General features: G+C 40.0%; 2 protein-coding genes across 2 annotated transcripts; one reads left to right on the forward strand and one right to left on the reverse strand.

Annotated features, from left to right (window-relative positions):
• The first annotated feature begins 21044 nt into the window (after positions 1–21044).
• On the forward strand, positions 21045–24217 carry LOC114322195 (receptor kinase-like protein Xa21). The gene is made up of 2 exons (XM_082872130.1): positions 21045–23655; positions 23847–24217. Exons 1-2 carry the CDS (start codon positions 21045–21047, stop codon positions 24215–24217), a joined length of 2982 nt encoding a protein of 993 aa, XP_082728256.1.
• Positions 24218–36650: 12433 nt separating this feature from the next.
• LOC114322193 (uncharacterized) lies at positions 36651–38834 on the reverse strand. Its single transcript, XM_082872262.1, has one exon. It carries the CDS (start codon positions 38832–38834, stop codon positions 36651–36653), a length of 2184 nt encoding a protein of 727 aa, XP_082728388.1.
• Positions 38835–72089: the final 33255 nt, after the last annotated feature.

The following is a 72089-nucleotide window of genomic DNA, read 5'->3' on the forward strand; positions in this document are numbered from 1 at the left end:
AATTACTATGAGACCACAAACCCGACAACAACATTAACATGGTAGTTCAAGATACAATTCCACACATGTGTGTTTAACACTCATGAAACAACAATCCAATTTTCATACGTATTCCAAAATACTTCTCCCATTTCACAAAACAAGTTCCATGTTCCTTTTGTTTTCACAAAACCAACTCCGTCCCTTTTGTTGTTACTAAACCAAATTCATTCCTTTGTTTTACAAAACCCCTTTCATTGATAATAGAGTCATAACTCACATTAGTCCACTACATTCATTTCAAACCATTCCAAAGCCAAAGTTAACCCCTTAGGCATTAACACCTTCACCCAACCCACATCAACACTAGAGATTTACATTATAGGTTCACTATCCTCCATTTTAATTTATCAATCAAAATATGATTTAGAGCTTTTTCCTTTATCAACTACAACATGGTAATTTATATTTTAATTAGCCAAGACAACAATCAATGAAGCCAAAACCATTCTCCACACAACCAACCCTAGGTTTATTTCATGATTTTCAAAGAAATCCAACATGATACAATTTTCATGCAATACAAAAATTACCACATGTCTATCTATAGACGGAGTATTGAAAAAGAACAAGGAGAATCCCTACCTCAAATGGAGAACTCAAATAGAGAAGATGACCCGAAATCAAAGTGCTCCAAATCCCAAACTTCTTGGATCACAACGAAGCCCTCGACGATCAACACACTTCTTACAAAGGCCCAAGGTGAGGAAAACACTCTAGCTAGATCAATCCTAAGAGAGAAGTTAGGTTTTAGAGTGAGGTGCTCTCCAATGGCCTTTTCAGAAAAGTAAGAGAGAGAAAGGAAATCAAAAAGTGATTCAAAAAGCTAAATCTCGGCGTGTTATACCGCTCGACCCGCTCGAGCGTCGAACTCCCCGCTCGAGCGTCACTCACAGATCCCTGCTCGAGCGTCCAATCCCCCGCTCGAGCGGCGGATGCACGCTCCCAGAACTTTAACAGACATGGTGCTCGCTCGAGCGTCAAACTCCCCCGCTCGAGCGTATACCACTGCAGACGAAATACTGGATGTGTGATTTCCCCGCTCGAGCGCCAACACCCCCGCTCGAGCGGACAAGCAACAACAGAGTCCCGCTCGAGCGGAGGAACCAAAAACTAGGCAAGGATTTCTAAGTTTTAAAACATCACCAACTTAGTCCCAACAAGTCCAACACAACCCAAAACTCTAAGATAAAGAGTAAGGGATAGAAAAGAGGATAAGACAACAACAAATCTACGGAACCAAGTCCGAATTACAGTTCAATAACAATGGGAATACCGGGATCGCTATAGATAGTCACTGACGAAACCGCACAGAGAGACGACCTCTCTCCAACAAACATGCTTGGATCGGAGACTATTGCCACAAGACACGCCTTGAACTTCGCCTCACCCTCAACTTTAGTGCATGAGACAATGCAAGCGATCATGGAACAAGCAAAGCAAAACGAATAGAGGTTGGAGAACATGATCGCTGAGAACGAATGTCTCCGCCAAGATTTGGCCTTGGAAGTGGCGAAGTCCAAACAAGCCGTACGCCAAGATCTGGAATGACCTCTGAGGGCAGGTGGTCGACGACCTCGAGCCCGACAACAAGACACTAATAGCGGCTCCGACTCATTATCCCCGGAGCCTAAGAAGAAGGGACGACCCAAAACTACCAGTTCCTCTGAAGAGAGTCCACGTATAAGGCATAAGCAAAGAAGAAACAGTTCAGACGAAGAAGACCAGCATGATCCCTTTGTACGACGGATTGCAAGGGCAGTGCTACCTAATAAATTCAAAGCACAGTCATTCATCTTGTACGACAGTAAATCAGACCCCACCGATCACATCCGCCATTACAAACAAGCCATGACGCTGCATGCAGACGACGAGGCTCTCGTGTGCAGAATATTTTCAAGCAGTTTGGGACCACTGGCTGTTAGGTTATAAACTGGAGCCGGCTTCGATCAAAAGCTTCCACCAACTCCAAAAATCCTTCAGGGCAAGGTTTATCACTAATGAGGTCCGGCCAAAGCTAGCCGATTCCCTCTGGGCAATGCAGATTCAACCGGGGGAAACCCTTCGTGCATATTCGGCATGGTATTGGAAGTGTTTTAATCTAGTAGATGATGCTTGCAATGACTCCATGACCATTACCACCTTCAAGATGGGTTTACATCCCAACAGTGCCCTCCGCAGCTCTTTGACCAGATGGCCCCCCAAAACAATTTGGTCGTTGATGAAGAAAGTTGAGGAATACTGTAAAGTGGAAGATGACGCCTTACAGGTTAAAGCTGAAAACGTGGCCAATAAGACGGCTCCTTCTGAAATTGCTCAGCCGTTAAATTTTATACCACCTCAGAGCCCTGAACCACGGCATCGGGCTAAACGAGACAAGAGACGGGATTCTCGCCGATCAAGCGACCAATGCTCCCACCGAGCAAATGAACAACTGTAAGTCGATAGCAGGCGCACAAGGTGTGCCGACAAGAAATATACGGAGTTGTCAGAGCCGATCAGCACGGTTATGTCCAAAATTTAACACCTTCCATTCTTCAAATGGGTGTCGAAAAAGGTGGGACCTCCCGACACGCGAAGACGGGATAGGCGGTGCGAGTACCACAAGGATCATGCCCATGATACTGAGAGTTGTTATGCATTGAAGGATCACCTAGAGGAATTGGTACAAGATGGTCGGCTACAACAATACGTCCGAAAAGCCAACTCAACCAAAGCAATAGCCTTAAGACAGGATTCACCTCCGCTCGGCATGATCCACATGATATACAGCCTGCCAATGTCATCCGCGGTGCATATGATTCAGTCGAATCCCGACCCTCAAAATCAACTCACTCCAGCTAAACGGCCCCATGAAGCTGGGAGCATTGCTTTTGATGATTTAGATTTGGCCGGAGTGACACTTCCCCACATTGATCCCTTGGTAATCGAGTTACGCGTAAACCGATTCACCGTTGAGCGCGTACTCATTGACCCAGGGAGCACATCGAAAGTTGTGTATTACAAGACATTCACTAAAATCGGCTTCTTCGAATCAGATCTTTCTCCGACTCCTTATCCACTATTCGGCTTCAATGCCAATCCAGAATACCCATTGGGGAAAATCACACTACCCATTCGAGCGGGCTCCCAAACAATGGATGTGGAATTCTTGGTCGTCAAGCTGCCATCGCCGTATAATCTCATCATGGGGTGATCTTGGTTGCATACTATGCAGGCCGTGCCAAGCACCTATCATCAGCTACTACGCTTCCCGACAGAATGTAGCATTGAGCAAATCCGTGGCTCCCAGAAACCGGCACAAGCATGTTATCTCCTTGCTAAAAAGATGCCAAAGGAGTTGCAAGTGAACTCTATTGAGGTAACGGATCGGGAGAGCCTCGACGATGTTGGGCGGTTCCCAAGTGAAAAGGCCACAGAAGCCCTAGATCGAGTTGAAATCAACGAAAACCTAGACAAGTTCTTCATGGTTGGCGCTTCCCTGAGTCAAGCCAACAGACAGCAGCTAATTTCCTTCCTACTCGGCAACCTTGATGTATTTGTCTGGACTCCATATGAGATGCCGGGTGTAGATCCGTCTGTTTCGTAGCACCGTTTAAATGTTGACCCTAAATGCAAGCCGATCATTCAGAAAAGCCAGCGGTCAGCCGCAGAGCACACTGCCGCCGTTGTTGAAGAGGTTGACAGTTGCTCGATGCCGGGGCAATCAGGGAAGTGACCTACCCTACATGGCTCTCTAATACTGTGGTTGTGAAGAAGAAAAATGGGACTTGGCGAGTGTGCGTTGATTTCACGGACCTAAACAAAGTCTGCCCCAAGGATTGTTTTCCAGACCAACTTGTAGATGCGACGGCACGCCTTCAGCGCATGAGCTTCCTCGATGCTTACAGAGGCTACCATCAAATTGCCATGCATCCAAAGGACCAAGACAAAACTGCATTCCTCACCCCAAGAGGAACCTATTGTTATAAGGTTATGCCTTTTGGGCTGAAGAATGCAGAGGCAACTTACCAAAGACTGGTCACTGCCATGTTCAAGGAGCAACTCGGCCACATTATGGAAGTGTACATTGACAATATGGTGGTCAAGTCCAAAGAAGAGCAAACTTATCTAGCCGATCTGGAAGAGACATTCGGCATTTTACGCAAATACAAAATGAAGCTGAACGCTTCCAAATGTGCGTTTGGGATCGACTCTGGCAAATTCTTGGGTTCCATTGTCAACCACCGAGGAATCGAAGCCAACCCAAGGCAAATCATAGCAATCTTGGAGCTCGGCTCCCCTCGTTCGGTGAAAGAGGTTCAAAAGTTAATGGGGATGGCTGCCGCACTCAACAAGTTCATCAGTCGGTCCACAGATCGCTACCGACAATTCTGTCATGCACTACGGCAGGGCAAGGCTTTTGAATGGTCCACCGAGTGCGAAGCTGCTTTCAACGGCCTTAAGACCTACCTCCGATCAGTTCCACTCTTGGCAACACCTTCGGCAGGCGACCCACTCATTTTGTATCTGGCAATTTCCGACCGAGCCGTCAGTACTGCACTGATAAAGCAAGAGCTGGGGGAGCAACGGCCAGTGTATTATGTGAGCAAGGCAATGGTTGACGCCGAAACACGCTACCTTTCATTGGAAAAACTCATTTTGGCCCTTGTCATGGCAACAAGAAAGCTGATGCATTACTTTTAGGGGTATACCATCAGGGTACTAACGGACCACCCCCTTCGGTCGGTACTCTGTAGTGTAGAAGCATCAGGGCGCGTTTCAAAGTGGGCTCTTGAACTCGGCTAGTACGATATTCAGTTTCTGCCTAGAACCTCAATCAAGGGACATGTGCTTGCCGATTTCGTGGCCGAATTCACTGAGGGTCTTGCCGACTTCAAGTCTAACGAAATTTGACCTAAGCCGAACTTGAGAATTTATGTTGGGGACATTTGGCATTTGTACTGTGATGGATCATCCAATCAACGGGGCAGTGGAGCCAGAGTAGTAATCATGGCTCCCAACGGCGCAATAATTGAGCAGGCCGTCAAACTCGGCTTTGAAGCATCAAATAACGAGGCTGAATATGAAGCCCTTCTAACCGGTTTACGGAATGCACGTTTTCTGGGTGCTCGGCGTTTGCTTGTATTTTGCGATTCAAAACTGGTGATCAATCAGCTAAAGGGAGAGTACGCAACCAAAAATAAGCGTATGGCTTCTTACATGAAAACGGCTAACTCCTTGCTGGCAAAATTTGACCATCATGAATTGAATTAAATAACACGAGATCAGGACACACATGCAGATGCCCTGGCTTGCCTAGCCTCCGTCATTAACTCAGAGATTAAACGGACCATCGAAGTAGGTTTCATCCCGAAGCCGAGCATTGGCCCTTCGGAGGAAGTCCAAGTCAATGTCATAGAGTCAGGACCGAGTTAGATGGACTCCATTGCTGCATTCTTGTCTTCCGAACAGCTCCCAGCGGACAAGAAAGAAGCGCATGAGCTGCGAAACAAAGCCCTGCGATACTACTTGGATCCGTAAGGAAAGCTTTATAAAAAATCCATTTTTGGTCTATACCTGGAATGCGTGCATCCGGACAAAGACGAAGAGCTTCTGACTGAATTACATGAAGGTAGTTGTGGCGCACATTCTGGCGGACACTCTTTGGCACATCGAGCTGTAACACAGGGGTACTATTGGCCGACAATGAGAGCAGATGCCGAATGTTATGTGAAAAAATGTGAACAATGCCAGAAGTTCTCCCCCTTAACCCATCTGCCTGCTGAAGAGTTAAGTTCTATCACCAGTCCCTGGCCGTTCGCCCAATGGGGACTTGATTTCATCAGACCACTACCGAGGGCCCCGGGAACAAGCGATACTTGATTGACGCGACAAATTACTTCACAAAATGGGTCGAAGTGGAGGCATTAACGCACATTCGAGATGCTGATGCTAAGCGCTTTGTATGTAGAAATATCATAACACGATTCGGCATTCCAAGAGCACTAATCTCAGACAACGGCATTCAATTTTATTATGGCGTCTACTGAGAGCTGTACAGCAAATATGGTATCCGGCCTTACTTTTCCACGCTGGCTTACCCACAAAGCAATAGTCAAGCTGAAGCCTCTAACAAATCCATCTTGGACAACATCAAGAAGAGGCTGTAGAAAGCTAAAGGAAAATGGGTCAAAAAATTGCCGAGTGTGTTGTGGGCTCATCGAACTATGCCGAGATGATCCACTGGGGAAATGCCGTTTGCTTTATGCTTTGAAACCCAGGCAATCATATCCCTGGAGATCGGCCTCCCAACCTTGAAATCGAAAGTTTTTGATATGGGCCAAAACGACATGATGCTAGCTTTGGATTTGATTTTGATTGAAGAATGAAGAGACCTTGCCCTTGCATCCATGGCACAGTATCAGCAGCAGCTTGCTAAGTCGTATAATCAACGTGTTCATCTGCGCCGCTACACGCCAGGAGAGTTGCTCCTGAAGAAAGTACTTCTAGCAACCAGGAAATCGGTTGATGGAAAATTGGGTCCTAACTGGGACGACCCTATCAGGTCGATTCGATCGCAGGAGCTGGGGCATATCGGCTCAAAGACATGTCTGGAAAGAGTCTGCCACAACCTTGGAATTCAACACACTTGCGTAAATTCTATTATTAAACCCGACCTGTGGGGGATGATACTAGCTTTGAATGGTTCACCATGTACACATTCCACTTTTGTAATGCAAAGATTCCTGTTTACTCACTGCGCAATCCAGTTGAAAAGTGTTTTGATAAAGCCTCCGGATTCGGAGCACCCTTCGTGGAAATCACGATTGGCCAAGACAAAAAGCCTCCGAATTTGGAGCCCTATCCGTGCAGGTCACGTTTGGGCCGATTAAGCCTCCGGTTTCAGAGCGCCCTTCGTGGATATCACGATTGGCCAAGACAAAAAGCCTCCGAATTCGGAGCCCCATCCGTGCAGGTCATGTTTGGGTCGATTAAGCTTCCGAATTCGAAGCGCCCTTCGTGGATATCACGATTGGCAAAAGTCTTCGGATTCGGAGCCCCATCCGTACAGGTCACGTTTGGGCCGATAAAGCCTCCGAATTCGGAGTGCCCTTCGTGGATATCACAATTGGCCAAGACAAAAAGCCTCCGAATTCGGAGCGCCATCCGTGCAGGTCACGTTTGGGCCGATTAAGCCTTTGAATTCGGAGCGCCCTTCGTGGATATCATGATTGGTCAAGATTTAAGTCTCCGGATTTGGAGCCCCATTAGTGCATGACACTTTTGGGCCGATTAAGACTCCGGATTCGGAGCGTCCTTCGTGTATCGCGACTAGCCAAGTCTCCCAATTCGGAGTCCCATCCGTGCAAGTCGCGCTTGGGCCGAATGAGACTCCGGATTTCAAGCGCCATATCCATTTGTTTGGCCTGAATTCACGGCATCTTGCGGAATTGACATTTCGGCCGGCTAAGTCCTTCGAATTTGGAGCGATTCGTGCAAACCATTGAAGTCATGATCATGGTCATTTTATGAACAAATCGATCTAAAATAAAAAGATCATACAATCATAGTTAAATCCACTCATGAATTAGTTGGCACAACAGCAAAATGTTCCGAAAAATATATGTTCTCATTAGACTAATTTCGAATACATTACATTGGCCTCGAATACATTATTAATTAAACAATAATTTGATAAATAAATAAAAAATGTATTTATTTTTACATAAGGTTTTATTCGGCGCCACCTACATCGTCGCTCTTCTCTATCTCGTATGCCTCGAAAGGAAGATTGCAGCGATAATATAACGGTAAAGCCGACTGAACACCAGCTGCACGGAGGGCATCCGCGGCCCAAAGCGCCTCGATCCTGCCATGCCGAAATCCCTGATTCTCGCACTGGCAGACCTCTTCGGCGAGTTTTTCCCTGGTCTTTTCTATTTCGACCTTCCGGCCTTCGTGGATGCCTTTTTCGTAAGCCCTTGTCTTGGCAGACTCAATCACAAACATGCTAGCCGTATCTCGATCGGCGATCACATGACTTATTATCCGTTGGGTCACCCTTTCTTCCACGATCGGGTTAGACTTCCCGTCCTACTGTTCCCCACCAGTCTTGACCTTTCTCAGCTCCCGCTTGGCTTTCTCCGCGCGAGTTTCTAGACTTCGAATACGTTCGTCCTTCTGCTCTATCTCCCGCCAAGCAGCACGAAGGTGCATATCGATTTCGTAGGCAGTGTATAGCCCCTTCACCGCCCCATGGATGCCCTCTCGGAATACTTCGAAGTCTCGTCGACCAACCATCGACTGCTGAACTTCTGGCAGAAAAATCTATCGTGCAAATTCAATCGCTACGTTTGGATCTCGAATGATTGAATCTGCCTCCGTCATCGGTTTGTTATCGACAAAACTTGCAAAGCTCAATGGGCGTGGTGGCCCACTGGCTTCACTGCACGGACGAGGGGAACTTTCCCGTTGGCGTTTTCTCCCTTCTGGTTGACCTGCTTCATCGACGTGGAGAGTGACGCCTCTCATGCTCAGCAGATGCTCTAACTCCCGTTCGGGGAGGTTTTCCACATTGATTCATTGCGTCCAGCTCCGCCAATGTCTTGCCTTCCCCTTTATTGTTGAAGAATAGTCTGCTAGACATTCACTCTTCTCTGCCCATGTTCTACATGTAGGGCTGAGTTTTGTTTGGACACAACCCCCTCTAAATAATTCATGGCGCGCTGCATTCTCGAGGCGACCTCATTAAATGTTAGTAATGGGCGCCCATGTGGCATGACCATTTGAACATAATTTGGATCTTATCCAAATAGGTTTTGAATTAAATTCAAACCTATTTAGGATAACCACTCAGGATATAGATATTATCAGTTTTAACTGATATGGATAAATAATATAATATAATATATATCTAATATATGGTTATGGGTAACCTAAGAAAGAAACAACGTAGTTTTTGTTTTCAACCCATAAACTTACTCTCTCCCAAGAAACAACGATCAAGTCATTTTGCACTGTGGTTTGTGTGGGTGATATTCACCATTGTAATATCACCCCACTGCTGGGATTGATTGATTGATTTGATTCTGGAAGCACGTGATTTATCCATGAGGTTTTAGATCGAATCAGGTATGATCTAAACATTTTATTCCGCTGCAAGTTTTGTGAACTCTGATTTACATTGGTATCAGAGCCATTGATGGATATTTTCGTGCTTTCTTTTATCATGTGTATATTTATAAAAGATGTGGAGATCCAAAATATTTCATTTTTATGATCATTAATGTCTTTTTTAAGACCATAAACGGTTTTATTTTGTAAAAAGGAGTCCGGCAGTACAAAAATCGGACCAGAAAACACCCGGGAAGGCGGCGCGTGTGATACACGCGCTGTATGACGCCTCCCAGCGGCGCCACGCGCCACCACGCGCAGCCACGCGCCACCACGCGCCGGATGCTCTGCTGACGCGCCATCACGCGCGCGTCGGCGGTGCTGTCCACGCACGCGCGCCGTCCGCGCCTCGCACGCGCGCCGCGTGCTGGAGCAGAGCACCGAGCCGCGGGCTGAGCCGCGCTCCGAGCCGCGCTGAGCCGCTCGTTGAGCCGACTCGCGCCGAGTTGCGCTGAGCGGCGCCGAGCCGAGCCGAGCCGTTTTTCCCGCCTGGCTTGGCTCTAAGGCTCTGTTTGTTTGTTTTTAATTCTGAATTGCGTTAATTGGCCATAATTTATTCGTTATAGCTTTGTTTTAAGCATGGTTGGTACCCTTAGACTCAGAATTAATTTTTCTACATTCTGTAAAATTTTGAAAATTTTACGAAAATAAAAAATATTTTTTCTGTGTTAATAATTCATTTTTTATGCTTTAAAATGATTCTGGTATTGCATAATTAATTTTCTGGGGTTGAAATTTTTATTGTGGACTTCTGAAATGTTTTACTATCTACTGGTAATATTGTTTCAGTTTATCAGTTTCTGGATTTTTTATTTCTAATTTTATGTGTGTTTATTAGTTATTTAAAATTCCAGAATATTTCAGAAAAATTCCAGAAAATTTCAAAATGATGTACACTTTAATTATGGCATAATCTGAATATTGAATACAGCATATTTTTTTTGGATTTGTAATATGTTGTAATTAGAAGAGCATGATTATTTATTTATTTATTAGAATTCCATTATTAAATAAATATAGCATGAGTTATTTGTAGATTTGCATTAAAATGCTATTGTATGGAATTTATCATGCTTTGTATATGCCATAGTCAGTGGGAGGTTATTCGGTTGAGAGAAATCTTTGTAGATTAACTCCCGAAAACCAATATTTTGCGCATAAATTAAACTAAATTTTGGATAATTGTCACTTGTGGCGCAAGAGATGATTACGAGCATAGCGGATTTTCGATCTTGCGACTTGTGTAATATTGTCACTATTTAATTTAGATTTTTGCGGCAAAATTATATTATGCTAATCAAATTAATCCCAATGCGAATTTCTCTCTAAATTGATTTAGCTTATGGAAGTTAATTTGGTTGACCTAAACTTAGTAGAGATGTTCAAATGTGAACAAACTAATCCCATTCTTTAGATGAGCAAAAGTCTTGGAGACTTTAGGTCAAACCTTAATTGAGCCAAAGTAAGGAAACATGACTCAAAGTCGCCGTGTTTTTGTTGCCTTGTTTGGCACAATAAAAACTAATGTGTGCGTTATAGTTAGCGGCACGCTACATAGTTTTGGTTGGCGAGTTTTGGAGTTATGAAATTAGTAAGCCCTCAATAGATCTGTATATGATCTTGACTAATGAGCTGCGCGGATTGACTTTGTAATTTGACTTGTAAATAATGTTACATCATTGGACGAAGTAACATTCAAGAGTCACGTCATCCAAGAAATGCGAGCTTAAATAAATTAGTCATTAAGTGTAAGACGAGTAGCCAGTACGAGCAGTGTTTTGCTCTCTACCCAATTATTGAGAGTGGATTGAGCGAAATTTCATGCACTATGATAGTGTGCGTTGAAATATCACGTGAAGTTAAAAGATTAGCGCTTAGAAGCTGCAAAATCTATTAACACTGAGTGAAAAGATTGGCGCTTAGTGGCTGCAAAATCTATTAGCATTGCCAACTTGTCTAAGTGTGAAACATGGATGAGGTGCTTCTTTGTGTGACTCCTTTACTAGGCTAACGTTTTGAATAACATTTACCACTAAGCGCAAACGTTGCAGCATAGTAATGAAAAGGTTAAGGCTGACAAGGTTGTTATGACTCTAAGAATTTAACGCATCGCTTGTAAGAGCATTGTGTTGAATTAGACTCTTTAGCCTAATTCGCGCTTAAGTTACTTCAGGAGCTATCATAGTTGATAGCTTATTCTCTCCTTCTTGTGGATAGTAGAATTAATTGCAAGTAACTATGAAGCGAGAAATAGAGATGGCAACAGGAGTATCGTCATCTTTCAACTAGATGTATTAAAGTGTATGGAGAATAAAATTGACTTGAAGGTGCAGGGGATTAGCACTTACTAGTTAAATTTGTGACTTAGGCGCAGTTGATATCTCCATGACATCCTTTTTATGATCTAGTGAATATGACTTAGTCGTGAGTCATTACCTAGTTGGGCCTAAACCTTTAAAACTTGTCTTCGAGAACTCACACATTAAGATGATTGGAATTAGTTTATGACATTGGTCATGAACCAGTGGCTTATTATACTTAATCACATTAATGAGATGATGACACGATGGTTTGAGTAGGCCTTCTCGGGCCCACTCGCTTATGACATCCTGCTCTCATGCGAATGTGTAACTTTGTTCGCAATGGGTGCACACAAGTAAGTAGGAAAGCCGCAGAAGGTCATTTGTTTTGGCGCATTTAGTCCACTATGATATTTTGTGACTAGATATGTGTGAGGGTATGATAGCTAAGCCTCAATCTCGACACATTTATAGATTACGATACGCATCTGAGTCAAGACTATTTGATCTCCCATAAGTCAAAAGTTTTGAGATGATTTTTGACATTGCACATATGAGGTCGAGATCAATTAGATAAGAGTTTTTTGTGCTTTTAGTTTTGACCAAGGTGGCGAGTATCTATTTGAGTTATTTTTTCAGAAAAACTCTTTGAAGAGAGATGGATGCTTAGAAAATTGATTATTCCTAGTACTCAACAACACACTAGTGTAGTAGAGATAAGGAATTAAATATTGTTAATGTTAGATAGATAATGGCGCAAAATGTTTCCCAATTGGGAATTGCACTAGTTTGTTGCCTATATCCCTAACTAAGTGCCCTCCATATCAGATTTTACACTCCATTTTGAGTAATGGGTTAGCAGAGAGCCATCTATGGGCGATCTATAACCATTAAGCAGCTTATCTTTATTCTACTTCTCAGAAGATTGTGAAGTTAAGACCTAGGGTTCTATAGCGCATTATTGTATGCTGTCTTGTAAACACAAAGGGTCGTGTGGCGCATTATTGTATGCGGTCATGCAAACCCTCCGGGTCATGTGCATATAGGTAAGCAGCTTTGTGGTAGTGTAACTAAGTCACATAAAGTTTTATTAGTAAATGTGACGTGAATAGAGTTTTTGGAACTCTATAAGATGGAGAATTCCAAGCATAACGCTCTATGTAGCCTAGTTGAGAATGGAAAGAAATTTCTAATATCCTAGGGACAGTGGGAGCGATGTGTCTACTAATGGATTACTCCATTAGAGCAGAATACTCTACATTCTTAGTTGCGTGGTAGCAAATGTGAAAATTTTCCACGTCATCACTGGGTGATTGAGAGGGAAACATTCATGATTGCTCCGCAAGATGATAAAGAGCCTAGGATAATGCCAAAGGCTCTAGTCCCCTGTTTTTAAAAAGTGGATCCATGTTGCGCAGTTTAAGACAAAGTCTTTGAGGATTAACCATTTTTTATAATTGGTTGACTTTCCATTATGACGCAAAACTGTTATAAAGTTATGCGTAATTTGGATAGTCATTGTTGAGGCATAAGGCTCGCTAGATACCGAATGGTCGCACCATTGAGGAAAGTGTAGACCATGAGAAGACTTCCTCCTGGGGAGTGAGGTTATTTTGACTTAGGCTATAATTGACATAAGTTCGGAACATTGATTTGTGGACATTGTGACCCGATTTCTCATTAGAGAATTGGATAAGTAGATCCGTAGGGATTTACCTTCTGCTTTTATGGTGAAACGTTAGGAGCGCAAAAAGGTTGCTAGTTCCAATAAATCTTTTACAGCCTAAAGCAGTTATCCAAACAGTGGTTCTTAGATTTCGTCAAGCCATGATAGGGCAACGATGATCGATGAAGACCACTGAGGCATGATCAATGGTCCAAAAGAAGTTTTTCCTTACTTAGTCATTATGAGCCAGGAATTTATAAGGTTGTCGCCACCTAGGGTGGGCAGTCCTCCATTTTAGATATGATGGACATGGGTGATGTAATTCATATGCTCGGATGTACGATCCTTAGGGATTGTTTTAGGAAAATTCTCGGTTTGTCTTCGATGACTTACATAAGGAATATCCTAGAACGATTCTAGATGCAAAATTGCAAACCCATTGACTTACCTATCGGTAAAAGCCAGAGCCTTAGCTATTGAGTGAATCCTCAGATTGTCTTTGGGAGAAACAGATGACCTATATTCCTTGATTTTTTCTTTGTTGTGGGAGCCTAAAGTACGCTATGTGGGCGTATTCGGCATGATAAGTTTTATCTTTGATAAATGGTTAACTGAGTTGTTTAGACATTGACCTTGCTCATTGGACTGTGGATAAAATGCTTTATTAGAAGCATATTAATTTGCTCATTGTAAAACTCAATGCGCTAGTTGGGCGCATCTGCGCTAGTTGGGCGCATTAAGAATGAACGCAAATTGGTCACCAAAAAAATATCTTTAGAGAGGTTATTGCGCAAGAGGTAGTGATCTTAAATCATTTCATGTGAGGCGCACATGGTGGATTCCGTTGTATATACTTATCGCAAGAGGTGCTGATAAGGCTTATGTTTGGAATCTATAATTGCGCAAGCTGTGGTCAATTTTTTTTTAAATTGATCACTTATTTTGAGATGATGGGATGTTGACACTATTATGGTTTGTGTCATAATGATTAGCAGATGATGATGTCAGCAGGCAAGATTGGCTCACTCACACGAGCAATCGCCCTTGGCGCTTGGGAGCGAGCAAGGATGAGACTGGTGGTTTATTTTTTTTTGGAGTCAAGAGAGGCTTAAATCATCCACTATGTATGTCGCCTTGGTTATAACCAAGATGAGGTCGTGTTAAGGACCAAACATGGATGTTAGTACCCACTTTCCATGTTATGCCTGTTATGATTAGCCAGATGCGAGATCTCATTTGGCGCCTAGAAGGCGAGCAAATAGAGAATTCGGGTTAGGCGCTAGAAAGCAACTAGACTAATATCTGTACGGTGTATCGAGTATGACATCACTCTTTATGGAAGAGTTACTCCACCGTAGCATGTATTCATACTATATGTGCTTGGCGACCGAGTAATGAGGTGAGAGAATGGATCCCTGCTTCCTCACCGTGTGAGTCTTACGTGTCATTATTGATATGACTTTCATTTATGTACCCTTTTGTGACTTTTGACTATGTCATAAGGTAAGGGGTTGATGTTCTGCTACTTTGGTATGTTGCCTGCGGTCATGCATGATTCGGCCTTAAGGGACATCACTGGGAAAGCGGTCAATCCTAAACTAAATGGCATGAGTGCAAAGGGAAGATCATCTAGTATTACACCACTGTTGTATATTCACTGCCGGCAACTCACATCGCTCTGTATGAGAGGCGAATTGAGTGTGAATATATTGCAAGAATTGAGAGGGTCAAACATGCTCTTTTTTGAGGGATTAGAGATGTTTTTTGGACCGGTGTAATTAGATGGGTCTGGGGTATATGAGACACTATTTCTGTTCTTTTTGGGTTGATGTCTCTATGCTGGCTCATTTTGAGTTTCTAGTATAGAGCTCCCACATGCAGGTGTTCTCAACAGTCGCACGGTGCAGTGGCTAGTATGAGATTGTTTATTTTTGGGAGATTGAGACAGAGATGTGGCAGTGTCATGCCAACTCATGTGCGAGTGGGAGATGTTAGTAATGGGCGCCCATGTGGCATGACCATTTGAACATAATTTGGATCTTATCCAAATAGGTTTTGAATTAAATTCAAACCTATTTAGGATAACCACTCAGGATATAGATATTATCAGTTTTAACTTATATGGATAAATAATATAATATAATATATATCTGATATATGGTTATGGGTAACCTAAGAAAGAAACAACGTAGTTTTTGTTTTCAACCCATAAACTTACTCTCTCCCAAGAAACAACGATCAAGTCATTTTGCACTGTGGTTTGTGTGGGTGATATTCACCATTGTAATATCACCCCACTGCTGGGATTGATTGATTGATTTGATTCTGGAAGCACGTGATTTATCCATGAGGTTTTAGATCGAATCAGGTATGATCTAAACATTTTATTCCGCTGCAAGTTTTGTGAACTCTGATTTACAATGCACACACTCCATAAGCCGCCAGTATTCGGCTTTCTAGATTTACCCCAAACCGGGACAATCCCTTAACCTTAATATCTGGGCTGAGGCAAGGGCAGATTCCTTAATCCTAACGACCAATGGTTCTCTACTCGAATCGGCTAAATCCCTTGGCCTTGAGCCGAAAGGATTGTGCCTCAGCCATTTCACCAACCGGACTCATTCGGCGGTCCAGTTCATATCTAAGGCAAGGGCAGATTCTTTAATCCTAACGGCCAATCGTTCTCTACTTGAATCGGCTAAATCCCTTGGCCTTGAGCCGAAAGGATCGTGCCTCAGCTATTTGACGAACCGGACTCATTCGGCGGTCCAGTTCATATCTGAAGCAAGGGTAGATTCTTTAATCCTAACGGCCAATACTTCCCTACTCGGATCGACTAAATCCCTTGGCCTTGAGCCCAAAGGATCGTGCCTCACCCATTTCACGAATCGGACTCATTCGGCGATCTAGTTCATATTTGAGGCAAGGGCAGATTCCTTAATCCTAACGGCCAATAGTTGTTTACTCGAATCGGCTAAATCCTTTGGCCTTGAGCCGAAAGGATCGTGCCTCAGCCATTTCATGAAGACAAAAGGATCTCATGCCTTTACCATTCACACATAATGCAAGGCCTGGCACCGATTGGTTCAAATGCAAGGGCATGTTCTTAAACCTATTCGATTAAATTCAAAGTCTGAATCATGAATATTTGCCGCTACCCCTTTTTTTCAATTCTTGAATTATCCATTTTTTTTTTAATGGAACGATTGTCTAATGAAAAGCAAAAAACATTCATTTATAGCGGCAATTAAATACAAACTAATGCAAAGCAAGGGAAAATTTCATTGATAAACTGAATACTGATAAGGTATCACTTTATACATGAAGATCACTCTAAGTAAAAATAAAATAAAATAAAGGAAAATACATTCAAAATCCTTGGCAAAAACAATCAGAGTGTCGCCCTATTCAATCCTCGGGGTCCTCGGGGTCAGACTCTAGCGGCTCAACGTCCACTTGCTCGTATGGAATTAGCATAGCCAATATCACATTTGCAGTAGCAAGGGCTTTGAGCCAGCCATGCTTGAATCCCCGATTCTCAAATTTGGGGACTTCTTCCACGTAATTTGCAAGAGCGGCGCCTTGCCCGGCCTCATACGCCTTGGAAGTCTCGAAGTCGGATTTTTCTTTTGCCTTCTTCGATTCTTCCAATTCAGTCTACAGCCTGGAAATCACCTCTTGGGCCAACTTGAGCGCTTCATCGCTCGCGTTTGCCCTCTGCTCGGCGGCCAATCTATGCTCTTTAGCATTTCTCGCTCTTTCCATCTCAGCCTCCGCCCTTGCACATTCCATCGTCGCCCTCACTGCTTCGAACTCGGCCCAACTCCTTTCGCCCTCAACCTCCAATCTTAAACGGCCAATTTGTTCAACGGCGTCGTGCTGGCGCCGGCCTATCTCGGCTATCCTTCCGACCATCTGCAAAACAAAAAATTAAAACCAAAACAATATACACAGAAACGCAAAAGACAAGATCAAGCTATATACCAGAAGAGCTGTTTAAGCGGCTAATGCTATTGCTAACACATCCGGCTCCACCCAGAAAGCCGCCTTGTCAGCCGACAACGATATCGACGAAGCCAGGCTCAACGCCACGGCTGGGTCTTTCACAGCTGATGCATCAGAGGAGATCGGCATGTGTTTTTTATCTTCGGCTGAACCACAAAAGGCATAACCACGTCCGACGCCTCTAAGCGCGGCCGTTTTTCGACTGGGTTTTCTTCAAAGACGGCCTCGACATCGGCATGACGCTTCTCCCTTCCCTTATCGGCCTCTGGAGTTGACCGTTCAACTGACCGTTCCGTCTCGGCGATAAAAGTTTGGGCCGTTTCAACCACGACAATCAGCTCGGAGGATTCAGGGAGGGCAGGTTTGGAACTAATGGTCTCGGCCCTCTGACGGGAGGCCAAACGTTCGGCGTTCTTTTTTCGTGCCAATTGGGAAAGAGATTCCTTCGCTATACTCTTGGGATAGGAGCCGGGAAGATCTTCCAAAAAAATAAAAATATCTCTGAAGGAAAATTCCCCCCGACCCGAAATGGACGGAGAGTTAGACTGGTTAAGGCCGGCTGCCTTAAACGCCGAGTTTAGAGCCTCGTCAACCTCTTCGGTTTCCAAGGCGAACTCTCTCGTTGGTTCGGCAATCACCTCGACCGTTGGCTCTACATCTTGCTCCGAATCAGAAGCTTCAAAACCAATTTGCATAAGGTTTTTGAAGCGGGGGAAGACAAGAGCTGTAAGATGTTCACCGGATGGGATCGGAATGTTCTCCGCAGCCGAGAACGTAGTATAAGTTGGCTCGTACCTCAAGAGTATATGGACGGCTCTCCTTTGTTTCTGTATGTTTGGACGGCCAAAAAACTTGAGTGCAGTCTTGATTTCCGTGAGGACTGCTTCGTCGGCCGAGATCAGAATCTTCTTCAAATTGCTACCTGCACAAACAAAGGATTAGACTTGGAGAGAAAGCTGAGGAAAAGAAGGATCAATAAACGCAAGGAGCTACACGACAACTTGGTTCGCCTCTCTGTCTGGGTATAGGGTCTAGGTGATCTTCGCCTTCGCTGAATTCCCAGTTGCCTCGGACATGGACAATCACATCATCAACTCGTTTGCCAGAGCTGGCAAGCATGGTTACCAAGTGATGGTCAGTGTCCTTGGCCCTGAGAAAGTAGCGCCCATGCCGACTGGAGGATTTGGCTAAAGCATAACAGTGCCGAATGGCAGGAATGCCAAGGTTGATCCTAAGGCGCCGGTTCAATTCTACGACCCCCATTATGATTCGAAAAAAATTTACATTGGGTTGGGAAGGAATCAGACCCCAATGGCGAAGGACGGCCCTAAGAAATGGGTGTAAAGGAAAATGGATTCCACCCTCTACAATGGATAGGAGAGGAAAGACGATTGTATTTTCATCATCCCTCTCCATATCAAGAGTGTTGTCCGTCACGAGAGACAAATGGACATCATCGGGGATAGAAAAATGGCGTCGGAACCTAGAAATACGACCCTCAGAAAGGAGGTCTTTCAAATGCTTAGCCATTCTAGCAAGGACTAAAGGGTATGCTAAATCGAAAATAAACACGGAAAATAGGATTACAAAAAGAAGAGAAGAAAACTTACAAGAGGCAAAGGAGACAAGGAGAGACGGGAAGAAGTTGCAGAAGATGCAAGACCGAGGAAGAATATCTGCTAGCAGTCCAGGAGGCTCAAATATTCGAAAAAACATGCATTCGAAGAGACCGGAGTTTCAAATCATAATAAATGCAAGAAATGCACGAATGAGGCGGGAACATATAACGGTGACCGAAAGGGCATGTGCGTTCTAACATTCACATTGGGATAGGCAAAGCCACCTAACTTATGTTTTTTTTGACTTTTCAAATTCGAAACCAAACATGCCAATTAACTGCTGTTAATGGGGAGTTTGGGGGGCAATTGGGGGAGCCGAATAATTATCAGAATCAGATAAGCGAAGTAAAGAGGCCTAGGAGACAGACATTATTTAGCCCTATCATGCATGATCAGGAGGCCGAATACAATAAATAGGCCGAATAGATTGGATTATGGAGCCGAATAAATAAGAGGATAATGGGCGAAAAGGGGGCCAGGCCCCAAGGCTCGGGAAGCGAGTATAAATAGAGGAACAACAGTCAAAGAAAGGTATATGAGAACTAGCATGCTTAACTTAAGATACAAGCAATTAAGAGAGTATACACTGACTTATCCGTTGGAGTGCTAATTCCGGCACCCCTGACCGGAGTGTTCATTCCTTTCCAGGTGACTAGCTAAGGATCACGAGCGTTCCCCTGGATCTGAAGAGTATTTCCAAACTACTTTCCCACAATTTTAAATTGTTTTAACTTTTTTTATTTGCATAAACTATGTATGGTTACCAATTATCTAAAAAATTCTTTAGTGTGCAATGTACACTGTATGTAATTTTAACACAAAATTAAGTAAGTTTTCACAAATTTACACAAGTGATTTAATAAAAATGGTAAGTTGAATATAAATTCGCGTAAATTCACAAAATCAAGTAAACTTTTTTCCAATTTTTTTTTTTTATATATATTTTCTCAAAATAAAATCAATTCAAATGATTTATTTTTATTTTTAAAACAATAACCAAAACGCTACCATGTAATAGTGCTGTTGTATAATAAGGCAGTAGTGTAACGTACAGCAGCATCTCCATCCGCTTATACACAATTAAAGAAGCTCCTGGACAAATTTAATAAGTTCCACAAAATGAGATATGTATTGAAACCATAAAGTACCTACTTCCATGACATGAGCAGTGGCAGGGCTAACATAATATATATATTGTTGACTGAAATATATGATTTGTTGACATTTGGAGGCTGTAGATTGATTTTGATAATTCAATGCTCAAACTTCATATGATTCTAATATAATTCACATGACGACATATTTTTGATTAAGTGGTATTTTGAGAAGTTAGTACAAAGTTAATTTTTTTAATTTTTTTGGCTTTTTGGTGACTTTTTTGGCTTAAAAAGCTGGTTTTTTTGCGGCTTTTTTGGGTAGAAAAGTTAAAAAGCCAAAAAAATAATTTTTTACCAAGTTTCCAAATTGCCGCCTAATTCTTAATGTTTTGAACGGACATTATTAACAATGTGTCAGGCCGGCCTTATGTATTCAGAGTCCAGTGTTAATATTTTTATACATTACTTAAAAAGATAAAATTAATTAGAGCAAATTACAATAATAATAATAATAATAATAATAAATGATCTTAGGATTCAAATTGATACAATTAAAATTTTGGGATTTAATTTGAAAAATATGTGAAATCTTGGGATTTTTTTTTTATAATTTTCCCAATTAATTAAAATAAATTTACTATAAAAATTTAACAATATAAAATCTAGTATTATTATTTTATGTTTTAACCATTTATAAACATCTAGAGAGAATATCAAGACCTAAGAAAGTTCAATTTTAAATGGCGAATTGGATTGAAGAAAAGTTTGATAAAGTAAAATCAATTACTTTGGGGTCTTCTACTAATGAAAACAGTTTTGTTTTTGACTTTGCTGCTGCAGCTCTCTATTTAATTGAGGTCTAATTAAAAAAAAAAAAAAAAATGTGTTAAATTTTATAAGAATTTTTTTCTAAATGAAGTTTGATTTTATAGTCCAAATCTGGCGGGTCAAAGTGGGCGTTTTGCCGGCTTGCTCATGAGCCAGCCATGCAATATACTTGGCATAAAAATGCAATTCACCAAAAGCACAGCAAGTACATTTTCTTTGCTCAATGGGGCTTCCAAGCTTAAGCTTGAGCATGTCATGGCTAGTTCACAATTTGCATATTTATCTAATACTCTTATGTTGTTTGAGCATTCTCAACTCTGGCTTTACTGCTACCATGTCCAGCTCCAGGCTAATGGGGAACGACACAGACCGACTTTCATTGCTGGCAATCAAGGCCAAAATAGTTGAGGATCCACTACATGTTTTGAGCTCCTGGAATGATTCTATCCACTTCTGCCAATGGCAGGGCGTTACGTGCAGTCATAGGCATCAGAGGGTCGCTGCCTTGGTCTTACAGTCCCGGGAGTTGGTGGGATCGATATCACCACACATCGGGAATTTAAGCTTTCTGAGGGAATTACGGCTTCAGAACAATAGCTTTGGCAATGAAATTCCCTCGGAAATTGGCCGTTTGCCAAGGCTGCAGATTTTGCTGCTGAACCACAATTTAATTGGTGGCCGAATTCCTGTAAATATATCTCGTTGTGCTAACCTCGTTTACATCAATTTTTCTTACAACAGGTTGGCAGGAGAAGTTCCTATGGAGCTGGGATCCTTGTCGAAGCTCGCAATCGTGATTATATCCGTCAACAATCTTACAGGGAGTATCTCTCCTTTCACGAATTTGTCATCTCTTCGCGAGTTGTTTTTAGATACAAACTACTTTGACGGCAGCATTCCTGATGGTTTTGATCGATTGAAGAATCTTCAGAAATTCGCACTCGGCACAAACTGGTTGTCTGGCGTCATCCCTGCGTCGCTCTTCAACCACTCTTCTCTCACAACTTTTGATGTCACTATTAACCAAATCTGGGGAAGTCTTCCCTGGGACTTGGGAATCACTCTTCCCAATCTTGAATTCTTCAGCATTAGTGCAAACCAATTTACAGGATCAATTCCGGTTTCAATATCGAATGCATCTAAACTCCATCAACTGCAATTGGGTCCAAACAAACTTACTGGAAAGGTTCCTAATTTAGCAAGGCTGCAAAACCTCAAGTGGCTAAGCATTGGGGACAATCAGCTTGGTTCCAGGGAAGCTGATGACTTGAACTTTATCCACTCTTTGATCAATGCTACAAATTTACAGCATTTGGACGTGGGCCTGAACAATTTTGGCTGCAAGTTTCCAGAATCCATCGGTAATCTCTCGAGCAATCTTCAAGTTTTGTATCTAGACAACAATCAGATATTCGGAAGCATTCCACCCGGGATTGTAAATCTTGTTGGCTTGCAGAGTTTGAATATGCAGCTTAACCAATTCACTGGTACTATTCCAAGTGGGATTGGAAAGCTTCAAAATCTACACCAATTGAATCTCTTCAACAATTCATTGTCTGGTAACATCCCATCTTCCCTAGGAAATCTGAGTTTGTTAAGTAAACTTGTTTTAGGACTTAATAACTTTCAGGGAAACATCCCTCTGAGCCTAGGGAATTGTAGTAATTTGCAAAAGTTGTCTCTTTCTCAAAACAACCTTAATGGCACCATACCAAAACAAGTTGTTTCTATCTCATCCTTATCTGTATATCTAGACCTATCCCAAAACCAATTGAGTGGTTCTCTTCCCATGGAAGTTGCAAAGTTGACAAACCTTGGTTACTTGGATGTCTCTAAGAACCTATTATGGGGTGAAATTCCGAGCACTCTGGGTAGCTGCACAAGCTTGGAAACGCTACGTTTGGGGAACAACTTTTTCAACGGAACCATTCCTTCTTCTTTGAGTTTCTTGAGAGGCCTTAGTGAGTTGGATCTCACAAATAATAGCTTGTCTGGTGAAATTCCAGTGTACCTGGAGAGCTGTATTTTGTTGCAAAATTTGAATCTATCTTTTAATAATTTTGAAGGTGTAGTACCAACACAAGGTGTATTTAGTAATGCAAGTATAATATCAGTAATGGGAAACAGTAAGCTCTGCGGGGGGGTAGCTGAATTGAAGCTACCTATATGCAACTTCAAAGTGGATGAAAATAGGATATCAAACAATGCCTTAACTTTAGCACTCTCTATACCCTTTGGGCTTGTAGGACTAGCTCTCGTGGGGTGTGTTCTCTATCTTTGCCGATTCAGAAATAGAAGAAAAGATACTCCTTCAGATTCATCAAAAAATTCACTCTTGAGGGTGTCTTACCAAACTCTTGTTAAAGCCACTGATGGCTTCTCATCTTTCAATTTAATTGGTGTTGGTGGTTTCGGGTCTGTGTACAAAGGAGTTATTGATGGAAGAATTGTCGCTGTGAAGGTGCTCAACCTTTTGCGACATGGAGCTTCGAAGAGTTTTGTATCCGAATGTGAGGCCTTGAGAAACATCAGACATCGAAATCTTGTCAAAGTGCTAACAACATGTTCGACAGTAGATTATCAGGGCCATGACTTCAAGGCCCTAATTTACGAGTTCATGGTCAATGGGAGCCTTGAGGAGTGGTTACATCCAAATCCCAATGAAGATTTGTCAAATGAAGAGTTTAAGAAGCTAAACCTTCTTCAGAGACTAAATATTATCATTGATGTTGCTTGTGCCCTGAATTATCTTCACAACCAGGGCCAAACCCCAATAGTCCACTGCGATCTTAAGCCAAGCAACATTCTTCTGAACAAAGATATGACAGGGCATGTTGGTGATTTTGGGTTAGCAAAATTCCTTGCAGACCATGCCACCCATGACTTGTCTACAAATGAAACAAGCTCTGTTGGCATAAGGGGAACAATAGGTTATACTGCTCCAGGTGAATATGCTTTCATTTATTCTTAATTGTTTCATGCACCAAAAGGTGTAAAGAAAATTGACAGGTGATTTGGGCCATACATTTTTTTTTTTTTTTTTGTGCATAGTTCTCTGACTTTTTCTGTTTATGGAGCATCTCTGTCTTTTATATCCAATATTTTTTTTTCCCTTACAAATACATTTCGTTTGCAGAATATGGTATGGGAAGTGAGGTCTCAGCATACGGTGATATCTACAGTTTTGGCATCCTCATGTTAGAAATGTTTACTGGGAAGAGACCCACTGATGAAATGTTTAAAGATGGTTTAAGCCTCCACAGCTTTGTGAAAGGGGCTTTGCCTGGCAGTGTACCGGAGATTTTAGACCCAATACTTTTTCAGATCGAAGGAGAAGAAGAACAAAGCTTCATAAGGAGTGAAAAATTTGTGGAGTGCTTGAGTTTGATACTTGAAATTGGAGTCGATTGTTCTTCAGAACTGCCTAGAGAAAGAACAAACATTAATGATGTTGTAGCTAAATTGCATTTCATCAAAGACACTCTTCTAGGATTTGAAATACATTGAAAGAGATGAATTTATGAGGGAATCAATTGGAATGTAATGCTTTTGTCTTAATAATCTCCTTCATAGAAGAGATTACATGTTTAATAACAGCCTTACTTCCACATTGGTTGAGCCAACTCTATGTTTGGTACATTTAGTGAAAAGTAATGTTACTTATTCAAAGAAAGTGTTAGAATTTGAAATTTGTTGATTGGATTTATTTAGTGTGATTCTCATTACATGTACATCACAAATTCAAAATTTAAATATGTTATTTGCATGTGGTTTTTTTTTCCCCGCTCAAAATGTTAATAATATATGACGAAGGGATCATATTGTAACAAAATTCAAAATGTGGAGATCAAATTATTTAAATTAAAATTAGTAGGACCAAAAATAAAATTTAGCTCAAAATAGAGGGATCAATGGTATAAATTTCCCTTTTTTTTTAAAAACTAGAATTCTATTTTGATTTACCATTGAACACAAATCCCTAACCATGTATTAATCTGCGAGTTCTTCTTCCTCACTCTCTTTATTTGTTTGTCAAATTTTAATAATGAAAGACTACAGTTGTTTTCTCTAATTTCTTTTCCATAATTTGTGATCCTTAATTTATTTGAGGATACAATTGTTTGGCCGTAATTATCAATTAGGGCTATAATTGTTTAAATTACTTAGCACTGTTAATCTGTGATCCTCAATTGGCCCTAATTATGGTTGTTGCCGTAATTTGTGCTGTGTTGTTTTGTCCATGTGCATATTTGAGTATGCAATAAATCAATTCTAATTCTATACTTGTTGCTATTTTTCCATTGCTTTGGTGCTTCAATAGAAATCTCTAATCTTTGTTGTGCTCCAATTTATGAAAACATATTATTTGCCGATATCAATCATTGTGAATTTGTGTGGATTTTTTATTATTATATAGTCATGCCTCCTAAGAAGTATATTTTCGGATTTGAAAAAAAGAAAAAAGAAGCAAAATGTAAAAAAAATTATTCAATCTCAATCAAGAGTGCTTGCTAAATTTATTGATTGGAAGAAACAAATAGAGAGGCCCCTCTTAAGAGTTCACTTAGGACCCCTTAAAACTCAAGGGCGGGGCTTGACTCCTTGACACTAGTTTGAATACACCTGCATTTCATTTTCATGGATTTAATAGTAGTTTTCTCTTTTCAAATACATATACTCTTTGTGAAACAAACAAACTCATATTATTGGCTAACAATTAAAAAGGTAAATAAACTTGAATCACACAAGTACATTACATTATCATTCTCACATGGACTAAATAGGAAATAACCTGATAATTAAATTATGTATACGCTTTGTGACATATAGGTTCTTAGTTTGAAGTTAAAAGTACAAGCATAATCTTCTTCCTTTTTGACCGAGTGTTTACCATTTCTCACAGCTCTGACAAGCATAAAGCTTCTATTGTCCTATAATTTAGTTACCAAAGAGCAAAAATGAGATGTCAAGGGCATAAATATAAACTCATTCTAGATCGGTTCAGGTGGTTAACATAATTTATGTAGTTCAAACACATAAAAGCATTATTAGCTATTTAAATCACTATTAATCAAATTGAATCTCTTAGAATACCCACAAAGGGCATAGAGGCCAATATTTTTAGAGTAATACTATACGAAGAAAAAAATGTAATCAATTTACTACAAAATGACATGACAAGTGTAGATTTTGAAAAGTGTCACTGTTATACTATTATACATATTCCCAATTTTAGCAATGGAAAGCATAGCCATATATTGTTGGGACTGTGAGACACCAGAAATCAATCACACACAAGAACACAAGAATATTTACGTGGTTCGGCAATTGTTTACGTCCACGGAGAGCTATCCACTATAGAATTTTCCCTGAGGGAGTTTACACACTCACACCTCACTTACACACTATAGTACTCTCACTTCTCACAATCTTCTCTCAGATTACACACTGCAATCTCTTGTACCAAACCCCTCCTCCTCACCTCAATTTATGCACAATTGAGGGAGGCTCTTATTGGTTGCCACCAACCCCTTCCACTAGCTAATGGGGTTGGTGGAGTGGAGGAGTGGGAGAGCCACTATCCATAGTGATTTCTCCATTTGAATGGGCAGTGGACACAAACAATTCTCCCCCTTCACGCCCATATGGAGTACTGACTTCTCATTTGAAGTCCATCCCGACAATGTCTCTGCAGATTTCGAGTTTGTCTCTCGAGACCGCCTTTCTAAGTATGTCAACTGGATTCTTATCTGTATGGATCTTGATCAGTTCCAATAACTGCTTTTCCATCACTTCGCGTATCCAATGATACCGAATATCAATGTGCTTTGTGCTAGAATGGTACATCGAATTTTTGCTTAGGTTTATGGCACTCTAGCTATCACAATGTACCGTGAACTTCTCTTGCTTTAATCCCAACTCTTGGAGAAACCGCTGCAACCACAACATCTCTTTCCCAGCTTCCACTGCGGCAATATATTATGTCTTGGTTGTGGATAAAGCAACACACTTCTGCAACTTGGACAGCCAAGACACAGCTCCCCCTGCGAAAGTGAACAGAAATCCTGATGTAGATTTTCTACCATCAAGATCTCCCGCCATATCGGAATCCGTATAGCCTTCCAAGACTAGTTTAGCATCTCTAAAGCACAAACACATTTTTGTCGTACCCTTGAGGTACCTCAGAATCCACTTGACTGCATCCCAATGCTCTTTTCCTGGATTGGAAAGGAATCTGCTTACTACTCCAACAGCATGAGCAATATCTGGTCGGGTGGAGACCATTGCGTACATCAAACTCCTCCCTACGGCGGATAAGTAGGGAATAGCCTCCATCTCTTCTCTTTCTTTAGTAGATGAGGGACAAGAACTCTTGCTCAGCTTAAAATGATTATCCAACGGAGTATTGACTGGCTTGGAATCTTTCATGTTGAACTTTGCAATTACTCGTTCAACGTACTTCTCTTGTGACAGCCATAATTTCTTGGCTTTCCTGTCACGCACAATTTGCATGCCCAACATTTTCTATGCAAGGCCTAGGTCCTTCATGTCAAAGGACTATGATAACTCCTTCTTCAGTGATCTGATTGCTGTGGCATCCTGTCCAACAATTAGCATGTCATCAACATAGAGCAGAAGTATGATGAAGTTTCCATCCGGAAATTTCCTGACATAGACACACTGATCTGCAGTAGTTCTCTTGTACTCATGACCCACCATGAATGAGTCAAACTTCTCGTACCACTGTCTCGGCGCTTGTTTGAGGCCGTAAAGACTCTTTTTCAATCTGCAGACTAAGTTTTCTTTCACTTTTACTTCAAAACCTTCTGGCTATTCCATGTAAATTTCTTCTTTCAGATCACCATGGAGAAATGTCATCTTCACATCCATCTATTCAAGTTCCAAATTCAAACTGGCCGATAGTACCAAAACTACTCGAATGGATGTCATTTTCACAAATGACGAGAAGATTTCATCAAAATCAATACCTTTCTTCTGCCCGAAACCTTTGACAACCAATCGAGTCTTATACTTGACTAGCTTTCCGCTACCATCTTTCTTCAACTTGAACACCCATTTGTTCTGTAATGGTTTTCAACCCTGGGGAAGTTTTACCAAATCATAAGTATGATTCTTCTACAAGGACTGCATCTCTTCTTGCATAGCTTGATGCCAACTACTATTCTCCTTATGATTCTGAGCTTCTTAAAAACTTTTCTGGCTCCCCCTCATCAGTAAACAAAATATAATCAGAAGTAGGGTATTTTGACGACGGCTTAGACTCTCTTGTTGATCTTTGTAACTGTGGACCAACAGTCTCTGGCGGAGGGGGTTGTGGCTCCCCTTGCTCCACACCCTCTTCTTCTGGCAATTCATCCTGCAACTCTACATCATTGACTGCATGTTGCGGTAGCTCTTCTTCATCAGTGACATGCTGTGATGGTGCAGAATTGGGAACAATTTCTAAAACATCATTAACTTTGGGTTTGGCTGGTTCCCAAAGTCTTCTAAGGTCAGGCCTTCTTGAAATACCACATCTCGGCTTCGAATGACCTTTTTGTTTTTCGGATCCCATAATCTGTATCCAAATTCTTCATCTCCATAGCCAATAAAGATGCATGGAGTAGCTTTATCATCCAGCTTCTGTCTGTGCTTCTTGGATACATGTGCAAATGCTTTGCACCCAAACACTCTCAAGTGAGAGTAAGAAATCTCCCTTTCAGACTATGTTACATGGACTCGGATACGGGTGTCGGGTGCGGGTATGTATCTAGAGGTCGGACTCATCAAATCATAAATTTAAAGATACGCGGACTTGGCAAAAAAATGTCATATTTTTATATTTTTAATCTAATATGTGAGATAAAATGGTATTATATGTAACTTATAGTGTCAAAATGACATTTATAGCAATTATATAACAATATATACATATAATAATAGTGTTATATACAATTATATAAGAAGTATCCGTTGAAAAGTATCCGACACATATCCCATACCCTTGTCCGAGTGTCGGGTGTCCGACACGGGTATTTGATTTAATTTGAAGAGTCCATGTAACATAGCTTTCAGACCATACTTTCTCTGGAATATCAAAATTTAGTGGAATTGATGGCGATCTGTTGATCAAATAGCATGCAACACGAACTGCTTCGCCCAAAAATGGCTTTGGTAGCTTTGCCATTTTGAACATACATCTGACCTTCTCCACAATGGTATGGTTCATTCTTTTGGCTACACCATTGTGTTGTGGGGTCCCAAGAACAGTCTTCTCATATCGGATGCCGCGAGTAGCACAGTAGGCTTCAAACTCCTTTGACATGTACTCGCCTCCATTGTTTGTTCGGAGACACTTCAGCTTTTTTTCGGTCTCCCTTTCCATCATAGCATGAAATGTTTGAAAATGCTGGAACACCTCAGCTTTGGTTCTTAGGACATAAACCCATACCTTCCATGATGCGTCATCAATAAACATCAGGAAGTATTTTCTGCCACCCAAAGATTCCACTTCTATGGGACCACATACATCAGAGTATACTCTCATCAACAACTCTGATTGTCTTCTCGATGATGAGTGGAAAGCGACTCTATGTTGCTTCCCAAACAAGCAGTTGTCACAAGGGTTCTATTTCGCATCTTTGGCAAAGGGAATAAGTGACTTCTTTGCCAGAATTTGTAAACCCTTTCTCACTCATGTGACCAAGCCTTTTGTGCCACAAATTTGGTGATGCCTCATCTCTGCTGCGTTGAGGCTATCTGAATGCACCTCCACATGAGTCTTGTACAACGTGTCACTTGCCTGTCCTCTGGCTACCACCAGAGATCCCTTTTTTAACTTCCACATCCCTTGCCGAAGTAGTTCTCATAGCCTTGTTGATCTAAGGCTGTCCCTAAGATAAGATTCAGGCGTAAATCGGGAACATGCCAGATATCTTTCAACACCATCGTGCACTCAACTTTGGTTTGGATGTGAACATCACCGATTCCCACAACCTTTGAAAAACTGGAGTTGCCTGTAGACACCCCATTTTTGACCGCCCTTAAGACTTGGGCACTACTGATGGTTTGCTCGGTGTTGAGAGATGTGCAGGGCAAAGAATCAGTTTCTTCGGCAAGGAGAGAGGCAAATCCTTCAGAACACTTTGTTTAGGGTTTTGGAGTTGAAGAAAAGAGGAAAGGAGAGGAGAAAACTAGCTTGGGAGAAGTTCGGCATGAATCCGGATAGAAGCGAGTCGAGCAGCCCTCGCTGAATTGGACTTATCCATCTGTACACTTGGGGTTTAGCTATGAGGCCACCACCGTTGAAAAGCTTACTTTCGGGGCTTTATTTTGCACTCAAGAATCTCCTAGAGCCAAGTCCGGGTGAGGGAGATATGATCAGTTGAAGTCGGGCATCATCCCGGTTGGATCGAATCTGCGCGGCTTCACGGAAAAGGGCATAACTTTTTCCACAGGAGGAATTTTAATGCAAGGTTTGCGCCATTGGAAAGCTAACTTCCGGGGCTTCAATTTGGACACCCACCGGAATTGTTTTGACCTTACCGGCCACCCATCGGCACTCTGTTTGTGCCGACCGGCAATTTATTGTGCCGACCGGCTATTTATTGTGCCGACCGGAAGATTAAAGTGGCCGACCGGCCTTTTTTGCTAGCCGATGACCTTCCGGAGTATTCTACAGATTGAATGGATGCCAGCTGTGGCAGCTGGAATGCACAGACCCTGCTCCCCATGCAAGTGTGTGGCTGTTTTGCACCATTTGCACACCTTTTGACCCTTTTTTTTTGCACCCTTTGCTCAAAGCTTCTTGAGGAAGCTTTGACCCCTTGTCTTGGCTTCCTCAAGAAGCTTGCACCTTTGCATTAGCTTCTCTTAGAAGCTTGGTCCCTTTGACCCTTTTGTATAGCTTCTTTGAGAAGCTTTATGTCATTTTCCTTGCTCTATAAAAGGAAGCCATCCTCCTCCTTTGTTTTGGTTCAGCAAAACCAGACCTAATACATACATATAACATATATATCACCCTCTCTCTCTATATCTCCCTCTCTCTCTACATTTGGGAGTGTTATAGTGATCAAACACCCTTGTTCTTGGGCCATTTCTTCATCAACTCATAGCACAAGGCATCCAACGCCCATTCCAGCAGCTTGAGGCTGTCCTCCAGAGGTTAAAAGCTCCCAAACTCAGTCCAAAGGTTGCTAAAGTTTGGTTCTACAAGGGTGAGTCTCATTTTCCCTCTTTTGCGCATTTTTTTGGCCTATATCTAAGCCATAGTTGCTTGCACTTTTGGGCTCCGACCTAAACTTCAAATCATCATATTTTGAGGTCCTCTTCATGTTTGATTGAGGACCTCTTGCTGTTTGAGGACAGTAGCTTGCACTTGCTTCAATATCCTCCTTGAATGCCATAATCTTGCATAAAATTTTTGGCTTGCGTGTGATCTGTTTTAGAGCCTGATGTAAACTGAAAATAGGCTTATTTTGAGCCCCTCTTCAACATTGAAGAAGGGCTCAACACTGTTTGGGACTTCCATGTTGTACTCCCCTTTATATCCTCTTTTTGGTCCCATTTTTGCATGTCTTGGCAGCCCCTGATGTTGCTGTTTTTGGACCTTGGTCCGAACTAAAAGTGGCTTTATTTTGACCTCCTGAACATGTTTTATTTAGGGTCTTTGGCTGTTTGATGAATATTTTGTGTACTTCATGTTATAGCCCTTTTGTGGCCTTAATCTTGCATAAATTGTTTGCCATGCTTGTATCTGTTTCTGAGCCTTGCCATGAACTGTAAATGTGCATATTTTGGGCCCCTCTTCAATGTTCTTGAAGGGCCCTAACCTATTTGGAGTTAGCAGCTGTGAGTTGCTTCATAATCGCATGTTTAGGGCTGTTTTTGTATGCCATTTTAGCCCCATCTTTGCTTGCTGATTGGCCATGTCATAAACTGTAAAAATGCTTGTCTCAGAGCTGTCTTGCTTCTGTCTTCATACTCCATGTCTATATTATGCATGCTTTGTATAGCTGTAAGTCATTTCGGGTGCCAAAAGTCCATGTTTCGGGACTATTCCATGTATCGGTTGTGTTTTCGCCTCATTTCGGGGCTGTTTTCCCCCACATTTCAGTGCTGAAATTCCATTAGCATGATTGCATGCCATTTCCATGCTATTGCATTGCGTATGCCATTGCCTCGGTTTGCGTGCCCGCGCGCACGCATTTCGAGGCACTTCATTTTCATCCATCGGCCTCTTATGTGAGTGTGGCTGAGGCTCTCTCATGTTAGTATAAGTCCATGTTGCATTCTATATGCCGTTTTAGCCATTGCATTGCGTATGCCATTGCCTCGGTTTGCGTGCCCGTGTGCACGCATTTCGAGGCACTTCATTTTCATATTATGGCCACTGTTTTGGGCCTAACTAGAGCTGCCTAATTCATGTTTAAGACCATCCCTTGCTTATTTGCATGCTCACCTTGCATGTTTGCTTGTATCGGCATGTTGCATCCTTAGCTCGTATGCCTAGGTTGCATTGCATTGGCATGCATACCTTGCCTCTTGATCATGTGATAGAGGTTGGGTTTTAGTTTGTTTGATTGGTTTGCATTTCATTTGACATGAAAGTTGCATACTTGATTCCTTGGGCCATCATGCATGGAAATGCGTGATTGGTGGTCCGAGAATCGAGGCACATGCCCCTTTGGGTCATTACCATGATAAGGGACATGAATGGTGCATATATGCCTTGAATTGTGCCGCCATGCTTTGCTTTGCACTCTGTTGCTGTCAATTGCAGGTTCTGCAGACATTCCTTGCCGACCGGCAGTATATATTGCCGACCGGCAGTAAACAAGCAGCCGATGGATTCATCTTGTGCCGATGACTACACCACACTGCCGGTGGCGATTCTACTCAGCCGGTGGCACTCCTCAGTGTCCAAGGAAGCAGTCCTGAGGTTTTGGTAGCCTTCAGAGGAGCAGAGGAAAGAAAACAGAGGCAGCCTACGCATGGCGGCGCGCTTCCCGAGGCGGTTTACCTGTTTTCCTAGATTAGTTAATTTGTTAATTAATTAATTAATTTGTAATATTTAATTAGCTTGCGTAGTTAATTAATTTGTAATATTTATTCGGTCCCTCCGAGTGAGGAAAAATCTGTAATAAGTGTGCGTGAGTGTGCGTATGTCTTCCAACCTCACGTCTTTCTTCCCTTTTATTTACCTGCTTATGATGGTAGATTAGGGCATGTTTAAATTCAGCATACCTTATGCTATGTATGCGTGCATTCATGCATTTTGTATTACATGCATTAGGCTCGGTACATCACGCTAACTGCATTCGTACTTCAAATCAAAAATTGAATATGTGATAATTGTGCATTTTCACATGACATGTTTAGGATAGCCGAGCCTATTCTAGCAACATTTTGTATGCGATGCATTAGACACTCAACATGGACTTGGATCATGCATGTTTGCTAACGAGTTCTTTGTTTTGGCACGGAGTACGATGTAAGTATTTCCGCTTTAGCATATCGCATGAGTGTGAATGTTGCCATGACAGCATGCTTAACATGTGGCTAGATGCTTATGTGTTATAAACTGCTTGAATGCCTGTGGGTGGAGGTTAGATTGTTTGAGTTGGAAAAACTCATTGAAATCCGTGTTTTAGCCTATTTGCAAGTAGCGAATTTCAAAGCATTTTCAAAACAAACGGATATGCAATGTTTATTCCCAAATTAGGCAATCTAGTCTATACTTGTTTGCTGTGCGCATAACATAGTAATTCTAGGCTAATAAAAGGAATAAGAACACATAACGTTTTCAAAATCGGATATCACGGTTAGTAGAGGCCGGTCTTCGGACCGGGCGAAAGGGGGTGCTCATAGCTGACCTTCCCCGATCGTACCCAAGCTCCCGAGCCGAGACAACTCCGGTGATGACGGACATGTGGCCTTCGGCACCGAGTCAGGGTTTCCTAAATTCCCCCATTTTAAAATATTTATGTGGCGACTCTGTATCTGGCAAAGCAGTCCATGTTTGGCACTACTTTTTCAAAAATCTGTTTCTCAAAACGATTTGCCAGATTTGGACTCTTTGGTTCAGATTAAGAACCGTGACACAAATCGAGTCCGAACTGTAGCAGGAGGCCCACGGGCGCGTCTACATTGCCCATCTTCACTGTACCAAAATCTCCGGCTTGGTATGTACTGAAGAACTCTTTCCAGGGTGTGGCGTGGTAAAAAGCTGCTTTATCAACCACCCATTCGGTGTCGTTGTCTGACATATGAAGGCATTCTTTTTCTTCAACAGAGAATAATGCAATATCCTCTGAGATAGTAACTTCAGTGTTCCCATCTTCAGTCTTTGGCTGTCTATTGCCTTGTTTTTGTTCTCCCTTCAAGGCATAGCAATATTTCTTTATGTGACCCTCCTGGACACAATGGTAACACTTGAACTTCGACCGGCTCGTACCTTCTTTGGATTTCCCTCTGTCTTGAAATCTTCCTCTGCTGCGTCCTCTGCTTTTGCTTCTTCCTCTGTCTCTGCCTCTACCTTTATTTTCTATGACGAGGGCATGGGATTGATCTCCACCCAAGTCTTTCCGCCTTGTCTCTTCATTGTACATGGCGTTTGTGACCATGCTCATGGTCAACTTCCCTTCTGGTGCAGAGTTGCTGAGTGAAACCACCAACGTCTCCCAACTATCCGGTAAAGAACTGAGCAGTAAAACGGCTTGCATTTCATCGTCTAAGTGCATCTTGACGGTTGCATGCTGATTCACCAGACTTTTGAATTCACTAGTGTGCTCGGTGCCAGACACACCATTCTTCAATTTCAAATTGACAAGCCTTCTCATCACCAAGGCTTTGTTCCAAGCAGTCTTTGACCGGTACATATCGTCTAACATTGTCCATAGAGCATAGGCATTTGTCTCCTCGGCGACATAATGGTACACATCGTGGTCTATCCATTGTCTGATACAACCGATAGTCTTGCGGTTTATCTTTATCCATTCATCATCCTTCACTGCTTCTGGTTTAACCTATTTTATAAAAATAGGGTCAAACAGGTCTTTATAATACAGGGTGTCTTCAATCCGTGACTTCCAAATTGCATAATTAGAAGGAGTCAATTTGAACATAGATCTCGAAGTCGACGTTGATTCCTCCATCAACAGTTGTCTATACAGAAAATGATCTCTGTCTGAAAAACAAGCTTCGCTATTGAGTCTGGACTAGTCAAATTAGCCGGAAAAACACTTCGGATTGTCCAAATAAACACTACAAATTTTTGAAATCTGATTTGCAAAATCTGATCATGCAAATGTGTCCGAAATACTCCAAATAGTTGGAAAGCATTATTGGATCGTCAAAAACAGACTTTGAATGGCTCAGATCAAGCCAAAACAGGTTTGATGGTTCAGATTGGTGAAATCTGGTGCGCCTGCGAAGCACCGAATAATTCCTCCCGATCGGCTGAGTTAGTGGCTCGGTCAACGGCTAGTCAACGACGCATAGAAGCGGCGCGACTTTGCGTCAACGGCTCGGTCAAATCAGCTCGACTCAACGGTTGGCGGCGCGACTCTGGCTAGGCTTGGGGGCTTAGTCAATCGGCTCGGTCAATGACTGACGTGGATGACACGTGGCAACACGTGGCGCTGACATGGCATAACATGGTCGTCTTCTTCCTTTCGCTGCGCGTGAGGCGCGTGTCTGTGAGTGGTCTGACGCGTCGACTGCTGAACGGCACATGGGAGCGCATGTGAGACTGGGATTCACACGCCTTCTTTGGGAGTCTCGTGTGGGTGCGTGGAAGGTCTTCTGGAGCTCTTCTTTACAGTTTCAAACTCCTTTTGATGAGACCTTGCTCCTGGTATGCTCAAAATCGGATTTCGAGCAACTTGATTTCTGGTAGTTTCGAAGGAACGCACTCCATTTTTTCGAAACGCAATCAATTCGGCTCTGATACCACTTGTTGGGACTATGAGACACCAGAAATCAATCACACACAAGAACACAAGAATATTTACGTGGTTCGGCAATTGCCTGCGTCCACGGAGAGCTATCCACTATAGAATTTTCCCGGAGGGAGTTTACACACTCACACCACACTTACACACTATAGCACTCTCACTTCTCACAATCTTCTCTCAGATTACACACTACAATCTCTTATACCAAACCCCTCCTCCTCACCTCAATTTATACACAATTGAGAGAGGCTCTTATTGGTTGCCACCAACCCCTTCCACTAGCTAATGGGGTTGGTGGAGTGGAAGAGTGGGAGAGCCACTATCCATAGTGGTTTCTCCATTTGAATGGGCAGTGGACACTAACATATATCAATTCTATGACTAACAGTTGACTAGCTACAAACTAGGTCTTAAGGTAACCATGCAAAATTCCCCATCTTGAGAAATGGATAGATCAGTACCCATTTAACATTCCTTCAATGATAGCTAACTTATATTTTGTTTGAAACTTTAAATTTCATCCTAGAATAGGCATATGTCAAAGTACAAGAAGGTTAAAGAGAATTTGTTACCTGGAGGTACATATCCAATGGATGCCCTTATTCTAATTGAACTACTTTGATTAGGAATGGTAAGCTCTGGGCAAAATCTAGCTAGGCCAAAATCTCCAACATGGGCAACCATGTCATTATCAAGAAGGATATTGCTCGGCTTCAAATCACAATGAATGGTCGGTGTATGGCATTGGTGATGAAGATAATCAAGTGCACAAGCCACATCTATGGCAATGTTTATTCTTTCAAGAAGGTTGAGTCTCCAGTGCTCATTTTGCCCATTATTAGTTTTTGGACTTGAATGCAGCTATCCCTCTGGACTCCCATTAGGCATGAACTCATAAACTAGAGCTTTAAAGTCATTTCCTTGAAAATCAACACTAGAACAAGAAGTTATGATCCTGACCAGGTTTCGGTGTCAAATATTTCTCAAAGTTTCGCACTCTGCCATGAAACTCTTTGCAGCTCCACGGTTTTGAAGGTTAAGTACTTTGACAGCAGCGACAAACTCGACATCTTGATTAACAATCCCTTGATATACAAAGCCAAAACTACCAAACCAATCAGATTCGCGGAAGAGAAACTATCTGTTGCTTTGAAGAGTTTTTCATAAGAGATTTTCAAGAACAATTCTTTAAACAATAGAATTGTATTATGAGTAGTTCTTTTCTTCATGAAGCAATAAATTATACAGAGAGACACTAGGGTTCCTCTTACAAGTACAAAAGCTACTGTAATTGGTAATATATGTGAAAGAGGCATCTTATGCTTTGATTTTTGGGTGATGCAGTTGCGTAGTTGTAATTCAGAAATACCACCACAAAGTCTATAATTTCCAACAATTGATATTGCACTCACATTTGTGAAAACTCCTTTCATTGGTACCTCACCCTCAAAATCATTGAATGACAAATTGAGTTTTTGTAGGGAAAATTTTTCTAAGAATGTTGGAATTTTGCCAAACAAGTTATGAGAAAGATCAAAGTTTGCAATCCCTCTCAAAGTTTCCAATGAAAGAGGAATAGATCCTTGGAAGAAATTTTCCTGCAAGGATAGGTTTTCAAGGCTAGTATAACTACCAAGACTGCTAGGAATTTCACCAGACAACCCATTCTCAGAAATATCCAATTCCATTAAATTTTTGAGGTTTCCAACATCAGCAAGCAAGGAACCAAACAAACGGTTTAATGAAATTGATAAAGATGAGATTCTCAAGAGTTCTGCAGCAATGGTGCCACTCAGGTTATTTTGAAATAAATGTAGCGACAACAAATTTCGGCAAGTACCAAGACTTGAGGGTATGGTCCCCTCAATTCTGTTGCCCGCCAAGTAAAGTTCAGTCAACAATGACAAGTTTCCAATGGAATTTGGAATTTTTCCCGAGAGCTTGTTATTATCCAAGCTCAACCTTTGCAACTTCTGAAGAAAGCCAATGCTAGGGAGAATTTTGCCAGTGAATTGGTTGCTGTACATATTTAACAAAGCCAAGTTGACAAGATTACCTATTGTTGAAGGAATAGTTCCATATATTTGGTTTTCCGAATGCATTAAATAAAAGAGATGGTTTGATAAATTGCCCACAGAATCTGGCAATACTCCTCTGAAATGATTTCCCTGCATACGCAACTTTTCCAAATTGCTACAATTGGCCAAGGAACCAAGAAATGCCAGTTCATCAGGTTCCCCGCTTCCGAAATGGTTATCTGATATAGTTATCTCCCTGAGATTCTGTAGGCTTCCAAAATCATTTGTTATTTTCCCATTGAAGTTGTTTTCTCCCATGTCAAAACTTACTAGTTCTAAAGAATTGGATATTGAAAGTGGAAGAGGTCCAGTAAATTGGTTACCATATAGCTGGAGGATTTGAAGATGGGGGAACATAGAACCAAAGCCCGGTGGCAGACTACCATGAAGTTGGTTATAAGGGACAGAAAAAACAGTTAGTAAGGAGAAGTTATAAATAGAAGAAGGGATCATACTAGAGAGTTGAGTAACGCCCAATCCAAAGAAATTTAGATTTTTCACCAAAGTAAGATTCCCAATGAACGGAGGAATACCTCCTGTCAAATTGTTCAAGTGAATTCCAAGGTATATGAGCTTTGACAATGAATTGAGCTCTTCGGGGAATTTTCCGACTAGATTGTTGGAACCTACACCAAGGTATGTGAGGTTTGAGCAGCGAGAAAGGTTGGCTGGAATTTCTCCTTCAAAATTGTTTATGCTCAGGTTCAGTTTTTGAAGCCTGAACAGATTTCCAATTTCAGCTGGGATTTCACCATGAAAAGTGTTGTTATTGAGCCTCAACTCGTGAAGGAAGCTGAGATTCCCAATGTGAGGAGACAAGGAACCAACTAGTTCTCTGGATTGTAAGTCTATAATGGTGACTCTCTTGTGCCAGTGACCGCATCTAACACCTTTCCACTCAAAGAAATGGTAAGACTTGTTCCATGAGTTCACAACCCCAGGAGGGTCTTGTGTTATCTTTGTCTTGAAGGCGAGCAATGCAAGGCGATCAGTATCATTCCCAACAATGGTATTTGCGATGGTGGTACTGACTATGAGACATATCCCACTCCACAGCTGAAAACCCATCCTTGAAAGCAGAAACGCCATTTCTTTTTTCTTTTTTCTTCTTTGTGGGTATGCAAAGTTAGCTTTTAATTTTTTGTGATTTAAATCACCCACTGATTCTAACATGGCAGCATTGTCGTGTGGGAATGGGGTTGCTGATCAAGTTGTTTTCGACAACTCTATCTCTCTCATTAAATGAGCTATTGACATGGACAAAGAAAACGGAACAAGAAAAGTTATAAAATGATGTTAAAAAAATAATAATAATAAAATTTGTTAAATGTTCAAAGTATCATCTGATACTATCTATCTTTTGTTTCTTAACTACTTAAAAAAGATGAGTTAGTATGTCCTATTATAAAATTTTTGATTACATTTGGAGTACCACATAAGTGATACCACATTATGTTCCAAGATTATTGAATAATAATTACCTTCAAAAAAAAATGAAAAGTCACATGCCAGTAATAAGGGGTGCAAATTCCTTACTGATAAATTATTCGGTGATTTTGGAGTAAGTTCAGGTGGTACTCCAGATTGATGGTTATTGGTTTAAATAGAGGACCCATTACTTTTGTATTGATAATTTAGAAGATAATATGAAATGTGCAAATTATTAAATGAAATGAAACACTTGTCCAAGAGTACTAAATAATTTTTTGATGCAGGAAAGGGTAAACACAAACAATAATCACAAATTTGATAAAAAAGAAATACTTTCTTTCACATATTATTAATTCTCCAAAGTCAACTGATTTGCCTCGTATATGTCAATTTATAGTTGAGATTGAGAAAACCTAGAGCAAAAAGAAAAGGAAACCTAAATTGAAGACTAATTAGCTAAATTCAAATCAGATTAAAAAAAAAAAAAAAAAAAGTACCAAAATCAGAAAGATTCAAGTTAAGCTGAAATATAAAAACTAGAAGGCAAAAAATATATATATTGAAAAAAAAAAAAAAAAAAAAAAAAAACTAAGCAAATTTGGATTTGTCAACATTAGGTTACATATGAAACAAATATTTTCACGGCAAAATTGCAAAAATTGACCACCTAAACGTTGGAACTCATTCAATTCTTTGTAGTTGGCAAAACAATAGGTTGTAACTGTCATGACGTTTTCATGTGTTTTTGTCCAAATTTTACGCCATTTCATACACAGACGTTTCGTCTCTATTAATGTCTTTTGTTTTTATTTTATTTGTCCACATGTTCTATTAGCTAAATGCTCTGCTTTATTTTTCTTTCCTGGTGAGTGTGCTGTGACTTTTTTTTGTTCCCATAGCATTTTATGCATTTAAAATTGGAAAATTTTCAATCTGGTGTAAGGTTTTTTTTTTTTTTTTTTTTTTTTTACAAAAAAAAATACAGATCAATGGTAAATTTTATACACATTGTAAAACTTTTCTGCTACTTCCACTCATAGATAATTTCACCTTTAAAACAATCAGCTTGAGTCTCATTCCTGGTGAGTGGATTGTGACTTTGGATTATGTTTGAATTATAAATTTGAATAACGATTTAGAAATGTAAAGGAAAAAGTTGATGAAATGTATCTATATTTCATTTACGTGTCACAAACCTTTTCACTCTCCCTCTCACAACATGAGGCTTTTGTTGCTGTAGGGACACCCAAATTTTCTTATTTGATGACGACACAAATAAGATTATCAGACCCACCTGTTGGAATTTATGGTTTTATAGGTTCATTTTGGGTCAAATTTTAGCCCAAATTTGAGTGGGTTCCAAACGTCTTTTGGGGTGGATCCAAAGAGGTGACGTGTTCCTTCTGCATGACAAGTCACACGGTGAAGACAGTTCGTCAAAACCATTTATGAGTGAATGCGAAGTTGACATCGTTTTCGGGTTCATGCAATGGACAATTAAAGTGTAAAATGTGGGTTTCCTTATAAGGCTTTTTCCACATTGAAACTTGGCAACACTTGGATTAGGCCCCAAGTTTGTAGAAGAGGAGTTATGGACAAAATGACCTTTGGCTCAAACCACAACACGCGTGCGGCGCCGTTCGGCTGATCGACCTGTGCCATGCCGGGTGTGAGTCGGTTCTAATATTAAATTTTTGAACAAAATTTATTTAAATTTTTTCAAAAATTCTAGCAGGAAAATCAATTTTTTTGAACAAAATTAATTTAAATTTTGAGCCAATTTTTTCTGTCCAAACAGAGCCCTTCTCCGGTCCAATTTCCAGCAGGTTCAAATAGTTCTAGTTCCGGACAGTTTCAATCTATTCCCAGACAAATTCAAATCTATTTCATACCTGTTCAAATTTGACTATATCTGTCCAGTTTGATTTTGCACCCGTTCAGTTCAAAATCATATATGTTCGGCTCTATAAATACCAGATTTGTTCTAGCAATTGTTTCATTTCGAAATTCATTTTTTCTTGCCTTCCTTTGTGCTCTCTTGCATATATATTCTACATCTTATTTTAGAAAAAATTCTGAGAGTATAGAACACAGGTTTTGTTTCCTGTACAGATTGTTCGAAGTGCTACTACAATCTGTGTAAAGATCGTTGTATCCTGGGAGATAGACGCCTTTTATCCGTAAGCACAGAAGCGGGGCGAATCTACCTTAAGGACAGAGTGTCACACACTCGACTTGATCTATTTTTGTACTTATTCGTTTTGGTAAAATTAATTCTGTAAGTAATTTACTTTTATTTGTTTGATTTGTTTCAAGTTATTTATGTTACACAGAAGATTGTTCCAATAATCTTAAGATAGATTCGAATTATTCTGTTTAAATAGAATTTTTTATTTGTTTCCTTTTCTTTTTCTTACAAAAATTAATTTTCTGTGCGTTTACAAAATAATATTCTGATTAGAATAATATTTCAGTTGGAAAAACAAATAGTAGTAATATACTGTTTGAAAAATAGTAGTAATATACTATTTATTTTATTTGACAACTAGTAGTAATACATTGGTAGTCATTAACAATTCAGAATATTTATTTGTGAAGTTGGTCAGAAATTAATTTTGGTTTTCAGAAATAATTTCTGAGTTTTCATTAATGAAATTATGTTTCAGTATTTTAATTTTTGAAGTATTACATAAATTTAATTTGTTGTGTGGAATTAATTTGTTTAAATAAAATTTTATTTTATTTTCAAATTAATTGGAACTACAAGTTACAATTCTTGTTTCTTTTATTTTTACAGAATTCAATTATGTGGTTTTGGTTTAATTTTCTATATAGTATAAAATTCTAATTATAATTTTGTTTTATAATTCAGAATCCATGGCTATTGAAACTAATGCTCAAACTAGTACTGGTATGGTCGCTGCAATGGCTCCAATCCCCTCTCTTGTTGTGACTGTGCTAGTCAATCACTGTAAAAAGCCAGAAAAGTTCTTAAGAACTGATTTTAAAAGATGGCAGTAGAAAATGATGTTCTATCTTACTACTGTCAACCTGGCACAGTTTCTCTGTGAGGATGCTCCTACTTTGTATGAGGATAAAACTAACTGGCAAGTGGTTGTTGCGGTCGATGCCTTGAAACATGCTGATTTACTTTGCCGGAACTACATCTTGAATGGACTCGACAACATTATACAACGTCTACAGTCCTATAAAGACAGCAAAGGAACATTGGGAGTCTTTGGAGAAAAAATACAAAACAGAAGATGTTGGCTCAAAGAAATTTGTGGTTGGCAAATTTCTAGACTTTGTGATGGTTGATTATTAGACTGTGATTGTCACACCCCAAATCCGGGAATGACCGGCCGTGGCCCACAGGGACTTAGCCAAAGGCACACGTAAGCCTAAACACGAATCCAATTACATTGAACAACTGAACAATAGTCCAATAATAAATAACCAAAACTCAATCTAGACATGTCATAATTATAAACGGCAAAATCAACCGTAATAAAAAACCATCCAAACTTATGGGATATAAACAACCCACATATCAAAAATAATCCTAAATGAACTTCGATAAGAATAAATATAAATATGCGCAAACTTGACATAACACTCTAAACTAAAGGAATGCGCTAGAGGTCCATGCAATTGAGTCCTCGCTACGCCATGAGTCCACTCTAAGTCCTTCTAACACCTGGAAATGGTAAACAACTAAGTCAGCTGATAGCTCAGTGAGTAGCAACATGGATAGTAAATACAGTTTTGAAAACAGGGTTCAATTCCAAAATAAGATATATATCACAGAAACTAGATTGGCATACAGTTTGGTAAATACAATCTGTTTCAAAAAGAAGGTTCCACAGTTCAACACTTAAAATACTCATGTCTCGCAAGAACATGATAAACGACATTTTCCACTTAAAACAGATTATAACATGAACACCAATAATTTTCTGGGTACCAATAAAAACAAATAATCTGCCACACATTTCTCAGGCTATAAGCCCCGTTGGATCCAATACCGAACTAAGAGTCATCCTCAGGGTGGCACCTGGGCCTTTTCTCAAAGACGATCCGATTGAAGGTCACCTAGTTGTTTTTAAAGGCCTTTTCCTTACAATCGTTGAGCACTAGAGTCATCACGGCCCAACCCGGATCTATTCCCTAGTGGCCAGAGTCACCACACACAGTGGAATAATTTCCCTGGACTAAATACACACATGGTCCCAATAATCAATACACATCAGTTTCGCAAAATATGGTAGTTCATCATTATAAACATGAGACCAAAACAAATAGTTTGCAGTATGCCAAGTTCACACATGTTTCAGAAATAATTTGATTCCATTGATAATATAATAATTTATCAAAACAGTTTAATCTTAAAACAACAATTTAATTTTCCAACAGTTCAGGGTAGGGGAACATTTATAAAAATACGTAGCATGAAACTACTCACCTGAAAACGAAATAATATAATCCTCGAATAGAGTATGAAAGTCCAACGAGTGCCCTGAACCAATATGAAAACTACACGTCACTACTAATTTAAAAATACTAAAGAATACGAACTAAGTAACCCCAAACTAAAGCGCACTAACACGGCTCAACCCAACTCACCGTTACTCTTAAATATTACCTAAGTTCATGTTCTTCAAGGTCTAAAATCACCCAAGACATGCGTTCCGGTCAAAACTTAATTAATTGTGACTTTAAGATAAAACAGAATTTCAAACAAGCCTTCACAACCTATTCGCTAACTTTGAAAATTACAAAACCCACTCCACGCTATTTGAAAAATTCCAATAACCTCCAGATATGATCTAATATATCCTAAGTTTCAAACCCAATTGGTTTCACTTGATTTTCTTATCAAAATAATTATCTACAATTTATTATATCCAAACAAGTTGTTTTCTGCAGCACTTTAAAGAAATTGACGGTTCTCTTAATATACACGAGCAATCAATGCAAGGCCAAAAACGTACGAAACTAGACTCATAACCGGTTCTAATGACACTAATTTGATAATTTTTGGATTTATATCCAAAGAGAACAATACTCCCGAATTTACTGTTTCGGACTGGTTTCCTGGACAGATTTGAATACCTCAATTTATATGGATTTCGACTCCCAAAAATTATGAAAAAAATCAGATATGCAATTCAATATGTAATTAATCTACTGTAAAAATTTCAGATTAAAATTCATCCGTTTGATATGGTTTCTTGATTTTTAAAGTTTGTGATTATGCACAGAATTTTTTTTAACTAAGAATAATACCCATTCTTTATACATGAATTTAACTCCTCAAATTTCTTACAAAATATATAAACCTACAACCTCCATGAATGAATAAAATAATAATGGAATAAGGATGATGAACAAAGAAAGAAGAGAATAAAACCTAGTAGGGCTAACCTTTGATGATCACACACAACACAACACACCCCAAAAGTTCTTTGATTGCAACATCTTCTTCTTTTTTTTCCTTCTCTCAAACCCTCTCCTGTGGTTGCTGTGTTGTTGCCCTATGTGGTGAACAAATAATAGAGTAGGGTTTGTGTTTATTTTATTTTATACTAGTGGTGGGCACACTTAGGTCAAATAGATAGATAAATATACAAAATACATATATAAGTTACATGTAATTCAAATGGTAAGAGTCTTATATATTAACATTGTGGTCTAGAGTTCAAGTCACACCCTCCTCCTCTCTCTCTCTCTATATATTTTTATTTTTTATAATAAATCTTGCCTCTAAATTAAATGCTTTCACCACAAATTTATTTTAAGTTTAAAATTAATTAAAAGATCCTCCAATAATATTTAATTTGCACCTTAGAATTCACCACCAAAATATTTGAGATTGTAATATTATTATTTAATTATTTAATTAATTTTTATATTTGGGTTCTCACAGATCAGCCAAGTTTAAGATCTCTAACTTATTCTGCATGACATGACATCCATGCAGAAGGCATGTCTCTCAGTGAATCCTTCCAAGTTGCTGCCTTAATTGAAAAATTACCAGAAGACTGTAAGGAATTCAAGAACTATCTCAAACACAAGCGCAAATAAATGACTTTGGAAGAACTGATTATGCGTTTGAGGATTGAAGAGACAATCACAAGTCTGAGAAACGGGTTGGTATGCATCCCATGGAGTCTAAGGTAAGTGTGGTGAAACATGCTCCAAAAGCAAAGAAACGAAAGTTTTCTAGAGAACGTTCCGCACAAGACTCTAAAGGAGGGGAAACTAAAAAATACAAGTTCAATGGCAGATGTTACATCTGTCACAAAGAGGGACATCAAGCCAAAGATTGCCGTAGCAAATGCAAAGGCAAAGGAAGATCCAGCAAGAAGCCTGCTCAAGCCAATATGACCGAAGTGGACAAAATTTCTAATGGTGTTGAGGACTTAAATCTGCTTGCAGTTGTTTTTGAGGCAAACTTTGTTGGAAATCGTAAAGAATGGTAGGTGGACACTGGTGCTACTCGTCACATCTATGCCGACAAAGAGTTGTTCACATCTTATTCTGTGGTGGACAACGGTGAACAACTTTTTATGGGCAACTCCTTGACTTGTAAAGTTGAAGGACAAGGAAAGATTTTTCTAAAGATGACATCTGGAAAAGAACTCACTCTCAACAATGTGTTGCATGTACCGGACATTCGCGCAAGAATCTAGTCTGCGGATCTTTGTTGAGTAAAAATGGGTTTACGCTAGTGTTTGAGAGTGATAAATTTGTACTTACTAAGAATGGGATGTATGTAGGGAAAATGTTACATGTCTGATGGCCTTTTCAAACTAAATGTAATGATTGTTGTCCCCTCTATTATTAATAATAATACATCTTCTTCTTACTTGCTTGAGTTTTCAAATTTATGGCATGGTAGATTAGGACATGTTAATTATGGATCTTTGCGCAAATTAATTAATATGGAATGTTTACCTAAATTTGACATTAATTTAAATCATAAATGTGAAATTTGCGTTGAGGCAAAATTAACTAAAACTCCTTTTCATTCAATTGAACGAAGTACGAAGCCACTTAAATTAATTCAGAGTGACAGTTGTGATTTTAAATCAATTCAAACTAAATGTGGGAAAAAATATTTTATTACTTTCATAGATGACTACATTAGGTATAGTTATGTTTATTTCATTCGAACCAAGGATAAAACTTTGGAAACTTTCATTAAATATAAGAATGAAGTTCAAAATCAATTTGGCAAGAAAATAAAAAAACTTAGAAGTGATAGAGGTGGTGAATATGAATCACATTTTGGTGAGTTTTGTAAAGAACGTGAAATAATTCATCAAACCACCGCTCCTTACTCACCTCGGCAAAATGGAATTGCTGAAAGGAAAAATAGAACTTTAAAAGAAATGATGAATGTCATGTTAATAAGTCCTGGATTACCTTAGAACTTGTGGGGGGAAGCAATACTTTTTGCTAATTATATTCTAAATAAAGTACCCCGAAAGAAAGTGAATCAAACACCTTATGAATTGTGGCATGGGAGAGTACCATCCTACAAATACTTAAAAGTGTGGGGGTGGTTGGCTAAAGTGGCTATTCATAGTCCTAAAAAGACTAAGATAAGTCCTAAGACTATTAATTGCATTTTCATTAGTTATGCCATGAATAGTAGTGCATATCGATTTTTGATTTATAAATCAGAACATTCCGAAAGGCATGTAAATATTATTATTGAATCTTGGAATGCATCGTTCTTTGAACATATATTTCCAAATAAAACTGGACAAGGGACTAGTACTAATAAAAGATCTTATTATGCTATTACTAGTCATGATCAAAGACAAGATCAAGAACAAGAGCAAGAGATAGATCAAAATAAGGAAGAGGAACCTAGGCGTAGTAACGTGCTAGAACCTCAAAATCTTTTGGTCCAGATTTTCTAACTTTTTTGTTAGAAAATGAGTCTTTAACTTTTAAAGAAGCTATGTCCAGTCCTGAGGCTCCTTTATGGAAAGAAGCTGTAAACAACGAAGTTGAATCCATCTTGCAAAATCACACTTGGGAATTAGTGGAGTTACCCCTAGGCTGTAAACCTCTTGGGTACAAGTGGATTTTCAAAAGAAAAGTGAAAGCGGATGAATCAATTGACAAATACAAGGCAAGACTTGTGGTTAAAGGGTATAGACAAAAAGGTCTTCATTATTTTGACAGATACTCACCAATTACTAGAATAACATCCAATAGAATGCTAATTGCAATTGTATCTTTGAACAATCCAGAAATTCATCAAATGGATGTGAATACCGCTTTCTTAAACGGTGAGTTAGATGAAGAGATTTACATGGAACAACCAGAAGGTTTTTCTGTTCTAGGGAAAGAAAAGAAAGTGTGTAAATTGGTTAAATCATTATATGGTTTAAAACAATCGCCAAAGCAATGGCATGAAAAATTTGACAAGGCAATAATGTCAAATGGATTTAAAATTAATGAATATGACAAATGTGTTTATGTTAGAAACACAAATAAAGGTTATGTAATAGTATGTCTTTATGTGGATGATATGCTCATCATAGGTAGTAATAATGACATGATTAAAACTACTAAGAAAATGTTGGATAAACATTTTGACATGAAAGACATAGGGATTGCTGATGTAATACTTGGCATGAAAATTACCAAAACATCAGAAAGATATGCTTTGTTACAATCTCATTACATTGAGAAAATACTTGACAAATTCAGCAAAGATAATATTCATCTTGCTAGAACACTTGTGGATGTCAATTTGTTTCTTTCTAAGAATGTACATGAAAGTATTTTTCAATTAGAGTATGCCCAAATTATGGGAAACTTAAAGTACTTGATGAACTACACTTGCTCAGATATAGCTTATGCAGTAAGTAATTTAAGTAGATATACAAGTAATCCAGGAGTAGAATACTGGAAAGCTATTGTAAGGGTTCTAAGAAATCTTCGATTTACTCATAACATTGGGCTAAATTATACTAGATATCCAGCAGTACTTGAAGGATACTGTGATGCAAACTGGATATCGGATACTAGAGACTCAAAATCTACCAGTGGGTATACCTTTACTCTTGGTGGGGCGGCTGTATCTTGGAAATCTTCCAAACAGACTTGTATTGCTAGGCCTACTATGGAATCAAAATTTATAGCTTTAGACAAAGCTGGGGAAGAAGCAGAATGGCTTCGTCATTTCCTTGAAGATATTCCAATGTGGCCAAAATCGGTGCTTGCCATATGCATACATTGTGATAGTCAATCAGCAATAGGTAGAGCACAGTGTCATATGTACAACGGTAAGTCACGACACATTCATCATTGACATTACACCGTGAGACAACTACTCTCTAATGGAATTATTTCCATTGAATATGTGAAGTCTAAAGACAACATAATGGATTCACTAACCAAAGGGTTATCCAGAGAGTTAGTTGAGAATTCATCGAGGGAAATGGGACTTAAGCCTATTAAATAAGAGTTACCACAACGGCAACCCAACCTAGTTGACTGGAGATCCCAAAATCTAGGTTCAAAGGGACAACCGAGTTGTGTATGACTCATAAGGATCACTAGGGAATCGAACTCCTACCCATTTCTATGACAAAATAGTGATGTCTGCAGCGTTTTAGGTTAAGTAATACTTTTAATGATTCTTATATCTAGGAATACCTAGTGGAGTATGGCAAGATATTCTTTGTAAGAATCACCTATATGAGTGTAAACTAGGCTGGTTCTATGAGATTTGTGAAGGGCTGCAATTCTCTAGAGCACTCATGAAAGACCAGGTTGTTCAGGGCCAAAATTAACACAATAGTGAGAACTAAACTGTGTCTAGTGATATACTGTGTGAGTTCTATTGTCTTGGTTTATACAAATGGTTGAATAGTTCAAGACATCATGTTCATTGGTTAGCTAGTAAATCTGATTGTGTCTCACAAGGGAAGGTTCAAAGCCACAAGCTACCTATCTTTTGCAAAATATTTCCAATTTATGTACTCTTTGTAATTAGATCATGTTGTTGCATTTTCTCTCTGTCAAATTCCATTCATATGGGGAATTGTTGGAATTTATGGTTTTATAGGCTTATTTTGGGCCAACTTTGAGCCCAAAATTGAGTGGGTCCCAAACGTCTTTTGGAGTGGGTCCAAAAATGTGACGTGTTCCTTGCCGCATGGCAAGTCACACGGTGAAGACGGTTCGTTAAAACCATTTATGAGTGAATGGGAAGTTGATATCGTTTTTAGGTTCGTGGAATAGACAATTAGAGTGTAAATTGTGGGTTTCTTTCTAAGACTTGTCCCACATTGAAACTTTAAGAGAGCTTGTGTATGTATATAAGCTCTAGATGGCAACACTTGGGTTAGGCCCCAAGTTTGTAGAAGGGAGGAGTTATGGACAAAGTGACCTTTGGCTCAAACCACCACACGCGCGCGCGCCGTTGTTGCCGTCGTTTTTCCGATCGGCCCGGCCGAGCCGACAAGTGCCGGGCGCGGGTGTGGGTTGTGGGTCAGGTCAGTTCTAATATTAATTTTTTGAACAAAATTTATTTTAATTTTTCCAAAAATTCTTGCTAGAAAATCAAATTTTCTGAACGAAATTAATTTAAATTTTGCGCCAATTTTTTCTATCCAAATAGAGCCCTTTCTCCGATCCAATTTCTAGCAAGGTCAAACAATTCAAGTTCCGAACAGTTTCAATCTGTTCCCAGATAGATTCAAATCTGTTTCATAGTTGTTCAAATTTGAACTATATCTGTCCAGTTTGATTTTGTACCTGTTTAGTTCAAAATCATATTTGTTTGGCTCTATAAATACCAAATATGTTCCAGCAATTGTTTCATTCTGAAATTCATTTTTCCTTGCCTTCCTTTGTGCTCTCTTGCATATATATTCTACATTTTATTTTAGGAAAAATTCTGAGAGTATAGAACACAGGTTTTGTTTGCCGTACAGACTGTTTGGAGCAATGTTGTTAAAAGCGCGCCTAGGCGCAAGGCGCATCAAGGCTCAACCTGTGCGCCTGAACTAGTCCCAGGTGAGGCGCATTGAAAAAGTCACGCGCCTTAGACACGACTGGAAGCAGGCGACAGAGGCACAAGGCTCGTGCCTAGGCACGACTGATGTTTACGCCCTAATCTTTGATCTAACAGCTATGGTGTGTGTTCGGAATGGCTCTAACCACAGAGGATCACAACTTATATACACTACAAACCTCATACGACTGAAACGAAGCCCTAATCTGTGTCGTCTCTTTGGCTCTCCATCTCTCGACTTCGACTTGGACTAGGTGGGCTACGACTTCGACTTCGAAGTCAACTTCTAGGTGCACTACACGCTCTTTCTCTCCCCTTCTGCCTTCTTCGACTTCGATCGTCTCTCTCTCGCCCTCTTTCGACTTCGATCTCAATCGTCTGATCTGATCTGATCAGCCTTCATTTTATTTTTTATTTTCTCCTTCTTCTTCTCTCCTTCACTGATCATCTGCTCTGCTCTGCTCTGTATTTTTTTTTTCAATTATTTATGCCTTAAGTCTTTGTTAAAACAAAAAAAAAAAAAAAACAAAATATTTATGCCTTTGTCAATTAAATATTTTAACAAAATAAATATTTTCCATTAATTTTCTATTGTATTAATTTATTAATTTTCCATTACAATACATTAATTAATTTTAATTTTCCATTACATTACACAATTAATTAATTAATTAATTGTATTAGTCTTCATTGTATTACACATCTGCTCTGATCAGTCTTCATTGTATTAATTAATTTTCCATTACATTACACAATTAATTACACAATTGTATTACATTGTATTAATTAATTTTCCATTATTACACAATTAATCACATTTACATTACACTGAATTTTTTTTCCATTTATTAAATTTGTTGTGTAGAAAATGACATGAATCTTGTCTTGAATCTTGATTACTTTTTATTTAAAAAAAAAATTGTCTTAGTACTATGAATGATTAGTCTATGTTAATTTTTTTTATTTTTTACTAAGACTGTGCGCCATACTTCAATAAAGCCCGCGCCTCGCCTTGCGCCTTGCATCTAGGCCCCGAGAGACCTTCAACGCCTTAGTGCGCCTTGAGCCTTTAAAAACACTGGTTTGGAGTACTACTACAATCTGTGTAAAGATCATTGTATCCTGGGAGATAGATGCCTTTTATCCGTAAGCACCGAAGCGGGGCAAATCTATCTTAAGAACAGAGTGTCAAACACTCGACTTGATATATTTTTTTACTTATTCATTTCGGTAAAATAAATTTTGTAAGTAATTTATCTTTATTTGTTGGATTTGTTTCAATTTATTTATTTTACACCAAAGATTGTTCCAACACCACCATGTGATTGCCGTCTACAAGATAAAACTCCCCCAGCTGTTGAACAGTCGGGAGTCCTTCGACACCCAAATTAGTCTTCCAATATCGTCAAAATATTTAATGGACAAATTAATGTATAAAACAACGTACCTCAACCTATGGGAGTGTGGCTTTACATGTAGGTCCTAATAGGTAAGTTTATTGTCCAACAAATCCTATGATAATTAATGGCATTTTTCAAGAAACACTATTAAAAACGTCACTAATTGTTAATTTGCATGACAGTTTAAAAATTTTATCACAAAAAAGTCATTAATTATAAGTTTTAGTGATAGTTTAACAAAAAATCATCACAAAAAGCATCACTAATTTTCAATTTTTAATGACAGTTTGAAAAATTCATCATAGAAAAAGTCACTAATTGTAAGTTTTAGCGACAATTTATAAAAACTGTGACAAAAAATTATTTTTAGTGACGATTTTACTAGAATTTATTTTCAATGGGTCTTTATGGAAATTAAGTCAAACTATTAGGACTTATTAGTAGTTTACCCCTATTTATAAGAACTAGTGTGTTGCCTAGCAAGTAGTTTGAGTAATCTAAAAGTCTTTTCCCAAACAATTTTAAGTTGTTTAAGATTTCTATATCAACATAATCTCATCTCATGATGAGTTTTACTCCATATACAACCTATAGTAGTGTTTGATTGGGATTTGACAACTATTATACACATGATAATCCATAACTGCGCCACATGGCAATATTGGGACTCACATAATTCTTGTGGTGATTTCTCAATTGCCCCAAGCTTTCATTCTTTTTAAGCCCAGTGAAAGAGTGGAAGTTTTCCATTTTTTGTTCCGATAAAAATAGTCATGTGTTGTTGTGATGAAAGGGTGCCCATTATACTATTTGGTAATTTTGCAGGGATCAAGCACCTTCCCAATCTCATATATGAGCATCTACTAATCATAGTATGCCTAGAGAATGCTAGGTCTTAGAGAATGCCTAGTGAATGTTAGGACTTATTCCAAAATGCCTAATCTTATTAGGGCTAATTCCAATAATGTCTAGCCTTACTAGTGAAAAACCTATGTCATTCGTGATTCGTAATAGATTTAATTGCAACAAATCCCAAACAATTAAAACTAACAATCTAAATCATCTAGCACGTACGAAAGTGATTTAGATTGTTGTTTCACAATTAATAAATCAACACAAACGATTTTTACATGGAAAAACCCACAATTGGAGCACCTCCAATTATGATAATAAAAAAATAAAAAAAATTACGGGGGAAATGCCACAAATCAATCCACTTTGAAGAATGAAAGAACACAAATTTACCAAACAATTTACTCAAACTCTATAAAATTGTATTCAACAATTCGTGCCTCTTTCACCGACGCCTTCGACTCGGAATTGATCAACTTGATGTCGAATCCACAACATCCACGTCGAATTCACGATCATGAGCAACTTCGAACTCCTTCAAAGACTTCACGCTCGAATCCTCATAATCCACCGAAGAAGACCTCTTTTGTATTGAACGATCAAAAAACAAACCCTTTGATATAATCCACTCAATTCATGATATAAACTCTCACAAATATCAAAGGAAACAAACAAAGAAGCTCCAGATGAAAATCCTAATACCCAAGAAGAAGATCTGGAAGTTGTACCCAAGAAACCGACTTGATCGCAGCTTTATAACAGGCATGATCGCGATCACCGCTTCAAGCGATGAAATTATCGCTCAAGTGGTGTGACTTAAACGTGTGTTTCTGCATAAGTAACTTTGCTCGAGTGATGGAAAGTTCGTTCGAGCTTGAAAACTCAACTCTAAGTACTTTTGCAGTCAGTTCAAACTTCTGTGAGGCTTGTATCTTCACTTGAGCGACGCTTTCACCGCTCGAGCAATCATGTCAAAATCCAAGGAAAATAAACAACTCAATAAGACATGTTTGTTCATAGAATTGGCAACAAGTAGGGACCTAACAACTAGGTCTTATTCCAAAAATGCCTAGCCTTGCTAGGTCTTATTCCGAGAAAATGCCTAATCTCATTAGGATTTTTTTACCAAGGAGAAGCACAATTCATTTTGCCCTTGTGATCCACTGATTGTCGAAGGGAAACGCAATTCGTCTTACCCTTTTTGATCCGCTAAATGCCACAACTTGGCTAAGGAATTAAATCCAAACAAAAAGAAAAACCCAAATCCAAGCAAAACAATAAGTTCAAATTGTTATGATGTTTTTTCATGTGTTTTTGTCCAAATTTTATGCCATTTTCATACTAATGTGTGTGTTTGGTTTGAGTTTTTTAGATTAAGTTTTTTGAAAATTGAGTTTTTTGTTTTTCATATATTTTGTTTTTAGTGAATATTTTATAAATCTTAAGCATTTATTTTTACCTTTTTAGATGCATCTTACTTAGATGTATCTTAAAAAGTAAAAAATTTGTGAAAAAATATTTTAAAAAATTAATAAATACATAAAAATACAAAAAAAAAATAATGAATTCTCTTTTTTTTTTTTTGGTATTTAGTGAATTTTTAAAAAATTTCTTCACAAAAATTATACTTTTTATGTGTATTTATGTTAGATGTATCTAAAAAAAATTTTTTTTAAAAAAATTGCTTAAAATATTAAAAAAATCAGTAAAAACAAAAAAAACATGAAAAATAAGAAAGTATAATTTTTTGAAAAATGTTTTTGGAAAACCAAAAACAAGCCAAGTGACTTTTTTTTCTTTTTTTGTCTCTATTAATACCATTTGTCTTAATTTTGTTTGCCCATATGTTCTAATAGTCAAACACCCTGTCATTTTTCTTTCTTGATGAGTGCGCCGTAAGAGTGTAAAAATGGCCCGCAACCCGCCCGCGACCCGGTGTGGGCCCAACCTGTTTGGGCCTGCGGCTCGTTCCTAGCCCGAGCCCCTGGGCCATCATTGTGAAGCCCATGGACCCAGCCCATCGGCCCGCTTAAAGCTGACTCAAGACCTGGTCCAAAGCCCGCCTCGCCTGAGGCCCAATGTCTTTTTTAGTGAAAAATAATAAAATTTTGGTAGAAAAAATTTTAAAAAATAAAAAAAAATGATTAGGCCCGTCCATGCCCGAGGCTAGGCCTAGGCCCACCAGCCTAGCCCGCCCGAGGCCCGAATACAACTGGGCCTAATTTTTTTGATCCATGGGCCGACCCGGACCAAATTTTGGCGAGAGCCTGCAAGGCCCGACATGGGCCGGGCCCAGCTAGATTTACACACCTAGTGCGCCGTGACTTTTTTCTATATTCAAAATAATCAACTTGAGTCTCATTCTTTGTGAGTGGACTTTTATTTTACATTTGGATTATGAATTTTGAATAAAAATTTAAAATATATGAGAGGGTAATTTTTTGAGAAAAATTGGACCGAGCTGTAAGATGGACTTTATGGCCCAAAGTATGAAGAACTCAGTAAAAGGCCGTAATAACATTCCGGCCCAGAAGAAACATAGTTACTCCGGCCCGGAAGAGGTATAGTTACTTCGGTTAGGAGAGGTGCAATTACTTCTGCCCAAGATGGTGTAAAGCTACTCCGGTCTGAAGGTAACTTGGTGTTAGTCCGGTCACACAGTTAGTCCGGTTGCGGTGTATTATTGTTAGATCGGTCGGAGCTTGCTACTCAGAAGCTTGGTCGCAGCACACCATGGTTGAACGGGAGAAAACCGAACTAAGGATAGTTCGGCCTACTCTGTGGCTCAGCATAGCCAGTGTTATTTCGGTCACATAGAAGTTCGGCCATGGAGAAAACCATCCCACTTGGTTTAAGCAGTGGGGGAGGGTGTAAAAGGATAAGCATTATCCTTAGGAGTATGAATCCTAGGAGGACTCTGCATGGAGAAATACAAGTCCAACTAGGATTGTGCCACGGGAAACTTATAAAAGCTCACAAGCATCACCTTGGAGGAGGTAATTGAACAGAATTCTTTTTGAGAACATAAAACTTTGTCTATTTGTCAAGCTTACTGACTTAGGCATCGGAGAGGTTTCCGGCACACACCCGCCGGCTAGCTCACGTTTGTGTTTTCAGGTGATAAAGCGACGTCGTACGGAGGAGCGTGGACTTGGTCAACAGGATTATACGAGGAGAATTATTTCCTCCCCGTACAATTGGCGCCGTCTGTGGGAAGAACAGACAAGAACAAAAACCTCTTGACTAAGCTTCTCCTTTTCTCATTCAATGGCACACATTGAAGACTTGCCGCAGTCCGCCGTCGACGGACTAACTCCAGAGGGGGGCGCAAGGCGTGAAGGATTACCTTCTGTCCCTCCCATGGCGGACTTGGAGCCCCAAAGACATACCTCCAGGAGGGATGCTAGGGGGAGACGGACTCACAGCCCCCGTCAATCCCATTCTCAGAGTCCTGACAGGCAAAGGAGGAGGATTGATCCTCAAGCCCTGGAAGATCGCGTGAAGGAACAAGATGAACTAATTCGAAAGATGGCGGCGGACATGGAGACTTTGAAACGCCAGATGAAGACTAAAGATGTGGCGACAAGAGAGGGGCGCAAACACAAGACGCCCCCTCGCCACTCAGAGAATCATAGTAGGAATACTACACCCTCCCAAGGAAGGAGCAGAAGCCTCAGGACAGGCGACACTCATTCCTTATCTTCCAGAACTCGTCACTCCAGGTCTGAGAGGACGAGATCCGAAAGATCATACACTGAAGGAAGCACGTATTGGCCTTCACATTCACACCAAACCAGATCTAGACAAACAGAGCTGCCCAGGTCATCCAACTTACGAACCGTGCTCGAAGAAAAAGCACGATGCAAGGAGGATGCTAGGACAAGGGATCCACACCGAGTTTCGGCCTTACAACGGTTGGCTCCTCGGACGCATGGAAGCGTCGAGGTTGGAATGCCAATACCGCGACCGGCCTACGAACCAACGGACAAGGCATTGGCAAGACTACAGACTTCGCCGTTTGTCCCAGCGATCGAAAACGCGCCCCTACCATCAGGCTTCCTTCAGCCGAAATTCAATACATATGAAGGGAAGACGGACCCGTATTCACACCTGAGCCACTTTCGCCAAGTCATGGCTGTGTACAGGCGAAACGAGGCCTTAATGTGCATACTCTTCCCGTCAAGTCTTGGCGACCTAGGCTTGACTTGGTTCGAAAAGCTCCCAGAGGGCACCATAGCCTCCTGGGCCCAATTGGCAGAAGCGTTCGTAACGAGGTTTCGGACAAATACTAAAACACCGGTGGAGATAGACCAGTTACTCTCCATCAACATGGGTGAAAAAGAGACCCTCAGATCTTACAACAGTCGCTACTGGGAGACATTCAACCAAATTGGAGACTGCCCCACCAATCTAGCCATTGCGCAATATAAAAGAGGCCTACCCGTAGGGAACAGACTAAGGGATTCGATTACCATGATGCCACCCCTCACCATGGAGGCCCTGATGGAAAGAGTGCATCAGCACATCAGGGTAGAAGAGGATGGCGCACGTGCAAAAGCAAAATCTAATACAACCGTAGTACCAGAAAAGAAGACCTCAGCAAAGGTCAATACAGTAGATCGGCAGAATAAAAACGGGCGTGGCAGACGAGATAATGGAGAAGACCCAGACAAAAGATGGTTGAGAATCCGCACTGCCATAACAACGGTGTTCAAAAAACCAATATATCGGATTCTGAGCGAAATAAAAGATGAGCCTTTCGTCAAGTGGCCAGCCAAGCTAGGGGAAGCTCAGAAAGATTACGACGACAGATCACGGTGCACCTTCCACAAAGAAAAGGGGCACCGAACTGAGAATTGCACGCCACTGAGACAGCACTTGGAAGAATTGGTGGCAGCAGGCCACTTGCACAAATACATTGAAGGAGGAGCGCAACCGGCGCCCCAAGATCATAATGACCATCCAAACAGAATGCCAATCGATGCACCACCTCAAGGCATTATCAATGTAATTCATGGAGTTTTTTAACCTGAGCACGTATGTGAGCTCAGAGGTTCAATCAAGAAGGCTGAACACTTTAGGGAAGTATTAAGTGTCCAACTTGCCATCAAGAAGGGGAAAACAGAGGCAACAAACGTCATGTCTTTTTCAGATAAGGACCTGGATCGAATATACTGTCCTCACAATGATGCTCTGGTTGTCACTCTCCGAGTCAAAGATTTTGACGTCAAACGGATTCTGATTGACCAGGGTAGTTCATGTGAGATCATGTACTACGACACATTCAAGCAACTAAAGCTGCAAGACAAAGACTTGGCACCTGCAGTTTCTCCCCTGATTGGATTCAACTCCATGCCAGAGTGGCCTGTCAGCAAAATAATCCTTCCAGTCAGAGCAGGGAGTGTAACAAAACAAGTGGAGTTCTGGGTATTGAAGGTCCCCTCCACATATAACATCATCTTGGGCAGAACATGGCTGCATGCCATGTGTTCGGTAGCGTCATCATACCATCAGGTAATGCGGTTCCCCAACGACACCGGCATAATTGAAGAAGTCTATGGTGATCAGATCATGTCAAAACAATGCTTCGCCACAGCGAATGGAAGCCGAGCTGCCAAAAGATACGTTCATTCGGTGGAAGAACCAGAAAGTAATGAACTATTCGCGGACGTCGGCAAAGAGGCTGATCAGAAAGCGGTGGAGGACTTGGTGGAGGTAAAAATAGATGAGAAGAACCCGGATAAGTTCTTCTTGCTTGGCTCATCATTGTCCAGCACTGAGAGATTAGAGGTCTTGGAATTCTTGACCTCTAATATCGAAGTGTTTGCCTGGACACCCTACGACATGCCAGGTATTGACCCAAACTTCATCAGTCACCAACTCAATGTCCACCCATCCGCCAGACCAGTCATCCAACGCACACGCAGATCGGCACTCCACCACACCGAAATAGTGGCGGAGGAAGTAGGCAACCTGCTGGAGGCAGGAGCAATAAGAGAAGTGCACTACCCAAGATGGATTTCCAACACAGTTGTAGTGCCAAAAAAGAATGGTAAATGGCGTGTCTGCGTCGACTACAAAACAGTCAACAAGGCATGCCCAAAAGATAGCTTTCCTCTACCAAGGATAGATCAACTGGTGGACCTAACGGCAGGGCATAACCGACTTAGCTTTCTGGATGCATACAGAGGCTACCACCAGATCGCCATGCATGAACCAGACCAGGAGATCACATCCTTCACAACACCAAGGGGGTTATATTGCTACAAGGTCATGCCCTTTGGCCTAAAGAACGCAGGGGCGACATTCGAGAGGATGGTCACCAAGATGTTCGAACCATTGTTAGGCAGAACAATGGAGGCTTACATCGACGACATGGTGGTCAAAAGCAAGGATGAGAATGACCATCTTAGAGACCTAGACGAGATGTTCCAGATCCTGAAGAAACACAAGTTGCGCCTCAATGCGTCCAAATGCGCATTCAGAGTTGGATCTGGCAAATTCTTGGGCTTCCCGGTGACCAACCGAGGTATAGAAGCAGACCCCTCTCAGATCAAAGCAATCCAGGAGTTGGAGAGACCAAACTCAGTCAAAGAAGTGCAGCATCTTACTGGTATGGCGGCTGCACTCAACCGGTTCATAAGCAGGTCATCAGACAAACTACGACCATTCTTCCAAGCTTTAAAGGCCAAGTTTGAGTGGGATGAAGAATGCGACCGAGCTCTGGAAAGCTTGAAGGAGTACATGTCTTCCCCACCACTACTTGTTACTCCAGTACCTGGTGAAGAACTCTTTTTGTACCTGGCAGTCTCTCAGCACGCAGTCAGCGCAGTGTTGGTTCGTGCAGAAGGAATACAACACTTGCCCATCTTTTATGTCAGCAAGACTTTATTGGGAGCCGAAACAAGGTACTTGCCCCTGGAGAAACTGGCATTAGCATTAATGATGGCATCCAGAAAGTTGGCACACTACTTTCACACCCACACCATAGTCGTCCTCACAGCCTTTCCATTAAAAGCTTTGTTCGAAAGGGCGAACTTTAGTGGGTGAATTTTGAAGTGGGCAGTAGAGTTGGGACAATTCGACATCAAGTTCCAACCCAAGACCGCAATAAAAGCCTAATCTTTGGCAGACTTCGTCGCAGAGTTTACTCCTGGAAGTCATCATATCTGCCCAGTCGACCTAACTGACACAACCGAACTAGGGACGGAAGTTGACGCCGGAATAGCGCAACCCCTAGTGGAAGGCAGTCAACCAAGCACCAAGGCAGACCATACTAAGGACAACAAGGGAGAGACAAACAAAGGCTCACCAGCAGTTCAAACAGAGGACAAAGGACAGACAGCCAACATGGACCTTGAAGAAAACACCATTCTTGACCTCACGACATCGTCTGATCCTTCCACTTGCTGGAAACTATTCGTTGGAGAGATGTGGAAGCTCTTTGTGGATGGAGCATCCAACCGACATGGTGCAGGGCTTGGCATAGTCCTCATCTCTCCAGACGGCCTGGTTATAGAGCAAGCAATCAACCTTGGCTTCCCAGCATCCAACAATGAAGCGGAGTATGAGGCACTTCTCGCAGGACTCAAGTCAGCACACTTCATGAAAGCAACCGAACTAATGGTATACAGTGACTCTCTGCTGGTGGTAAACCAAATTTCTGGCGAATACGAAGCAAAGGACGACAGAATGACCAAGTACCAAGAGTTAGTCAGAATAGAGATCAAGAAGTTTGATGTGGTAAGGATAGAACAAATTGGCAGGGAGGAAAACAGCCGAGCGGACGAGCTAGCAGGCCTTGCCTCAATGGCAGATACATCAATCCCTCATCCATTACTCATCGACTTCTTACCAAGACCAAGCATCGAAGACCCCGAAGCAGAAGAAGTATGTTGCACAGAATTAGGCCCTTCTTGGATGGATCCCATCATCCTATTCCTAAAAGACGGCATCCTACCAGAAGAGAAAAAAGAAGCCAACAGGATAAGGACAAAATCGCAGCGATTTTGGCTATCTCCATCTTTGGCATTATACAAGAAGTTGTTCTCTGGACCTTACCTCAAGTGCGTTCATCCCAGCAAAGTAGAAGCATTCCTGTTCGAAATACACGAAGGGGTGTGTGGAAGTCATCAAGGGGGAAGATCGCTCGCTTACAGGGCTATTTCGCAAGGATATTGGTGGCCATATATGCAAGCAGACTCAGAGAAATATGTGAAGAAGTGTGAAAAATGCCAGAAATTCGCACACCAAATACATCAACCAGCAAGAGAACTCCTACCCTTAACTAGCCCATGGCCTTTCGCAATGTGGGGCTTGGACATAGTAGGACCACTTCCAACAGCACCCGGCGGCAGAAAATTCTTTCTCGCAGCAACAGACTACTTCACAAAGTGGGTGGAAGCAGAAGCATTGGCGTCAATCAAAGAAAAAGATGTGAAGAAGTTTGTTTGGCAGAATATCATCACTCGGTTTGGCATACCAAAAGCACTAATCTCAGACAATGGTACTCAGTTCGACGGCAGAATCTTCAGAAGCTTTTGTGAAGAGTACAAGATAGAGTTCTACAATTCCACACCGGCATATCCTCAAGCAAATGGGCAAGCTGAAGCATCAAATAAAGTCGTCTTGGATGGACTAAAGAAAAGGCTAGAGAAAGCAAAAGGCAAGTGGGCAGATGAACTCCCTCACGTCTTATGGGCTTACCGCACCACGCCCCGGCGATCAACTGGAGAAACACCATTCTCCTTAGCTTATGGAATGGAAGTAGTGATCCCACTAGAAGTTGGCCTCCCCACAATTCGAAGCGAAAATTTTGACCCAAACTTAAATGGAGAAGCCATAGCCTTAGAACTCGACCTTGCAGAAGAAAGAAGAGAAAGAGCACTAGTCCACATCGCCTCATACCAACGAGAGTTAATCAGAAAATACAGCAAAAAGGTTCATCCAAGACAATTCAAGATTGGGGATTGGGTACTACGCAAAGTAATGGGAAACACCTTGATCCCAGGAGACGGCAAGTTAGGCCCAAATTGGGAAGGTCCTTATAAGGTGGTTGGGTTAGCAGGCAAAGGGGCATACCACCTAGAAGACAAGGATGGCAAGGCAATCCCTAGGCCATGGAATACGGCAAATCTCAAGTTGTTTTACTTTTAACTTTTCTTTTTCAAACATATGTAATTTTCTCTTCCTTCAATAAAATGAGAAATTCTTTTTAGCACAAGTTGTTCCTTGTAAAAGTTAGCTTTAGTAAAGATTAGGCGCATTGCAAGCATTTTTCATTCTAAGTTAGCCGGAAAAACTAACTTAGAGGTTGGCTGGAATAAACCAACACCATTCCTAAGCCCAGGATAAGGATCCAGGCTGCAGGACATTTGGTCAGAATAACCAAATACTATAAGTTAGCTGGAAAAACTAACTTCGATGGTTGGCTAGAATAAACCAACTCTTGTTACTCTTCAGCCAAAGTAAGTGTATGGCTGAAGAGTGGTTGGCTGGAATAAACCAACACTTGTTACTCTTCAGCCGAAGTAAGTACAAGGCTGAAGAGTGGTTGGCTGGAATAAACCAACACTTGTTACCCTTCAGCCGAAGTAAGTGCATGGCTGAAGAGTGGTTGGCTGGAATAAACCAACACTTTATACTCCTTAGCCGAAGTAAGTATATCGGCTAAGGAGTGGTTGGCTGGAATAAACCAACTCTTGTTACTCTTCAGCCGAAGTAAGTGCATGGCTGAAGAGTGGTTGGCTGGAATAAACCAACACTTGTTACTCTTCAGCCGAAGTAAGTACAAGGCTGAAGAGTGGTTGGCTGGAATAAACCAGCACTTGTTACTCTTCAGCCGAAGTAAGTGCAAGGCTGAAGAGTGGTTGGCTGGAATAAACCAACACTTGTTACTCTTCAACCGAAGTAAGTGCATGGCTGAAGAGTGGTTGGCTGGAATAAACCAACACTTGTTACTCTTCAGCTGAAGTAAGTACAAGGCTGAAGAGTGGTTGGCTGGAATAAACCAACACTTGTTACTCTTCAGCCGAAGTAAGTGCATGGCTGAAGAGTGGTTCGCTGGAATAAACCAACACTTTATACTCCTTAGCCGAAGTAAGTATATCGGCTAAGGAGTGGTTGACTGGTAAGCATAGTTTAAAAAGCCAAAACCGAAATAGAAGTTGGAGTAATAAAAGGCATTACAAAGTACAGACATACATATCAAAACCGAAGTTAGAGTTGAAGCAAATTTCCATTTCATTAAAGATCAAAATAAGTACAAAGCAAGGATCGAAGCCCGGTTACAAAGACGAAATAAGAAAAGAAAAAAAAGTACAAAGTCAAGAAAAGAGTTCTTGTATTTCAGCGTCAAAGGCCGCATCACCATCAACTTGAAAACCGGTTTCAAGGGGAAGATCACGCTCGGTCGCCGGGTTGGTTTCGGTTGGAACCACGGTGTCACTTGGTTGTTCAATAGGTGGGTCCTCTACCATGGGCTCCAACCGAAGTGATGGGCTTGCACCAACAACCGGAATGTCTTCAGGAGCAGAGGAGTCATCAGTGTCTGAGTCCTCCAGAAACTCTTGTTGCAAGGCGTCTGCATACGCCGCAAGGGACTTCGGTATAAAGTAAGCTGGAGGGTCAAAGACCTCGGTCTGTTGATCATGACCGAGCTTCTCCACAGCCACCCTCCAGCCGCACTTGAAGAAAAGCTCCTTGGCGGCGTCGCATTGTTTGACATAGGCATCTTCTGCCTCCTTGTAACCTCGCTTGTACCCCTCCTTTTCGGCCGCCTCTACGCTCTTTTTTAGTTCGCTTATTTCGGTGTCTTTTCTCTTCTCAAGCTTCAACAACTCCCGCAGATACTTGTCCTTCATAACGATGGCTGCTTTCTGCTTCTCCGCTTCAGCCGAGCTAACCAGATCGGCAAGTCGACCGTTCTCTGCTTGAAGCTCGGTCATTTTCCTTTCGGCCTCCTCTAGTTCGGCCGCCTTTGCTTCGGCTTCCGCCATCGCTTGCCTTGTGGTTTTGCGGAGTTCTTGGACTTTCGTATAAGTGATGTTGTTCTTCTGCAAGGCCTGACAAAACGAAGACTTCTCTTAAACCGAAGTAAAAGTTGGAAACTTCAAACAAGAAAAAATGGACAGAGCTACTTACCAAAATCATGGACTTGGATGCAGACCGAATTGACTTCATTTCGGTGTTCAATTGCTTTAAGTGGTGCTCCATGTCCTTGGGGAGGCACACACTTTTGGCCAGGTTGAAGGCCAATTGGTGATCTTTTTCAGCCACGACCGAGTCAGTAGCTTTGATGTCTCGGTCGTTAAAGGTCAGCGGCGGAGCCCACTTCGGAGATTCGGCTCGGTCAGTTTGCTCCGGTTGGGGGGAAGGTTGAGGACTTTGGGGGATGGATTCAACCTCATCGACAAGTTGCTGTTCGGTCGATGTAGATCGGGCGCGCTTGGAAGGGCGAGATGAAGAAGGCCGTTGAGAGGGGAGGGCCACAACGGCAGGCTGCGCCTCGATAGTTGGTGGTACTTCAGCTCTGGTTGTTGCGGTCAGAAGGGCCCTGACTCTGCTTTTCTTTGCCATCTCCTCTTCAGCAGTTAATGGGACAAGTCGTATTTCGGGCAAGGTTGGGTCCGGTTCTGGTGCTTCCTCAAGAAGGAAATCGGTTACTCTTGCTTTTCGGCGACCGCTATACCGATAGGTCGGCTCAAAGTTTAGAAGCTTAGCCCAACTCCTTTCTTGACACCGTAGTGCGGCTCGCAAAATTGCAAGGTTGGGATAGCTATATAGGGAACGGAGGTGGGCGAAATCTGCAAAAAAGAGAAGTGTTAGTTCGGTCAATAGACTAAAAACCGAGATAACATACAAGGAAGAAGACCGAAGTTAAAATTACCAGGCTCTCCCTTTTTCCAATTTATAGGTCGGCCAGGAATTTGGGCTTGAAAATTCTCAAAGTTCCCAGAGACCCAGAAGAAATCATCATCATTAAGATCTTTGTCCGGTGTGTGTTTAACTATCTTCTCTCGGCGGCGGCGAATCCTAAGGTAATAGACCCACCCAGCATCTTTTGAGCCGATGGAGTATTGATGGAAAATTTCGGCCAGGCCAAGGTTCAGTCCGGTTTGGTGGTTCAGTGCGGCTATCCCCATTATAATACGGTATGTATTGGTGGACAGTTGGCTGGGGCATAATCTAGTCTGCCTAAGGAATTCGCAGATCAACGGTTGGACAGGAAACCGTAGTCCGGTTTCTATTATGGATTGAAGGGTAAAAGGGACGAAGCCTTCATTTTCCCAAGGAATAACATCTTTTTTGGCCAACGTCAGATGGACGTCATCAGGAATTTGGTAATCTTTCCTAAATTCGGCCATGCTACCAGGGGTCTCAACTAGATACCTATACTTACCCATCTGATGAATAATTTACTTATAACTTATATCGGTGCAAAAATCGTGCTCAGTAGCTCGGTTGAGCGCACGCAGGAGTGCCTGGGTAACCTAAGTCTGCAAAGTAAAAAACAGAGGGGGTTAAAGCACTGATCAATGGACCGTGCTTCAAGTTAAAAGCAAGGTATAAGAGCCCTACTTCGGCCTCAAAAAGCTGGTTCTATCTCGGTTCATCGAAAGGTTTGGTAGCTCGGTTTGGGCAGGTTGCTCGGTAGACCGGTTTAACATCTAGGGGCAGCTTTCTGAGTTCGGTCTAAAAAACTAAGAAAGCTGGTTTAGCCCCAAGGCCTAAATCGGTTGCAGTATGAATAAAGTTACTTCGGTTAAGCCTCTAGGGGCGGCTTTCTGAGTTCGGTTTAGGAACTAAGAAAGCTTGCTTGGCCCCAAAAGCTTAGTTCGGTTGAAAACCGAGGTTCCTAGTTTGGTATATTCAGACTTCGTTCGGTGATCTTATTTCGGCTAAAGTAAATCAGAAGGTTATTTTTTGAAGCTACTGATTGTCTCTACAAGTTCTAGTTCGGCTATTGACTGAAGTGATCTACCAATATTGGACAAACAGTATCCTAGTTCGGTTGCTATGTGATTTTGGATCTAAGACTGGTTTTTCTACATAATAGTTCATACACACATGAAGTTCTACTGGTTTTTTCATAAAAGTACGGAAGCAAAAGCAGCAAATGGAAGAAAGTGTTGGCAAAAAACATACAAAACAAGATATACAGTTACACAAAACGAATGTAAAAACAAAAACATGAAGGGAAAGTGGATTTGCTTACCAGAATTGAATAAGGAGGGACTGAAGATGAAGACTTTCGCAGTAAAGAAAGAGCACGAACAGCAAGAACACAGAGAGAGAAGATGAAGAAATGACAAAGGTGAAGGGACCTAGCCTCAGGGCGTGTTTTTGTTAGAAAGCCCAAAATTTGGGCGGGACTGTTCAAAATTCACGAAGTACAAAAGACGGCGTGACAGCCGTCGTCAGCCTATCAGAATCTGCCACGTGTCATTGGAATGGGAAGCGTTACAGTCGCTGTGATTGAAGAGACGTTTTGACCGAACAGAGTGAAGCCCGACGTAAAATTAGCTCGGCTGGAGAAGCTAAAGGGTTTTTAGCTCGGCTGGAAAGGCTTAATAAACTTCAGCTCGGTTGGTAGACTGGTAATCCCAATCACGCTGTGCAGATGGAATTAAGGGGCAATTGAGAGGGTAATTTTTGGAGACAATTGGACCGAGCTGTAAGATGGACTTTATGGCCCAAAGTATGAAGAACTCAGTAAAAGGCCGTAATAACATTCCGGCCCAGAAGAAACATAGTTACTCCGGCCCGGAAGAGGTATAGTTACTTCGGTTAGGAGAGGTGTAATTACTTCGGCCCAAGATGGTGTAAAGCTACTCCGGTCTGAAGGTAACTTGGTGTTAGTCCGGTCACACAGTTAGTCCGGTTGCGGTGTATTATTGTTAGATCGGTCGGAGCTTGCTACTCAGAAGCTTGGTCGCAGAACACCATGGTTGAACGGGAGAAAACCGAACTAAGGATAGTTCGGCCTACTCTGTGGCTCAGCATAGCCAGTGTTATTTCGGTCACATAGAAGTTCGGCCATGGAGAAAACCATCCCACTTGGTTTAAGCAGTGGGGGAGGGTGTAAAAGGATAAGCATTATCCTTAGGAGTATGAATCCTAGGAGGACTCTGCATGGAGAAATACAAGTCCAACTAGGATTGTGCCACGGGAAACTTATAAAAGCTCACAAGCATCACCTTGGAGGAGGTAATTGAACATAATTCTTTTTGAGAACATAAAACTTTGTCTATTTGTCAAGCTTACTGACTTAGGCATCGGAGAGGTTTCCGGCACACACCCGCCGGCTAGCTCACGTTTGTGTTTTCAGGTGATAAAGCGACGTCGTACGGAGGAGCGTGGACTTGGTCAACAGGATTATACGAGGAGAATTATTTCCTTCCCGTACAATATATATAATTATATTTTATCTACGTTTCTTTTTTCACAATATGAGGCTTTTGTTGCATGCCTCTATCCAATTATGTTGATAGCAAAAATTAATTTTTGATTGATTAGTATACAATAAATAGAACGTCTTTTAAGTTTAAACAGAAGCGTGAACAAAATGAAAACTCAACAATATTTTTGAATCCTTATTTTGGAAACTAAATATAAATATTTATTAGTTTTTTTGTATTCTAATTATGGACATTTTTCATTTGATTGAAATTCATTTCAAATTTCTTCATCCAATCCAAAATCTAGACTGGAAGACACTATTTACAAATTACATTTTGATGATTCAAACAGTTTATTTTGTCAAATATTTTGCGTATTTCATTTATAAAAAATGTTAGGTCAATTTGATAATTGTAAATTATACAATTTATCACGTTTATCACAAAAAAATAGATGATTTATTTTTAAAATATAATTGTAATCCAATTTTTATTTTATTTTTTTGACAAATGCAATAAATTAAAAAAGTTTCGATTATTGAATCGATCTAATTTTTTATATGAATAAAATAAATAAAATACTCTACAAAATAAATAATTTAAATAATGAAAATAGAATTCATAATAAGTCCCACCGTCGCAAATATGCACACCAACAATGATTTGACGTGTATTCTCACTTGCACTAATATGATACTCCCTCCAATGCTTGTTCTGTCAATCTTTACTCCATAAATAGTGATGAAGAAAGTCAAGACTGTTTTAAAATATAATAATAATTAATAGTTTGAATTTTCATGATTCGAATGACTTGAATGTTTCAAAACGACGTCGTTTTATGGGTAAAATGATGTCGTTTTTGATATATTCGAACAATTTAGGCCACATAAATTCGAGTTACGAAACATTTTTCATTAAAATACTAGAGCAGTGACTCTCTATTTTTTATACGTCTCCATAGTTTGTTTTGTGCGCTCTATTTTAGAGTCCACAATAATAATCTGAACTATTTATGTAACAAAGTCTGTTGCAAAATTTGTTTATGTAAAAAATTAATCTGATCAGATATCACTAAACATATAAATGAAAGATAATTATGAATTTAAATTTCAACCATATATTTTATAAAACAGAATGTAATATATTAATTTTTTTTACTAATATCCAATGAAATTAATTTGTACAAACAATTTTCATTATAAAATTTACAAAATAAACAATTCAAATTATTGTGAGTCTAAAATAAAACCTACAAATTGAAATATGAAGAGATTTAGGATAAGGGCACGAAGATGGTCGATCCGGTGATGGCCCATTTTTCAAGGTGACTTGATGAAAACCTCTCTACCTTATTGGTCTTGTTTGGAAATTTGATTAATTATTGTTAGTTTTTTTGTGTTTGAGATGATTTGTAAAATTTATTATTATTATTTTTTTATTTTTTGTAGTTAAATAGATAGTTATAAGAAAAAATTGATTAATTAATGTGTACGATATGATATTTTGTCTTATTGATTATTTAGTATTTTTTGTCTTTATTAGCTATTTCAACAAAAATAAAAAATAAAAAATTGTGTTTGAGAAGATAATTTTTTGTTAAAATAGCCAACAAAGACAAAATAAGTTCAAATAGTCAATAAGACAAAATGTCACATCTAAATCATAATTATTTTACTTTTTTTCTCACAATCATCAAATCAACGACCAAAAAAAAAGTTCACTAATCATCACAAACACAATTATTTTAACTAGATTAAATTAGTAAAAAAAAATCAACTAAAATAGCTAAATTTCTAAAAGAGTTAGCAATATTATTTTGTCCCTTAAACTATACCTTGATGATTGGCCGAAAATGCAAGACTACCTGATGTAATTTACTCTTTTTTATTTGATTGGAATTCATTTCAATTTACATGATGAGATACACACACCAACAATGACTGGGAGGTGTGTATTGTCACTTCCAATAACATGATACTCCGATGCTTGTTCGTCAATCTCAACTCCTTAAATGGTGAAGTCAAGGCTGCGTTAAACTGCTGGAGCTGATGATGGCCCATTTGTTAAGGTGACAATTGACAAAAGCTCAATTCTACCTTATCGCATTTGTAGTACAGCAATGATTCAGAACACTAATTTTGGTACTCTAATAGGACATTAATGACATGGTAAGGAGGAGAAAAAAAAAAACAAAAACAAATCAAGACCAAAACATTACATCACAGTGACAGTGAGTGAGGGCCTATTGCCAGCTCATTAGAACTAGCTTTAGAGTTCAAAAATTAGAGCTCCAAAACATTTTTCTTTGTAGTGTACACTTTGGAAATTTGGCAGTGAATTATCCAAAACTTAATTATGTCCAATCAAAGAATATCTAGTATGGATATTTTTCTATGTATTTGTTAATGTCTCCATACAATAATATTATTGATATTGTATTGTGAAGTCTAAAACCAAACAAATAAAATAGCACACATGTCAGTGTCCTACCATCAATTAAAAGGAATCAAATAAATTGACACACGCTACCTTACTATCAATTAAAAACATATAAATTATTTAACACACCGGTCAGTACCTGCTATCAATTAAAACAAGCATAAACATTAAAACACCTGCCAGTGCCACTGCTGGGGAAGGGAGTTATACCTTTACTTGTAGTAAGTAAATATGATGAAATTGATGACCTGCAACAAAAGAAAACACGACATGAACTTGAGAGTTAATAAATAAGATAATGCTTAAAGAAATTTAAGATTATGGAGAAAAAGGGAAGAGTATATGTGCTACATGTTGCCTTCTCATCTTAAATATTACATTGAGATATAGTCTTTATTTTGTATGCTAACATATTAGATATTTCAGGAAGTACATCCAAAACATTTCAAGTGTGCATTATAGTAGAAAAAATTTGAGAGAAACATATAAAAGAAACAGAACCTAGTCAATCATTTAAGGCAGTCTTCGATTCACTGGAATGAAAGGAAATGAAATGATCATCACATCAAAATATTTCATCCCATTAAAATATTTCATTCGCATATTTGGTTAGGCTAAAAATATAATGATAAATACATTACAAATAAAATAATCTTTCACCATGATTATTCCATGATAAAGTTTAAGAAATTACCATTTCGTTCCATTTCATCTTATTTTAATGAACCGAATAGAGCATAAGTATTCTTTCTTTCAGTAGAAAGATTCAATGGTGGTATATTTCAATTATAATGAAATGATGAGTACCTAAATCGTTTCAGTTTGGAATGGCGCTATTAAGCATATCAACCAAAAGCTTAGCTTACTATAATAATAATAAAAGGATCAAGACAACACGGACACAAAAGATAACCTAAATATTATGTGAATAAAGATTTGCCAGAGAATTTTAACTATAAAGATGGAAAATTCATTTTAAAAGTGGGGTAAATTCAACATAACATTTTGGTGTGGTAGGTCTTCATCTTTCTTCTTTTCGTACGAGAAAGAAGTTAAGAGAAAAGAAGGAAAAAAAAAAGGGAGATTGCAAACAAGGAGTAATTTTTTGGTGTGGTAGGTCTTCATCTTTCTTCTTTTCTTTGCTTTTGTTCTTTATCCTTACTCTATTATTATTTAGTTCGTTGATGGAGAGGTTGTAGATTTATGTATTTTGTATATATGCATACTGTTAAGAAATCTAAGGAGTTAAATTCATGTATAAAGAATCGGTGTAAATCTTAGTCCAAAAATTCCGCACATAATTGCAAACTTTAAAAATCAAGAAACCATATCAAACGGATGAATTTTAATCTGAAATTTTTACAGTAGATCAATTACATATTGAATTGCATATCTGAATTTTTTCATAATTTTTGGGAGTCAAAATTCATATAAATTGAGGTATCCAAATCTGTCCAGGAAACCAGTCCGAAACAGTAAATTCGGGAGTGTTGTTCTCTTTGGGTATAAATCCAAAAATTATCAAATTAGTGTCATTAGAACCGGTTACGAGTCTAGTTTCATACGTCTTTGGCCTTGCAATGATTGCTCGTGTATATTAAGAGAACCGTCAATTTCTTTAAAGTGCTGCAGAAAATAACCTGTTTGGATATAATAAATTGTAGATAATTATTTTGATAAGAAAATCAAGTGAAACCAATTGGGTTTGAAACTTAGGATATATTAGTTGATATCTGGAGGTTTTTGGAATTTTTCGAATAGCGTGGTGTGGGTTTTGTAATTTTCAAAGTTAGCGAATAGATTGGGAAAATTTGTTTAAAACTTTGTTTTATCTCAAAGTCACATTTAATTAAGTTTCAACCGGAACCCATGTCTTGGGTGATTTTAAACCTTGAAGAACATGAACTTAGGTAATATTTAAGAGTAACGGTGAGTTGGGTTGAGCCGTGTTAGTGCGCTTTAGTTGAGGTTACTTAGTTCCTATTTTCTTAGTATTTTTAAATTAGTTGTGGCTTGTAGTTTTTATACTTGGTTCAGGCCACTAGTTGGACTTTTACACTCTATTCGAGGATTATATTATTTCATTTCAGGTGAGTAGTTTCATGCTACGTATTTTTATAAATGTTCCCCTACCCTGAACTGTTGGAAAATTAAATTGTTGTTTCAAGACTAAACTGTTTTGATAAATTATTATATTATCAATTGAATCAAATTATTTCTGAAACCTGTGTGAACTTGGCATACTGTAAACTATTTGTTTTGGTCTCATGTTTATAATGATGAACCACCATGTTTTGCGAAAACTGATGTGTATTGATTATTGGAACCATGTGTGTATTTAGTCCAGGGAAATTATTCTACTGTGTGTGGTGACTCTGGCCACTAGGGAACAGATCAGGGTTGGGCCGTGATGACTCTAGTGCTCAACGATTGTTAGGAAAAGACCTTTAAAAACAACTAGGTGACCTTCAATCGGATCGTCTTTGAGAAAAGGCCCAAGTGCCACCCTGAGGATGACTCTTAGTTCGGTATTGGATCCAACGGGGCTTATAGCCTTGAGAACTGTGTGGCAGATTATTTGTTTTTCTTGGTATTCAGAAAATTATTGGTGTTCATGTTATAATCTGTTTTAAGTGGAAAATGTCGTTTATCATGTTCTTGCGAGACATGAGTATTTTAAGTGTTGAACTGTGGAACCTTCTTTTTGAAACAGATTGTATTTACCAAACTGTATGCCAATCTAGTTTCTGTGATATATATCTTATTTTGGAATTGAACC

The sequence above is a fragment of the Camellia sinensis genome, chromosome 1 (assembly GCF_055761805.1).
Source record: "Camellia sinensis isolate YWXY chromosome 1, ASM5576180v1, whole genome shotgun sequence".
NCBI classification, from domain to species: Eukaryota; Viridiplantae; Streptophyta; class Magnoliopsida; order Ericales; family Theaceae; genus Camellia; species Camellia sinensis.

Excerpts from the sequence above, each read along its gene's own strand:
- LOC114322195 (XM_082872130.1), top strand. The coding sequence starts at position 21,045 with ATGTCCAGCTCCAGGCTAATGGGGAACGACACAGACCGACTTTCATTG. Across the intron at positions 23,656-23,846 it reads AATAGGTTATACTGCTCCAG|AATATGGTATGGGAAGTGAG; the intron begins GTGAATATGCTT and ends TTTCGTTTGCAG.
- LOC114322193 (XM_082872262.1), bottom strand. The coding sequence starts at position 38,834 with ATGGCGTTTCTGCTTTCAAGGATGGGTTTTCAGCTGTGGAGTGGGATA.